Below are 67,969 nucleotides of genomic sequence, written 5' to 3'. Positions count from 1 at the left end.
TGAAAAGCCAGCATCATGGAGTCTGCAATAGGGCTCAATGGAGTTATTATATGGAGGACTCACACATTTTAACTTCATGAAACATGGTTCTGGAGAGCCTGAAAGCAGGGACCAAGCAGCAAAGGCTTTGCCATGCATTGCCAATATCCTTTGCTTCCCAGGCCCTGTTTATCTCTGCCATTTTACTCAGTGTTTTAATTGCCTGATTAGGAGACTTTAGTTAAGGAGGTATCATGTTTTCTCCCAGTAAATGAAATCTGAACGTTTGTTAGATGAGCAGAAACTTTCCTGAGAACGGACTTTAGAGTTTGGCCTAGCAGCGAGTCTGCAAGTCCTTCAGAGTCAAAACTGCTGTGGGCCTGGGAGCATATTGCCATTTTAGACCATCACACACAGAAGCATTTAAACCTGTTGCCCTAAATACAGGTATTTGCAGAATTTAGGTGCTGTTTGAAATGTCCTGTGGTATAACTGAGACATCCCCATGTGTTGTCAGCAGCATATGGGAGACCCATGACCTCTCAGGGCAGAACCACATAGCTTGGGTATGTCCTAAACAGCAGGAGATGCCTGCAATCAGGCAGCTGAACAGGGCCTTCATGCTTTGGTATTATGAGGAGGCTAGCTTATGTCATTTTAGAAAATATTTAGCCTTTACTTACTGTGGCAAAGCTCAGACTGAGAGACTGAGAGTCCTACACATCCAATCGTCTTTGCCTCTTTTTCACCCAAGAAAATCAAGGCAACAATGGCATTCCCCTTCATTGCTAGGCTTGTGCTGCTTGGCTCAGATTGGAGTGCACTAGCAGCTGAAAGCTCTTATCACCTCACAGTTCACTAGCGATACACATGAAATGAGTTAGAAATCTTAAATCCTGTTCCCAGCAGCGACTAGAAATCAGTAGCACTACCAACAACAACAGAAACAACATTCTTGTTTTCCACACTAAAAAGTAGAAGTCAAATCCCAAGGCAGCCAAATATTTAAGCGAATCAGAGTGGCTGAGGTTGGAAGCGCCCTCTAGAATCTAGTCCAACCCCCCTGCTCCAGCAGGGACACCTACAGCACATGGCACAGGGTGGCATCCAGGCAGGTTTGGAAGATCTCCAGAGAAGGAGACTCCACAACCTCTCCGGGCAGCCTGTTCCAGGACTCTGTCACCCTCACAGGAAAGAATTTCTTCCTCATATGGAGGTTAAACTTCCTGTGTTTTAACTTATACCCATTACTCCTTGTCCTGTCACTAGCCACCACCAAGAAGAGTTTGGTCCCATCTTCTCTTCAGACCTTTGTACATATTGATAAAATCCCCTCTCAGTCTTGTCCAGACTAAACAGCTCCAGCTCGCTTAGTCCTTTCTCATATGATAGATGCTCCAGTCCCTTAATGATCTTTGTGGCCCTACCCTGGACCCTCTCCAGAAGCTCCACATCCCTCTTCTACTAGGGAGCCCAGAACTGCACCCAATACTCCAGGTGCAGCCTCACCAGAGCTGAGCAGAGGGGCAGGATCCCCTCCCTCGACCTGCTGGCAATGCTTTTTCTCATGTAGGCCAGGATCCTATTGACCTTCTTGGCCACGAGGGCACATTGCTGACTCATGGTTAACTTGTCGTCAACCAGGACTCCCAAATCTCTCTCTGTGGAGGTGCTTTCCAGCAGGTCAACCCCTAATCTGTACTGGAGCCTGGGGTTACTCCTCCTGAGGTGCAGGACCCTGAGCTTGTCCTTGTTGAACCTCATGAGATTCCTCTCTGTCCAACTGAAACCTGTCCAGGTCCCTCTGGATGACAGCACAGCCCTCTGGAGCGTTGGCCACTCCACCCAGTTTGGTATCAGAATATTTTGTTTTAAGTCCATCTCATAGGAGATCTCTCAGCCAATTTCAGTTAAGTTATTTGATTATTTGTATGCTGAAAATAAATAAGCACTCACCTGCTTTTCTAGACCATGTCTCAAAATTGGAGTAAAGATCACACAGGGAAAGCAGATCTGAGGAAGCCTTGCTGATCTTCTTTCACAGATAGGAAACTTCAGTAGCAGCAGATGCTTCACTAGCATTTTTTTAAAAGGATTAAAGCCCTTTTATTAAAACAACGATCATATCTCTCTTTAGTTTTATGGAGATAACATCAGGAAAATTAAAATTAGACAAGATTGTCATAACAAGTCTACATAGAAAAGATGAAGCATATAAAAGCATGTTAAGGGATGGTAATGGAATATTGCTTTTTTTTCACAAAATTGTTTGCTAAATATGAATAGTTTTACTACTGTTTCTAACCTTGGAATTAGCTGCAGGGTGGAGGTGAGGCTTCATAGTCAATAAGTGTAATGTGTTTTCCATTAGTTTTCTGTGGCAATCTTTTGTTCTGGAGTTAGGGATACAGGCTTCTTGATTAAATAGGACGCAGATGCTGACAGGCTGCCCTAACGCGCATACATGACGTGTCACATTCAAACCTTTTTTAGTCAACTTCCATGTAGAGTCTATTACTTTTTCTCAGAGAAGCATCTATTACTAGTGATGCTCACAGTGCTATTCTAATATTAACTCTCTGTAAAAATATAAACACTCTTTTAATGCAGGGAAATTTTATGATGTGTTTTACAACCTAGCTATCAGTGCGCATTTCACTACTGAGGCACAGAAGAGGAGCAGTTTACCCTCTGAGAGGTCAAAAGCACTCTGGTGCAGCATTTGAACATCCATCTTAAATGTAAAAATGTGTAATATGGAAAATGTGTAATATAGACCACCCCACAGAGGGCTGGGCTGCCATCCAGAGGGACCTGGACAGACTGGACAACTGGGCGGTGAAAAACCTCATGCAATTCAACAAGGCCAAGTGCAAGGTTCTGCACCTGGGGAGGAATAACCCCAGACACCAGTGCAGGCTGGGGACCGACCTTCTGGAGAGCAGCTCTGCAGAGAAAGACCTGGGTGTCATGGTGGACGACAAGTTGACCATGAGGCAGCAGGGTGCCCTCGTGGCCAAGAAGGCCAATGGGATCCTGGGCTGCATTAAGAAGAGCGTCTCCAGCAGGTCGAGGGAGGGGATCCTGCCCCTCTCCTCAGCCCTAGTGAGGCCGCATCTGGAGTATTGTGTCCAGTTCTGGGCTCCACAGTACAAGAGGGATGTGGAGCTGCTGGAGAGAGTCCAGCGCAGGGCCACAAGGATGATCAGGGGCCTGGAACATCTGCCCTATGAGGAGAGGCTGAGGGAGCTGGGCCTGTTCAGCCTGGAGAAGAGAAGGCTGAGAGGGGATCTAATCAGTGTATATAAGTACCTCAAGGGAGGGAGTGCAGAGGACGGTGATGGTCTCTTTTCAGTGGTGGCCACTGACAGGACTAGAGGAAATGGCCGGAAACTGAAACACCAAAAATTCCATAGGAACTTAGGGAAAAATTCCTTAACAGTGAGGGTGACAGAGCACTGGAACAGGCTGCCCAGAGAGGTTGTGGAGTCTCCTTCTCTGGAGATCTTCCAAACCTGCTTGGACGCAGTCCTGTGCCACGTGCTCTAGGTGACCCTGCGTGTGCAGGGGGGTTGGACTAGATGATCTCTAGAGGTCCCTTCCAACCCTAAGCATTCTATGATTCTATGATTCTATGATTCTATGACCAAAAAATAAATAAATAAATAGGCTGAAGTCATCATATTCTTGCTTCTTTTCTACCCTTTACATCTCAGAAAGGTATCCGAATTTCCTGTTCATTCTGAATAAGTAGGAGAGGCTCCTGACAGAAGTAGGGTATTTTCCAGATTTGAAAATTGCCCAGCTGAAGAGACTTTAATCCCCAACCTACACATTCTGGTATGACACAAGTTACAGCTACAGGGCACACTAGCAAAAGCGATCCGGAGCCCTTAGAGGCTGTACGAGCAGCAGCATTGATGTTTGCTTCCTGCAAGCAGCAGCCTTCCAGCTGCAGGGGCAAAGTGGGAAGAGAAGAGCACCTTTAACTGCTTGGTACAACAGATACCGATGGAGATCGGGCCAAATCTAGGCACCGCAGAGCTTTAGCATAAGGGGGGGTTGGCATAAGGGAGTTTGCACCCAAAGCTTTCCTTTTGTTTCCCATCTTTCCAGTGGGCATTAAAAAAAATAAAAAAGATCAGAACACTCCTGGCATTTTGATATCCAAAAGTCCAACTCTGATCTTTATGACCAGCTGTAGCCAGAATATTTTTAATGTACTTATCTGAAGCAAGGTACAGTTACAGCTTACCTGAGGAAAGAAAGATTTACTTTAAAGACATCAAATGGGGTTTCCCACATAAACTGATGACACGCTTAACCTTGTGGATATTCACGTTGGAGATAGTCTAGGTTTTCTTTGAGCACAACGGTATTTCAAAGCTTTTGGATCTACAAAAGACGACGTTACCTGGCCAAGAGTTTATCAGAGAGCCAGAACAGCTTATTTTGACAATACCTGCACACACGAATTGATTTATTGCTGGTAGTGCTTTGTTTTATTTTGCCTATAGCAAACAACAGAGCGCTAGATGACTTCTTGATATATAGATAGCTCTGGGGACTCATTTTGCCTTTTTCCTCATCAGGAGAGTTAACTCTTTACTGCTGTTGTTTTAACCAATATGCTGGGTTTGGTGCCAAACAGAACATTAATCATTAGGTCTAAAAATATATATACCTGAGGGGGAAAAAAGCTGAGAAAGATAAATGTATTTTAGTAACATAATCTAACAGGAGTCCCATGAATCTTAAAAAATAAGTGTCATTATTTTCCTGAAAATAAGAGAAAAGCAGGATATGAAGCATTCATTACTGAATTTTACCCAGTTTATTTACCCCGTTTTAACTAGAAGAGGATATTATGGCTAAATTTACAACTTTTAAAAAGGTCCTTCCACTGCAGGCAAACATATTTTTTCCTGACATCAGAGGTAGCCCTGAAAATGAACAGCTGTCCCAAGAGATCCTTTGAGGGCTTCACTAGGGCACAGGGATGAAGACTGTGCTGTCACCATCCATATGTGACATGCACGTGTGGGCAGGGCTGACTTGCCGTTTGCTACCTCAGAATTCATACCAGCTAGTGTGTGCAGGAATTCCAGCATTTACACACTTGTTGGTCTGCTATAATAATCTCTTGAAAGAAACACACTTACAAATAATGAAAAAATGAAGTTGTTATTTAAGTAAGAGTTTAGATTAAAAGAGAAAAACCTGGAAGCCCTTCAAACCATGGCACAATCCGCCAGCTATGTAAATAAAGTGCTGAGAGCTGCTCCGAGCCATTCAAGTGAAGATATTCTCCTTGCAATACATTCAAGCCTTTTGAAATAAGTTTGCGACTGTTCAACAACCAAAGTTGTTCATTCAGAGAGCCAGATGCGAAAACTCCATCAAAGCAGAAAACACAGGGCTCCTTTCTTCCCGGGGGTCTCTGCAGAATGGATGCTTTCTTTGGCGAGCTCAGGAAGTTGCCGCGCTGCCCTCTATCAGCTCGCAACCAGGAGGGAGCGTCAGGAAGCGCACAAAAAGGAACTTACTCTTCCCCCACGGAGCGAGTGCCAATGCTTACACCAAGCTGGCTTTCACCTTGCAGAACTCCCTGCCAGCCCCCTGAGACTTGGTAATCAGGCAGTGTCTCCTGGGGTTTCTTTTCTGCTTGGCTTGCCTACCAAAAAAAAAAAAAAAAAGAAATAAAAAAGAGAGAAAAAACATACCTTGTTTACTCTTCCCTTTTGCTAGCTGTCACAACTAAAAAACGCAGCATCTTCAGAGGAGGAAATGAAAATAAATACCCTCCTTTTCAGCTGCCTCTTCAGTCCGTCCTAGACCACCTCATGAGTTAAGCAGCAGGAGAACCGGTGGTCCTGTAGATGTCAGTGGCAATAATTATGTAATTAAGTAGCTATAATTAAACAATTTTATTTTGTCAGTCATCATTCATTCTGAGCTAAGAGCTGAAGGGTTGATTCTCTGACAGTGTGATTACAGCACAGTGAATATGCAGCAGCTCTTCAATATTATTTACTATATAGGAAATCATAAAAGCAACAAAGAATATTTTGGCTGACATTTCTCACTGAAACGAAGCATATCAATTTTGCAGGAATAAAAGTTACAGGACTTCTGCCAAAATTTCTGCAATGAAAACATTCTTAAGCAAAACAGCAGCAGCTCTCTAGCAAGAAACCTAAGCACTCAGTTATATTTGCAAACTGTATAAAATGTCAATAATTAGTATGCCAAAAGAACACATCCCGTGTTAAAAAAAAAAGAAAAAAAATGCAAAAGCTACACAATTAAAGCATAGCTGCAATGTAATTGTAGTCATTGAACCAGTTGAACCTGAGGAGTCCCTTCCTAACTTTCCTTATTCCTTTCTGTCACACAGAGGATGAGGAAAGATCTTTCAAACCTATGGAAGCTTTATAATTTAGAGCTGCTTGACAAAAAGCCCACCCCCTCCATCAAAAACATTTTTTTTTACTGTTGTAGAAAAGTGTTTTATATATATGTTTATTCAGTATTTTGGGTTTTTTTTTTCAGTATGTGTCTCCTTTTGCTAGCATACCAAGCTAATTACTCCTTAGGCATAAACAAATAAAAATGAAAGACTCTGCCATTTTCTTTCCTTAGATGACAATAAAAAAAATCCAGAGGGGAAGACAATTGCCATTAGGTTTCTTTAAAGAGAATCCTCAATATCTGAGGATACAGTTGGTCCCAGCAAGAAGGAGGCAGGGAAAAACAGGCTTTCCTGAGGAACCTCAATCATTCCTCATGACCTGCTCAACACAGTAAGAGCCAAAGAATTGCAGGTTAGGCATATTCTAGCTTTCAGATAGGTAAAACAGACTGATAATAATGTCAGGAAGTTGAACGTGAGTCCTTTCGTGCATTCAAGGGAACAGGCTTTGGGTAGTTGGTGTTGCTTTCCCAGAGAATTTAAGAAGGACTGGAGGCATTAAAATCCAATTAAAGAAAAACCCACTTGCCTGCCTCTCTCCAACATAAAAACAATTATTTGATGTATTTCAGGAATATGCTGGGAAGCTAAAGTTAGGGGTCAGGAAGTCACCTTTTTTTTATTGATTAACGTGTCTAGAAACAGTAAATGATTTGATAGGGAGGTACAAGAAATCCTCCTTGAAGGTATCAGACCACCATGACCTCAGCTGTGGTGTGTTCTGCATCTGGGAGAGATTCTTCAAAAATAACTTCTACCTGCCTGCCTGAAACATGGATTCCTTTCCAGAAAGTTGTGCAATGATTTAACTAGCACAACAAAGTGATGGTGTTTGGATCTGAGGTAGGCAGAAGAAAATGTCTTTCAGACCAAATATGGGCCAAGATTTGAGCTTCTTAGTACCAAATTTTCAAACCAATTGCAGGCCTACGTGCAGGAAATTCCCTGTATTTGAGATGTACTTTGTTGATTTCTGCCATCTCAGCCCAGCTGTGCCCAGCAAATAAGAACATGAATAGTAAGATATGAATTAGAAATAGATTTTTATCAAAATAGAATTATGACGGTTATCAAAAACATTACAACTGTATGTACATGTACTGCATGTACACATGGCTGTGTCTCCAGATTAGATTCTCACTTCCTACCAGTCCAGAACTCCGTGGATTAAAATAAAAATCATGTCCACAACATGCTGAATCCTGAATAGCTAAATTTAATTAAAATTAAAATAATAATAATAATAATAATCACATGGAAAGACCTGAACTGCTTTTTCATTTAAGATCATCTAGTTCGTTTCCTTCTGTCCCGCCCCACACTTCAATATTTGACATTGTGCTAATAGTGTAAGTGTTGAGTCGTGAAGCAGATGTTATCCAAAGAGTCTACACAAATAAATTAAGCTCCCACCTTTTCCCCAAGGAATTTGGCCTTTTCTCATGTTCCTCATTTTGGTGTCTTCCCTACACACTTGAAAAGTTAGTGTAAGGCAACTGAATTCTGGACTCCTGCAACATGCAATTTCATATCTTCTAGTGTTGCAATGTTTGAATAGATAAATGATATAAAAAAGTCCCTGTTTAAACCCTATGCAAAAAGCTAGATGAGTGAAATAGCATTGCAAGATGTTTTGCATCTTGTTAGTAGTTGAACTTCAAAATATAGAAGTGCTTATGGCATTGGATTTTAACTAACACATAGGTAAGCACAAAAGAGTGCATTGAAAAAAAAAAGATTCATTGCCTGTTTTCCATCTTGTCAGTCTTAAAGAAAAATCAACAACAGAAAAGTTTATCTATTTCTTTTCTAACATCCATAAAAGATCATACTTGTCATGTATTTGTTATCTAAAAAATGGGAGTGCTAAGAACTTGACCAGGAGATATCCATCAAGCTCAGGTGGGACCAAGCCAGACCACAGGCTGGATAGACTCTCACCTACAAGCTGACTAGAGGCGTCGTGTTTTTCCAGGGAAAACATGAGCATAAAGACAAAAAGGTGTCTCATCACTTTTATAATTTCCTATCTGCGAGCGAGGAGAACAACCCGCTTTCCACGGCACCCACAGCCTCTAGCAATGCCCTGACCAGCACTTCCTCGCCGGGCTGCTCGGGGGCTGATAGTGCGGAGGGGACAGGCACTTCCCCCTGTGGATGCGGCAGAGGAGAAGGGACCAAAGATATTGCTGAGCTGCCCTCCAAGACAGCAAAAGTGGCGAGTGAAAAGCATGATGCTTGGCCTTGTTTCTGCTAAGTGTGGAATACTATAGAAGCCCCACATTTATGTACCTTGCCAACCACTCAGTGAGAAAGCCAAGCATCACCTGAGTGGGATGCAGCACAGGAAGAGAACTGAGATATCAGGGAAGAGAGTCGCAAAGAGATTCAGTTGATGAGTAGGACTAACAGGATGCATTTATTTTGTGAACCAGCTGAGCTGTTGAAGCAAAGACCAAGGGGGCACTGCTGCTTAACCTGCCTACCCACTTTTGAGAACTCCAAGAAGCCCCTCTCAATCTCAAACAGCACTGGAAACAACATTAAGTCTTGTGTCCAAGGGTATTCAGGTCTCCAAGTCCCAAGTTTGCTTGAACCACCAGGAAATCCTTTCTGGCAATATAAAGTTATCTAGTCCCTCTACTCAAACCTCAGGGATACAACAGTTTATTTTTTGTTTTAACCCTTCCAATAGAGAGAGAAGGCAAACTTGCTTGATGAGTGTAATTCTGTACAGACAAACTCAAATTAACAGCGTTCTCATCACTGATAATCCACATCCATTTGAGGTATTGATTCCCCAAAATAAATGCTCCCAAAACCTGCAGAATCAAGGGCAGATCAGAGACAGGAGGTTAGCCTAAAGCAAGTTGCCCTCCAGCCTGTCATGTATGGGGTTGGATTTTGATTTTTAAAGCTAATGCCTGAAATACATGCATGGAAATATGGTACTCTCCCATATGTGGATACAAGTCCACAGAGCCACATCACAAAATGGCAAGCACTGTAGAAAAACTCACACAAACCCTGCAGTAAATGACTATTTTCATCAGGAAAGACAGTGCTAGTTCAGCCGGGACTTTCAGCCAGTGCTTGCAGTGTGCTGGCATCATGAGGGCCCCCAGTAAAAACACATTAATGGGTCCTGAACTACACTCCTTGCTTTCCTAATATTTGGCATTAATTCCTTGCAGCTCAGCAGTGTCTTGGAATCTGTGGCATTTGCTAGCACATCTGTGTGCTGGGCACAGTGCAAATCCAACCAGATGGCGATCCGAGCCATGGCTCGGGCAAAGGGGAGGGAAGAATCGCAGAAACCCTGAGGTGAGGATCCCCTTTGGCCTGCCCTAGGAACAGGGGGAATTCTCCCTCATTGGCCTCGGACGCTCGGCATGGTGCGGGGCCGAATGACCCGTCACAGCACAGGCACCCCCGTGCACATGCACAGACCCTGTAAAATACCAGAGTACCAGTAACGCGCAACGGTACTAATGCCAAAGAGAGATACCTCCAAAAATGAAAAGCAGGATTCAAATTAAGGGGAACTCCCAGGAAATGAAGGAGCCAGGGTATTTGTTTCTAATCAAGTTAAAGTTTAATGGGAAGTACCATAAACAGAGAACACGAGGATTCATGCATGGTTGGTACAGAATTAGCTGACTATCTGCTGCAAAAGCTCAAAGAGTAAATGAACTATAACAGGGAGCTCTTGGATGCCTTTAACCACCTACAGCCAACTACCAACTAGCTACTGTTCACTATTTCCCCACTTACGCTCCTAATGGAAGTATATGCAACTTATTTTCTACAGAAAGTATTTTCTGTACCCAAATGGTAAACAAATCCCTGATCAAATGCAGCGATAGCAAACCCACCTGGTTTGCATCTGTGCAACTGCACCTTGAGTCCTACAATCACACACTGTAAAAGCACTGTGCAGGGCTTGGGCTAATAACCCCCATCCCGACAAAAGACAGTGCTGGTAATTGCTGTGAAATAAGGGAGAGGATTTATTTCATATCACCACCTGAGGTGGGCTGCAGCGCCTGAAGGTCCGAAGTCTCCGAAGCAGGAGCAAATTGAACTCTCCAGCCCTTTCCAGGCTACTTTGTGTTCACTCATCTAAAAGCGGTGTAGGGTACGGCGCTCGGAAGATCTCGCGATGTACGGGAAGAATAGGGAACTAAGGCATATGCCATATTAGGTAAAGAGCAACGCTTATTGGCTATATAGGCATGCTTCCGCCTTCGCTACCTTTATAAGGTCCAACCTGCGTATATTAAACGCCATTTGCAGCATCCTCATATTGGTGTCTGTGCTCTCTGGCCCAGGCACGGGTGAGACGTGCCTGGCCGCCTCGGCGGACGGAGTCGATTGCCAATGTCAGGCAACAAAGCGGCTTGGATTTTTGTCTGCTTTACAGCCCATGCCCATGTTCCCTTCGTGATGGTGGCAAGCAAGGAGCTGGCGAGGCCAGAGGCAGAAGGAGGACGCGCGCGCGCAGTGGGCACCAGCGGTCCCGCACTGCCTCCCGGCAGCCCTGGAGCCCTCACCCACAGGCAGGCATGGAGCTGTGGAGCGAGCTGCTAACCTGGCCTGCAAGACACCTAAAGAGGGAGAGAGGAAAGTCTCTAACTCCCGGCTGCTGAGTATTTCTAATGCTGACGAGGTCCAAATAATTCTGTTGCTCAGGATTGATTCTGGTTGATTTGTAGCCCTTCAGTAGATTAGATGATGCCCGCTTATGCAGACATATATGAGAAATTCTTGTAAAAGTAATTCCAGCATACCCAATGCCCAGTAGCAGTCAAAAGGATATAGCGGATATTTAGAGTTAACAGACCATCCTGCTAGGGAGAAAATGAAAGAGAAAACCAGGCAGCAGGATGCCACTACATAAACCTACCTTTTCCCCTGAGCCGAAATAGGATCTGTTCCCTCCTCTTAAAAACAGCATATTAGAATTTGAAAAGTTTCCAAGAAGGACAACGAAGATAAAACAGTTAACACTTGAAAAAAAAAAACACTAAGGGAACAAACATTCTCCAAATCTGAAGATACCTGAGTGAAACATGGGAGACCTCAGAGAGTGTCCAGGGATCAGACCAGGCTCTGCTAGTGTGATGAAGGTGCAGGATGAGGTCCAAGAGAGAAGGCAAACTCAGAGCAAAGGCACCAGGTTCTTCACCCACCAGGCAGTGCCTCTGCGGATCTCCTTCCCCTTCCCCCTGGATGCAGAGGGTGCCAAAAGCTTGTATAGGCTCACAGGGAGACTGGAAGAGTTCTCAAAAGTCAAGTGAAGATTAGTAAACACAGAAACATGTCGTCCAGCTCCCAAAGTCGCTGAGCTGGAATTAGCTGGAGGCTGGGAGTGCTAAAGGGAAGCATCGCTACTTACGCACGTAGTTCCTGCCTTTCCTCTGGCACCTGTTCCTGGCCATCACCGAGGGAGAGGACACAGAGCTACAGGAGTCGTTAACTCTGTGCCAGCTTTTGAAGGTGACGGCTGAACTTGCATTTGCTGCAGAGGTTCTGGACTTCAACCCATTCAGCTTGCTCAGGAAGGCCAGTCAATGTAACAGGGAGGTGATGTTTCTAAAGCAAAACCTACAAAAAGGTCTGGCCTGCAGCTTGCAAAAAACTCAACCACCATCTTCTTACTTCAACCTATCGAAAGAAATTGAAAAAGGGAGCGAGAATCTCTGGGGGGCAGCAAGGGGCCAGATGTCTCCTCGGGACCTCTCCTCTCCTTGGCACTGACTGAAGCCAGGGAGGAAATGGGCTTTCCTGTCTCATCTCAACAATTCCATCCAGGGGGATTACAGGCTGCTTCACAAGCTGCAGGCCAAGTTTTGCTCTCAGTAACATCTCACAATCCTCCTCGTTGTCAGCTGGGTTGTCTCCTATTATAAAAAAAAAAGAAAAAAAGAAAAGAAAAAAGAAAAAAAAAAGAAAAAAAGGAACAAACACCAGATTTTTAAGTGCATTTGCACAAGAAATGCCTTGCTCAGCACAGCCTTCTGCGATGCCTGTTGCAGTTGCTCTTTTCTAAAGGCTGGACTTGAGTAAACACAGGAGAAGCCTCCCTGTTGCCCGTAACGCTACGAATGAAAGTGCCACCGAGCGCTGCAGCCTGGCAGCTCCTGATGGAGCCTGAAAGCTCAGGTGTGCCCTGGGAAGAGCTGCCTCATCAGTCAGAGAGCCCTAAGCAAAATCGACCTCTGAAAATACAGTGAATGAACCATGTCCCCACCCCAAGCCTCCCTCAGGCAAAGCTTCTTCACACCGGAGCTGGGATTAGTTGGGCGAGGGTAGGCAGAGGAACTGATGAGCATCATTTCTTGTTGTTTGAGCAAGGAGCGGTGCTGCTGACACCCTGGTGGGACAAGTGTCCCTGCCCTGCCTGCTCCTGTGACATGGGAACCAGCTGTGGAAATGAGCTGTTTTGCTCAGGTCCTTCTCTGCAATTGCTTGGAGTGTCTCTTATTTACTTTGGTGGGTCCGGCAGCAAGGTCTCCAGCCTTGCACACATGGCATGGAGCGTGCAGCTTCACTTGATCCTAGTGGGGAAAAAAAAAGAAAACACTGAGGGATGATCTAGAGATTAAAAGTGAAACCTTTTCCAGCATTCTGGCTAGGTTGCTCCCAAACCCTTGGAAAACAGGAGCAAGGATGTGCGCAGGCAGGCCCAGAGCGCTCCCAGCGACCCAGGGCGCTGCCAGCCCCGCTCCATGCCCGGCTGCCGTGGGCCGGGCGGCACCGGGGGCACGGGGGCAGGAAGCGCCCCGCGGTCGCAGCCCCTACTCGAGCGGCCCCACGGCCCGCACGCAGCCCCGGGGGCGCTGTGGAGCTCTGGGGCACTGCTGGAGCCGGAGGAGAGAGACGAGACCCCCGTGCCTGGGAGGGGAAAGGGCTCAGGGCCTGCGTCCGGGCAGCCTCAGCCCCTGCTCCGCGCCTCTGAGCTGGGTCCTCATCCCGGCCCTGTTCGGATGTGCCGGCAATGGGGCGCCTATGCTTGCCCCTGTGCACCCAGGCTGCTCTAAGGGGATGAGGCTCCTTTTTTAAATGCAGATTGCTCTCAAATTTAATTAAGCAGGCTGTGCTGTTCAAAACCAGGAATGCAGTCAGTAAAACAGCGAGGAAAATACCAACTCTTCTATATCTACCTACGTTTAGATGGGGTAAGGGGAAAAGAAAGAGAGGAAGAGAAATTTCTGTAAAAACACTAGCAATTCTACTCCTCAGCTCCAATACACAGCTCCCCATATACAAATACTTGTAGATTATGCACCCAGAAAGAAAACACTTTATTTACCAGCTCAAGTCCAAGTCACCTCAGAATTAAAATCACAGAAAGAAATACAGGCTAGCCCCATAGCCTCTTTGCTTATTCCTCCTTTGTATCAATAGGATGTTTAACTCTTCCATTCTTACATCATTTTTCCTGTGCTCTCTCCATGGAGTTTCCTCCCACCTCAGCACCTCGCCATTTCGCACCTGCAGTTCCCCCGGGGCATCATCTCTCCCTGGTCTCAGATTTGCTCCTGCACAGGCGAAACCCCCTGCCCGGCTAAGCTGGACCCTGAGCCAACCCTCAGCCTTCAGGCACACGTCAGGGGCGGTAAAAGCAGGAGGTCTCTTCCCGCTCCCTCTGCGGACAGCGGGATGCCCGGCCCTTTGCACGCACAGCCTTTTGGCATGAGGGGTGCGGATAACACGCACAGACTGGGAGAAAAGCCTGGGCCGCCTGAGGAAACCAACTGAAAAATTTGTCCCTGCTGCCAATGAGAGGAAGCCTTGAACACACGACCCGCACAAAGCCTGCAGAGCCTTAAGCTTCCAGAATAATGGTTTTGGTTTAGAAGTGTCAAATATCCACCTTGTCTCTTGTTGAATTTCCCAACCTGTAATTCATCTACTAAACTCCGAGTTGTTCAACTTCCATCTGTATCCCTTCTTCAAACTCTCTTTTTCCTCCTTATTTTCTAGGAAGAGGCCAACACCAGGACTTTCAGACCCTGCTTTTCCACATGCATCCAGAGGCAAAATTTTAGCCCAGAAGAGCACCCAGCTCTATGGGAAGACACTTGGTTTCCAGCATTGCATCTCGACACAACTCAGCTATTTTTTAAACAGAGCTTGCCTTCACACAGGTAGCTCTGTATCACTGCAAAGAAGTATTTCTTCCCCCGCCCCGCTTTCCAGGAGAGGGAAGCAGAAATAAGAGCAATCTTGCACTTTGGGCTGCTGCAGAGAAATTCACACTGGCTCATTTCTCAGGGATGGCCATCCGCTAACAAAAGTCATTTTTCATCTTGCTCCGACCACCATACAGAAGAAACAGCCTTTGGGGGATTTGTATCGCCTTAGCAAAAGCCACTCAAACACCCACATCAACTACTTGCACCCACCCACCGTCAGCGGCATAGCCGCTTGTAGCTCGCTACAAAAATATTTGCAGGAGAGGATAACAAAAAGAGACTTATCAGCAGGAATTCTGCTAATTGTCACCCAAAGCCTCCGGCTAAATCATTTCCTGTGCCGGGAGGGGGCTGCAAGTGCCGCCAGGCCGGGCGGCTGCCGCGTAATCGCGGGGCCCAGTTGGTCACCACGACACAAACGGCGGAAGCGGCGGCCCTCATAAATCCGTCACGCAGGGCCCACACGAGTGCCACAAGCACCAGTGTTTTCTTCAGCCCCAGGCGTGCAGCCCAGTTATCACGGGCAGACACGCACCCCGGAACACGATTTGGTGATAACCAAACTGGAGGCTTTTTCTGCAGCCTAGCTGTGGGGTAACCTTAAATAAGAGCCTCCTCCCTCTCCTGTTTTTTTTAGCAGGTACATTCAAGATCCACAGTATTAAAAAGTACCAGTGTGATTTCTTTAATGCAGGATGATCATCACTGTTTTGACACGTTCAGGCGTTTTCCAGAAATACAGAGGCCGGTTGGCAGGAGCAAAACAAACAGAAAATAGCCCTGAGTTTTGGTAACCCAAGAGTCATATCCAGGCTCCTTTCCTGACACAGTTGCTCCTGAAAAAAAAAAAAAAAGAAAAAAAGAAAAAAAAGAAAAAAAAAAAAGACAATGTTTGCCAAGCGGCCTGGTGCTTGATCTCTCGTAAATATTAGTTCAGCTCCGAAGCAGGTGAATGTCACGAAGTTTGCGGGCTCAGCAGAGGGTCAGAAGGGAAATGGAGACACCCAGAGGTAAAGGCAGGAGCTACAGAGGCGCTTAGGGCTTCCCGTGGCGCTGCAAAGGACTCGCAGATGGGAGAAGGCAGCATGGGCTGTAGTCTGACCATCCTTCCTCTCCATCTTATGGCCCTCCTGTGCCCCAGCATGCTCATGGGCCTCCTCTTGCATCTAAAGAATACAACCCAAAAAATGCACCAACAAATGGGTACAAGCCGCAGCAAGAGACCCTGAGCTGCCTCATCTCGAGTCTCCCACATACTCACCAAGGCCCTGGAGCCTGCCTGAAGCCTGGCAGACTGGTTTTCTTCCATTTGTTGCATTAAACATGGAGCAGTCATATTAAGTCCCCTAAAGCCCGGCTTCATCACCTGCAAGTCACTCGATTCCTCATAAATACGGAAGCAGATTCCTGACTCTCTTTTGTAGAGGCTTCCATGATGCTCCAATCAATGGTTTCACCCCCAAGATGACTCTCTACCCAAGCTGCAGTTACCTGGGCAACGCTTGGTACCATCTACAACAGAGAAAAGTGGCATAAATTTGGAAAAGTGAGTCAGGGTGAGGAGCAGAGCCAGAAACCAAATCCCCTGACAACTCTGGGCCAGCCCAACTCAAAGCAGACAATCACCATCGCTGTCAAATAGAGAATGAACATAAATATTCTACTGTAAGAATCTTAGGTTCTCTTTGATTTTATAACCTCTATGACCATGGGACTCTGTTTGATGACCACCAGCTAGTGGGGAATGATGGGAACCATCTCAGCAAGAGGGGCACACATCTCTGCCAAAAGGCTGGCCAACCTGGTTAGGAGGGCTTTAAACTAGGTAAGAAGGGAGAAGGGGAGTGTCACACAGACACGGCAATCAGTGTCACACAGCCAAAGTCAGATAGCATCCAGCAGGTGTGTGGTAGTGGGGAAGTGAGGGTAGGATATGAGCACAGAGGGTCCTCTTTCACCCCTCCTGGGGAACCTGCAGGCTCAATTCCTTCCCTGAAATGCCTGTACACCAATGCGCGAAGCATGGGGAATGAGCAGGACGAACTGGAGATCTGTGTGCGGTCCCAGCATCATGATCTCATTGGAATCACAGAGACATGGTGGGATGGCTCACACGACTGGAGCGCTGCCATGGAAGGCTACGTGCTCTTTAGGAAGGACAGGCTGGGAAGGCGAGGTGGTGGAGTTGCTCTTTATGTGAGAGAGCAACTGGAATGCACAGAGCTCAACCTGGGAGTGGATGATGAGTGAGTTGAGAGCTTGTGGGTAAGGGTTAAAGGGCAGGCTAGCGTGAGAGACACTGTGGTGGGTGTCTGCTATAGGCCATCTGACCAGGATGAGGAAGTTGATGAGGCCTTCTATAGTCAGCTGGATGTTGCCTCATGGTCACAGGCCCTGGTTCTCATGGGGGACTTCAACCACCCTGACATCAACTGAAAGGACAACACAGCCAGGCACAAACAGTCCTGGACAGTGTGTTGACGATAACTTTTTGACGTAAGTTGTGGAGGATCCAACAAGGAGAGGTGGGCTACTGGACCTCATACTAACAAATAAGGAGGGACTTGTTGGAGATATGAAGGTGGGGGGTAGCCTTGGCTGCAGTGACCATGAGTTGGTCCAACGAGGACGAGGCAGGGCTGTAAGTAGCCTTGCAACCATGGCCTTTGGGGTTGGGGCAACTTTAGCCTCTTCAGAGACCTCCTCAGAAGAATCCCATGGACTAGAGCTCTAGAAGGAAGAGAGCTGGTTCGTATTCAAGCAGCACTTCCTCCATGCCCAGCAACAGTGCATCCCTGTGGGTAAGAAGTCAGGCAGAGGGGGCAGGAGACCTGTGTGGATGAGCAAGGAGCTTGTGGCAATGCTCAAGCAGAAGGCAGCGGTATACAGAATGTGGAAAAAAGGACAGGTCCCATGGGAGAAATACAGGAATGTAGTCAGGGAATGCAGAGATGCGACAAGGAAAGCTAAGGCGCGGTTGGAATGCAATCTGGCAAGGGATGTTAAAAATAACAAGAAAAAATTCTTCAAATATATTAACAGCAAAAGGAAGATCAGGGAAAACGTGTGTCCGCTGGTGAACGGGATGGGTACCCTGGTTACGAATAACACAGAAAAATCAGAGTTGCTGAATGCCTTCTTTGCTTCGGTGTTTACCAAGGGCAGCCCATTAGAGCCCCAGGCCCTAGGGACAAGAGAAGAAGCTGGTGGAGAGGAAGACTTGCCCTGGGTAGAGGAAGATTGGGTCAGAGAGCACCTAAGGAAACTCGATACCCACAAATCCATGGGCCCTGATGAGATGCACCCAAGAATACTGTGAGAGCTGGCGGATGTTATTGCTAAGCTGCTCTCCATCATCTTTGAAAGATCCTGGAGAACAGGGAAGGTGCCAGAAGACTGGAAGAAAGCCAATGTCACGCCAGTCTTCAAAAAAGGCAAGAAGGAAGACCCAGGCAATTACAGGCCAGTCAGCCTCACCTCCATCCCTGGAAAAGTGATGGAACAGCTCATCCTGGCTGTTGTCTCCAAACATATGGAGGACAAGAGAGTGCTCAGGAGCGGGTCAGCATGGATTCACCAAGGGGAAATCATGCTTGACTAAACTGATAGCTTTCCATGATGGAATGACCGGCTCAACAGATGAAGAGAAAGTGGTGGATGCCATGTAGCTGGGCTTCAGCAAGGCCTTTGACATCGTCCCTCACAGCATCCTCCTGGGCATGCTCCAGAAGTGGGATAGATGAGTGGACAGTGAGGTGGATTAGGAACTGACTGGATGGCAGAGCTCAGAGGGTGGTGATCAGCGGTGCAGAGTCTAGTTGGAGGCCTGTAGTTAGTGGTGTCCCCCAGGGGTCAGTCCTTGGCCCAGTCCTGTTCAATTTATTCATCAATGACCTGGATGAAGGGACGGAGTGCTCCCTCAGCAAGTTTGCTGATGACACCAAACTGGGAGGAGTATCAGATACATCAGAGGGCTCCACTGCCGTCCAGAGGGACCTAGACAGACTGGACAACCGTGCAGTGAAAAACCTCATGAAATTCAACAAGGGCAAGTGCAACGTCCTGCACCTGGGAAGGAACAACCGCAGACACCAGTACAGGCTGGGGACTGACCTTCTGTAGAGCAGCTCGGCAGAGAAGGACCTGGGTGTCATGGTGGACGACAAGTTGACCATGAGGCAGCAGGGTGCCCTCGTGGCCAAGAAGGCCAATGGGATCCTGGGGTGCATTAAGAAGAGCGTCTCCAGCAGGTCGAGGGAGGTGATCCTGCCCCTCTACTCAGCCCTGGTGAGGCCGCATCTGGAGTATTGTGTCCAGTTCTGGGCTCCACAGTACAAGAGGGATGTGGAGCTTCTGGAGAGAGTCCAGCGCAGGGCTACAAGGATGATCAGGGGCCTGGAACATCTGCCCTGTGAGGAGAGGCTGAGGGAGCTGGGCCTGTTCAGCCTGGAGAAGAGAAGGCTGAGAGGGGATCTAATCAGTGTATATAAGTACCTCAAGGGAGGCAGTGAGGAGGATGGTGCTGGCCTCTTTTCAGTGGTGGCCATGGATAGGACTAGAGGAAATGGCCAGAAACTAAAGCATTAAAAGTTCCACAGGAACTTAAGAAAAAAAATTCCTTAACAGTGAGGGTGACAGAGCACTGGAACAGGCTGCCAGGAGAGGTTTCGGATTCTCCTTCTCTGGAGATCTTCAAAACCCGTGTGCATGCCACCCTGTGCCACGTGCTCTAGGTGACCCTGCGTGTGCAGGGGGGTTGGACTAGATGACCTCTAGAGGTTTCTTCCAACCTTAAGCATTCTACGAAACTGTATGAAATTTAGATAGACCAGTGTTTTTAGAATGATCTTGCTTTTTTTCCTTTTTCCCCCTCTCTTGTTGCTTGTTGGTGACAAAAGCAACCTAAAACATTTGCTGTAGGATGCATATTTTTATTCTGCTCAGGAATTCTTAGAAATTACACTTCACCTAGGTGGCCTTAAGGGACACCAAGGAAAGCAGGAAACTATGACATGGAGCTGGAGTTCCTGCGAGAGGTGAGTGGCAACTGAAGGAAAAGCTGAAGGAAACCCGACTCCACTCGGTGACCCCGCTCAGAGAGACATTTAATTAACTGCTGAAAGTAAAACAAACAGAAATAGAAAACCATCTGTGAGGGGGACAAAACATGGTAAGAAAGATGTGGCTGTAAATACTCTTCATCAGGCACCAGCTTCTTGCCTTCTGCAACCCAGGAAAGGCTGAAGACTTTCAGTTCATTTCCTGTCTCTTCCTACTGCTTTTCTTTCCCTTCAGCAAGGGCAGTGGCCTTTCTGGAGGGCGAGGAAGGGGCAGCTCTGCATCTTGCAGAGCCAAATTCAGGGCTGGGGCCCAGGACGCCCTCTCACATCCGCTGAGAGCTGGGCTAAATCCAGCCTGTGAGACAAAAAACCCCAAAACATTAGGAGGTTATTAGGACAACTTGTTTGGAAATCTGCAGTGGGAAGCGAGCAACAGCAGCTGGATGCAGGAGCCAGGCCAAGGAGCAGCGGGCGCTGTAAGTTCGGCTCAGCCAGCTCATTACAAACCTCATGTTCTTGGTGGGTGCATTGCTCACCCCGTTAAAAGCACAAGATCCAGGTAAGATGGAGCACAGGGCACGCTGCAGCCCCAGCCCACGCCTCGGCCAGGCGCCCGCTTTTCACAAAAGAAAAAGCAGAAGGAGAAGAAAAAAAATAAGGATGTTACTTTGCCAGAAGATTTCCGTCGGTAGCTGTATTTGCCACAAAGGACAGTTCAGAATAACAAATAATGCAGCTCATAAAATTCCCATTGAGGTGATTACATTTTTCTTAACCAAAGGCTGGAGAGAGATGCAGGCAGCTTTGAAGGTCTGCAGGTCTCACAGTGACTATAACAAAGGCATAAATCTAAAAAGTCCCACTTCTTGAGCAGCGCTAGCAAGGTCGCCAGCCTCCTCCACAAGCAGCAAAGCGTTACGTACAAATTAAATCTTGCACCAATGCAGCATCTGTAGCACCAAGCCAGCCTAAGCACCTCTTCCTTATCAAATACCTACTAGCTTTGAAAAGGCAACTAACAAAAGATAGTTTTCATCAGAAATGGAAACTTTAAGAAAAAAAAAAGAAAAGATTAAATGCAAAGAAGTTGAAGCAGAAAAATAAAAACAGAAATTGGCACTTCAGAAAAATAAATCGAGTCACTGAGGAAAATTCCTTCTTCTCAGTGTTTAACTCTCCCCACGGGGAAAAAAATATATCTGCAATGAAATGGGTGAGGGCTTGTCTGAACAGGAAAGTTTTATCTGCTAGATGTATAGCTGTAACCCTATAATTCCTGAGCCCTGTTAACGCAGCCTCTTCCAGCTCAGTTTAAACAGTTTTCAATATGTCAAAAGCAAAGCTTTAAAGAAACATATATATATACATACACACACACACATACCTAAATATATTTTGAAAAAAAATGCTTATAGCAAAACGAGAGTGTTCACATGGACAGTTAAAACCAAATTTCTCCCTAGTATAAAATTATATTTCAGCTTTCATGTTTAAACTTTCCCATGTAGACAAGTTCTCAGAGGAAATATGAGGGATTGGAAGGGAAGTGAGATGGGAAGAGAAAATACTTTCCCTGTGCAAAAGAGAACAAGGAGAAGCAAGTAAACACAAGGTTTAAGATGTTTTTCCTTAGATGTTTTCTTTTTATTCAGGTGTTATCCTTTGGCCTTGTCATTCTTTTTCTTTTGTTCCATTTTGTTCCAAGAAAAATGAAGAAAAATCCAAGGCAGCAACTCAAAAATAAACACCCACGGGTTTAAACAAGATGCTGATTTTTGCATATAAACATTTTTTTTCAGCTTCAGAACACACGTTGGTTTATATATATATGGTGGTAAGAGAAAGATCGTGTGCAAATCTAGAAGGAAAGCAAAATAAACAAACTGCTTTTGTCTCTACAAGTACTTACAGGTACCTTAAGACCTCATTTGATCAGATAAGTTTTGGATTACGCTTATCTGAGTACCTGGTTCAACCGAGCCTGCCAAATTTGTCAGGAAATGACATGAGAATGAAGGTATTCCATGAGATTTTTGATATTTCCTGTTTCTGGTCGGGACAAAAATACTTTATTCTAAGCTAGGAGTCCTCACTTCTGGCTAAGTTTCTGTGCACATTTCGCTGCATTTAGTCACCGAATGGCACTTCACAGGCCTTCTGTTTTATCAAAACTCATTGGGCTAAGAGATGATCAAATGTTAGAAATTTAGTTAGAAAACGTGAGCTCAGTAATTCTATTAAGAATCATAGGAAGAAACTGAGGAAGTTTTTGTGTGTGTTTGTTTGTTTTCTTATCTAATTATTTTAAGCTTTCCTAGCCCCTCCATACCACATTTGGTAAACGTGCACCTGGAGTATGGAGGCCACATGCACAACCCACGCTGTGGCAAATACTCAGCATTTGCTCCAGACACCGCCAGCAGGTCAAAAGGGAGTTTCAAACAGGGAAGATACCCCCTGGAATCTCCCACTCCTGAATTCCATGAGGCACTGGGGATCACTGAACGGGGCAGATGCTACTTCTAGGGGTGTCTCCATGCAGCTCAGGGCAACGGGAGATGTTGGCACCTTCTCGTCATGACCGAGCACACGGGTGATTCATACGCGGTTACGTGGGAATATTTACCAGGCTCTTGGGAGGCAAACGTAGCAGGAGGGATCAGCCAGCTGCCAGGCAGCCATTCCCGAGGATTATATCCTCTCAGCAAAAGCTCTCCTGTCCAACTTGAACTTCCACCCCACCACCTACTCGTGCCTCTCACAGTTTCGTAATGGATGAAATGGGACACGCTGTTACATTTTCAGAGATTACGGAAGGAAACCGCGCTGTAGCCAGCGGCCAAAAGCAGCTGTGCAACTTCTTTCTCAAAGCAACCGGGTGTAATCAAAGCAGCAGAACTTGTGATTTATTCAGAGCCTGCTACACAGCATCACAGAGTGGTTGAGGTTGGAAGAAACCTAGGGATCACTCAGTCCAACCCCCTGCTCCAGCAGGGACACCTAGAGCACGTGGCACAGGGTGGCATCCAGGTGGATTTGGAAGATCTCCAGAGAAGGAGACTCCACAGCCTTTCTGGGTAGCCTGTTCCAGGGCTCTGTTTGAATGAAAAGTTACAGTTTGAATGAAAATACTTTTGGTTGGATACCAGGTGCATCCCTGTCCAAAAGCGGCTAATGACCTCACGCACTCTCATTGGGCTCCCATTCCTGTCAACAGGGTAAGGAGTTTTCTGGTTTTCCAGAGTATTCTTCCGGTTGCACACTGCAGATGCTAGCGAACCATGCCGTACCTTGGGAAATCTGCACACTGTGCGTGACTGCTTAGGAGCATTGAGTTACTTTGCTAGGCGTTGCTCAGGAAGAACAAACCCTCCCCTCTGTCAAACCGCAGGCGATCCGGGCCCTGACGCACGACCAGCTGGCAGCAGTTCCGGCTGCTGTGGAATTAAAAGCATCCTTGAGCGCCAGGCACAGCAGAACGCAGCGTCCCTTAGTGCTGCGAGGAGGCCGCCTCAGGCCCTCGCGCCGCCCTCGCCCTCCCCGCGGCTCCGTGTCCGCAGCGATGCACCGCGGGCTCGGGTGACGGCTCTGCCGCTCTGGTCCTGCTCCAGGCCCCGCGGGCCCCTCGCGAGGCACCCAGGTAGCGTTTCAGCTCCGGGAGAGCGAATGCTCTTCACCCACGACCGCAGCAGAGATGGGAACAGCAGCAACGCTGATGGAGCCAGGGTTAAAAATCGCCAGGAAGGACCAGCTTGGTGCCCTATGGCACCTATAGCTCCTAGTGGCACCGTGTCCCTCGCCAGGATGGGCGCCTGTGGCAGCGCCGCAGGCACCAGCAGCCGCGCTAGGCCCCCGGCCTCCCACCTGCTCCAGGCCATGTGGACGCTCCTGCTGCTGCTGCTGCTCCTCTTGGTGCGGGCAGCAATCTGCGTAAACGCACCGGTGGCAACCTCAGAGGCCTCCGATCGCTCCTACGGAGAAACAGGGATGCCCCAAGGAACCCCGGACCTAATGGTCCTGACGGGGAAAATATTCTCGTACCGGGTGCCCGCATGTGCCTTCCAGGGAGCGGTAACTGAGTGCGAGGTAAAAGCTACAAACACCCCTCGCGCGCAGTCCCGCTGGCAGCGGGAATGTGCTCTCATTTCAAATGGTCTTGTTAAAAATCCCCTTCTAGGAAAGGGCCTCTGAAATGCATTATTAATATCTAGAAATTACATTACATCTAAAAAACCTAAAAGTGCTCTTCTTCAACCTGGGTTTTGCCAACATGGCCATTATATACTAACCAAATAAGCTAGATAACTAAGCAGTTGTATAAGTAGGCAAATCAAACCCCTTACACTATGTCTGTTTTAGTTACTTGCAGTCTGATGAAAGCAGGGTCTTGAAAACATACACTATGTTGCTGTGAAATTTAAAGAAAAAAAACATGAAAGAAGAACCATTAACAAATAAATAAACTACAATCACTACTGTGGTGGTGTCAAGATTTTGAACAAGAACAGTTGTGACTGCTCCTGGCCCTCCTCCTTCCCTATCCCAAAATTTCAATATATAAGACCACAGTAGTAATAGCCATTCTCTGTCTCTTCAGTCCTGCTCATCTCTGTCCTCCTATGGAACAGGTCACCTTGGCCAGTGGTGCAGCTTTGCCAAAATGGCTGGAATTCAGCCCCAAAACACAGCGGCTGCAAGGGCTGCTGGTGGCAGGGGAGCGTGGGGACTACCTCCTGAGCGCGGCTGCCCTGGCGAGGGCTCGGCCAACACCGAGAGCCGCTGGGAACCTCGCCATCCGCGTGGAGGACGGCAGCTCCTTCCCAGGAGAGGAGGGTACCTGCAACCACACGCCAGACAGCTCCCGGTGAGCGCTGGCGGCTTCCAAAGGCTTTTGCCCAAGTCAGTGAAAGGACACGGGTGCTCCTGATCTGACATGGGATGGGTTTTTTTCCTACTGTGGAAACAATCTCATGGTAGGAGAGGGAGGAGAAGGAGTCGAACAAGCCTGCGCTGACTCAAAAGGCAGGAGGCACGGGGTTTTCTCACCCAGGAACCGCAGCACGAAGGCAGCGAGGTGCGGACGTGACACACGCGGCAGCGCTGTGACTCTCAAGGCAGCCTCTCAGGGAGGCGTCTGGCCTCCACGCCTGTTTCTCAGTTAGCACAACGATGGCGACGTCTTTGTAAGTTCCCCCCACGCTGCTATGCTCTAGAGAAGCAATGGGAGCTTCTCCCTGAAGTCAACGGTGCTCTTCCCTTGCACTCTGGTGAGCACTGGGTTGGGCACTGTTTGTTAAAAAAGCTGAGAGGTAGGAAAAACACAGGGAAGGAAAATACTTCAAAAAGAAATATTGCAGTGTCAGGAGATAAGGGGAGAAATAATTCTTCCAATAACCATGATTCCAAATGCAGAAATTAAACTGAAAAAAAAATATGTTGCAGGTCTTTGAAAGATAGGAAGGAGCAATTACAGAATAAATATGTCAGCATTATGGAATCAGAACAATGCCACTGTATTTACAACCAGAGAGAAAAGTAAAATAAGATTAAAAAAAAAAAAGAAGCAATTATGATCCAGCGATCCTTGCCTGAATGGAATGGGGAACTGTAGCATATCCTACAAAGTTTTGGAGACTAAGAGGTGAAGTTTTATTTGGGTCTTATGTATATTCACAAGCAGGAGGGACATAGATGGCTCTTAGCTGATGCAATTTTTGTCTTCCAGTGTCAGTGCTGGCAGCTGTGGGAAGGGAGTTCCTGTCACTTCTGCTGAAATCATTCTCCACGCGGCCGCGGAAAGCCTGCGGGTGCAGGAGCGTCTCTACCTCGCACGCACGATGGCAGAGTAGCTGCACCTGGATCCCTCCTCCATAACCCTGCTGCAGTACACGGAGCCGGCGCGCAGGCGCTCGCGGAACTTGGCAATGCTGGCTGAAGACATGGCGCACATCGGCTCCTCCACGGAGGACCGTTACGTAGGGCTCTGCTGGCCCGTGAAGTGCGGCAGTGTCGTGCTCCAGCAGTTCGCCCGAGTGCTGCGACACAACGTTGATTCTCACCACCTCTCAGAGCTGCTGGGATAGGAAATTGCAGGCTGGAGAATACTCAAGATAGGATAGCACCTTTGACGACTCCACTTAGCGCCACTTCTCATCTGTCTGAGAAGAAAACGCAGGTGGCCAATGATCACTCAGACACCTTCACTGGAACCAGTGTGAATTACGGAGAGACCACACGGAGGAGACGCTCCCAGGCCTTTGGTCTCTACTGTCCTTGGCAGTTTGTTCACCTTGCTCGGGCCGTCACCTGTCCAGAGATCAGCATCCTTGTATGGTGAGAACATAACCATGGAAAGTTACACAATGGAGAATAACATCAATCTTGGACACCAAGAAAGTGCAGTGACCTTAGGAACAGACTCACTGTGGGAGTTGATGACTAACCCACCAGTATCTTTTATTTTTGGAGACTCGTCTAACTCTCCAGATCCTTCACCTTCACTGATTACTAAAGCATTCCCTTCCACTGAACTGGAGGTGCTGCTCACTAGAGCTTCTAGTATCTCCGCGCTGTTAGAGCAGCCAACACCTCATGTGCCCAAGACAGAGATGTATTTACAGCCCGAAAAATCAGAAGTATCCAAATTCCTTCTCCTACAGGAGATCACTTCAAGCACAGTCCAGTTTCCCAGGCCTGGGTACGCTTTGATGATAAGCACATTTCACCCATGGCCTGACAGCTCAGCCAAGGCAATGCCTTCCGAGACAGAATTTCCTTTGCCAGAAACAATATCTATGTCAGAAGTACCAAAATTACAGAGATGAGGAGAAAAGCCACTTCCCAGAGTTTAAAATGCTTTCTGCTGCATCTCCCTCTCCAGAAACACCACCCTCAGCATTTCCAGATAGTTCAGTAAAAGCAACAGCTTCCTCTGAGTTCGCATTCCCCACGGTTGACAAGTTTCTGCTTTTTCCAGGAAGTAGTAGTCTAGACCAAGAGTTAGTTAATGTCTATGAACAGTTATCGAGGCCTTTTACGACTATCCCATGGCCTGACAGGCTTCCATTTACTGAAGGAAAAAAACGCAGTTCCTTCTGTAATCCAAACGGAAGCACAGACTCTCTCTCCCCAAATGAAATGCAGTCCTGAGTCCTCCATGTGTTTTTCTAACATTTTATACAACGCTTTCCCTAATGAAGCTGGAACATCATATGATCCAAGCCTGATAATCCCCTCCCATCCTGATAAGGCTCCAGTTCTTACTCTACCCTCAGAGTTTTCTAGCGTGGACTTCTCTGAGCTATCCAGACCCATGAGGCGACCTGTTTCCTGCAAGAGCAGCACTGTGCAAACCCGGTTTGCAAGCGCTTTATGCAGTGGCTCAAAGGACTTATACTCGGACAGAGGTCTTGGAACAAGAGCGATTTTGCCAAACGCCACTGAGGCAACCCTGGCCTGGAGCAGGGTGTCAGACCTCATCTCCAGCGCTGCTGAAGCACCTTTGACGACTCCACTTAGCGCCACTTCTCATCTGTCCAGCAGTGTAGCAGGTACGTCTAAAAGCCAGCTTCTCATTCACAGAATCACAGAATCACAGAATGCTTAAGGTTGGAAGGGACCTCTAGAGATCATCTAGTCCAACCCCCTGCACACGCAGGGTCACCTAGAGCACCTGTTGGTTCCTGAAATATCAAGGAGGAGGATTGGCTCTGTTCTGATGCCTGTGAGCTTATGTGCACAGTCAGAACACTATTGACCTTGCCACAGCAGTCCTGACAGATGAATATTATTTCTTCTGCAACTGCAAGACCTCACCGCACTAAGGATGTAGCCGTTTCCACTGTCTTGACACAGATAAGAACATAGCTGAAGTATCAGGATGGCTTTGGCCATCCTATCTAAAGCAAGCTGTGGGCTTGCTGCAAGAGCTCTAAAGGAACAAGAGAATGACCAGAGGTCTAGAAAATACAGCATGTGAAATAAACTGAAATAATCAGTCTGGGGAGACTGAAGATGCCGATTTATGTAAAAGTTTGCTCAAAAGATGAAAGAAACATTCTCAAAATCCAGTGAGAATTGGAGCAGCACTAAAAGCCTTAAATCACAGTTCAAATGATTTAATTCAGACATAAGAAAAAAAACCTCTGACCATAAGGATAATTAAACATTAGGTGAGTTTGCCCAGGGAACTTTGTGGAGGTTTATAAGAACAGCAAATATTTATCAGAGAAGACAGATATATTGGAGTACTCTATGCTGTAAAGGAACAAACTAGGCATCCTTTACAGTCTTCCTCCTCCAACTCCATGAATCTGCGACTCTGGCTTAAATATTTGCTAGACTACAGAGATGGTTTGTTGGTAGGACCAGCTGGATGAGTTTACAGGGCCATGACTCTATTTATATTATGCATTTTTAAAAAGGTATATTTAGTATGTCTTAAATACTTGGGAATAAGTGTAGACATTCAGAGGCACATAGTTGCTTCACTCTGGAGTGAACCAACTGACCTTGTTTTTTTTGTGTATTGGCCTCGTAAAGGCCCTTCAGAGCTGCTTTCTAAAGCTTGCTCTGGACCCAAGCAAGTCAATATCCATAATGAAAAATGGTGGTCTGAAACACCTGCACCTTGACAACACAGCGCTAATACGATATTGCCAGTCAGGATGACACCTGGTGACAGCCCTGCTAATGAAACATCTGTGTCAGAGTCTTTCATACATGAAGCAGCAAAAGTTACTACAGCAAAATATTATTGATCGAGGAGGCACTATATTAGGTGCCTAATGTATTAAACTAGGAAGAAGAGTTACACACCTTTACATGCATTTAAATAAATAAGCCACATCTGAATATGCTTCTGGTTAATTTGAAAGAGAATTTTGAAGGTATATACCAAAAGAAAAGAAAAAAAATGAAGCAAATAAAATAGTAGTTGAGAGCTAATCACAATGCTTCAGAATACCATTGTAATCTGAAGTTCCACTGGAAGTGCGGTGAAGTCCCAAATTTCCCTCACCAGTTCTCAACATCTCACACTACCATTTGCAGGTCAACAGCTTTGTGAGGAAATTGTCACACACATTCAGGAAAATGCATGTCACCCACCCAAGTGACTACGGGCGAGAAAAAAGCAGGTGAAGTGACTTGCTCCTGACTTACCAGATATTAGAAATTAGTTATCAAACCATAAAAAGCACATCTGCATTTCCAAATCTGAAACCACCAAGACGCATAAATAATCAGAAGAGAATCTCAAAAGCATTTAAGAAGATTCAAATTTAGGTTTTAGTCTAGGTAGGAACACATGAATTCTGAGCTAAAATATACAAAATAAACAAAAAGCTACATATTCTTTCAAAATGGAGTCTGCTTTACTGGATTTCAGATAGTTATCACCCATGTATTTCAACTTAAGTTTCCCAAGTCACAATATGTGATCTCTAATTAAGGAAGCTGCAGAAAGTCTAGATTACTGACACATTTTCATGAAAAAATACAGTCTTTAAAACCTAGTTACAGAGACATTTTGGTTCCGGTCCATTATTCACTTCATGGGAAAGAATGATATGCAATACGTATCACTAAAGAAAATAACATAAGAAAAATAGTGGGGAGAAAGAAGAAATCTATTTTACCCTGGACAAAATCTGAGAGGTACAGCCTCTCAAATAGAAGTCTTAAGGGCATGGTCATCGTAGCTTACAAGTCCTTAACTACTTGTACCTGCTACAAAGACAGAGCCAAACTCCTCTGGGTAGTGATAGAGGATATAACAAGGAGCAATGGTCACGACCTCCATCTCCAGAGGCTCCAAGGGACATCAGGACACTTTCTCAGTGGCAGTAATGTAGCAGTGGAACAGGTCACCCCGGAGAGACAGGGGAATCTTTGTCCTTGGAGGCTTTTCAGATGCAGCTGGACAAAGTCATGCTTGGCCCTGCTTGGCCCACGTGTCCCAACTGTTAGGTTGGCAGGATTTCTTTGCTTTCGCTGTCAGCTGCTCTTTTTTCCTACCTTGCCCTTTAAAGGAAAAAAAAAAAAAAAAAAAGAGTAAGCAAACACCTTCCCCAAAGTTGCTCATTCAGTTGAATTCATAACAGCAACTATTGGATGCCTGTTCTTTTTCCCTACACCTACCAACACATTTTACAATGAGGAGGATGGCAACGCAAGCCAGTTAGCTCTGGAAATAATCCCAGTGGACAGCTCTCCACTGGGATCTGGAAGCTGGTTGCAGCTCGACACGTCTCGGCAAGCCATGCACGGCTACCCCCTTGACGTTGACTTCCAGTATTCCCCACAGGAGTTCATCCTGGCTGCCCCAGATTCAGGGGGACTGACCGTCCGGGAATCCTTCACCATCGAGCTGCTGCGGCCCACGAGCGTGCCATGCCACTTGTGCACCATCAGAACCAAAAACAACTACCTCTCTTTCCTGAGGGAGAGGAAAAGGGTGAGTTTGTTTCTGGAGAAGCTCTCCCTGTACTTGAACTCCAGCACACCCCAAGACATCGCAGTGACCACCCTCAAGCCTGGCTCTACGCTCATCTCCTGGTGGAGAAAAGGGGCAATACCAAAGGAGACTCCATGAGTCATAAATACATCCTACATTTTACATTTAAGAAGCAGAAATGTCAGAAAGACATCATAAAAGCCAATATCCCAGTGAAATTCAAAGGCACTGACACCCTTGCACCCTTATGTTGTCCTGGAAAATAAGACACACACTTTCCAGAAACGCATCCAGTAATAGTGCTTCTTACACAGATGACAATTGCTTCTGTCCTCAATATTTTCAGAATTTTAACATTTGAATTAAATGCATTGTAAGTAGCGCTTATAAAGGGAATGTTAACTACTTAACATGAAACTCTTCCTGCTAGGTAATTTGTGTTCTTCTTATAAACAATATGTACAGCATACTTTTTAAATAGTATTTTAAAGTCGCAGGCTTGCATTCTCCTAATAAAGCTGGCTCTCTGCTGTCATCCATGACTTAGAAAACTATGGAGGAAAGAAAATCCAGTTAAAATCTCAGGGAATGAATTTAAAAATTGAGACTCAGTTTAATAGATTGACATGTACAAATATTAATCTCTAAGTTGCAACAGTTGGCTTAGAGCTGAAAAAAAAAACCCTTCCTCAAATCCTATTGCTCCCTAACACCACCATACCACCACACGGTAAGGAAAGGAACCACCCAGAGGCCCTTTTTGCAGTGCAATTGCAAAAGAGAATCTCATCGCTTACATCCCACCTCCAAAAATGAGAAATCCAGCATTAACCAGGCTTCTGAAAGCAATCAGGATCATGCAGACATGGCCTATACTTCGAGTGCCTCTCCTCATCCTCAAAACATATTTTGAGGTACCCAATCTAAGAAAGGTAAATGGAACATTCAAGGTCTCAGCTTCCTTATTTGTGTTCTGAGCTCCAACATGCTCCAAGTCACACAGCTCCTTCGGTTGCGAAGGCAAAGCCTGAACTGCAATAAAAGCCCACGTCAAGGGCCCACGGAGGTCAGGGGGAGCACAGAGGAGAACATTTGGAGAAGAGGTATCGTGGTGTATTTAAAGAGAAGGCAGGACACTCATCTAAAGGAAGCTAAGCTTTGTATTTCTGTGACTCGCATACCAATGCTGGTCTCGCTGCCTTGCCTCCCTTCAGAGTCGAGATTCTCGTCATCGCATTGCGACATTGCTAGGACGTTGTGTTCTCTTTCAATGACAGCAGTTGCTTCTTTGCAGACGTGACAATAACCACTGAATTCATGTCTTCATGCACAAACCAGCAACTGCTGCCTGAGATATAGACCAAGTTGCTTCTTTGATAAATACAAATTCCTCTGGGTGACTGTTCAATAGCTTCCAAAGTCACCCAACTAGAAACCAGTTCTAAAGTTTGACATAGAAGCCAGGAAAGCATCATTAACCCGCTGCAGCTGATAGCCTAGGAAAAAAGGTTGGCAAACTAACTCTTCAGGGTAATGATGGTGTTGAGGGGCGGCACAACAGGTATGAAGGAATGTGCCAGCACTATGCTGATTTTAAACTCACACAGCAGACCTGTCACCTTTGTTTAATGAACTCCCTGACCAATTTATCTTTTGCTGGAGTATTTATAAAGAAACCAGCCATTTTTTGATGGTCCACATTTGAAAACTTGGGAAAATAAACCAAAAAAAACAGGCTGTAAAAACTCAGCAAGTGGCACTTCATATAGGTAACCAGAATGCTTTAAGAAGAAAATGAGGAGGAACAGGTTTAAAAAGTTTACCTAATTTAGATGATAATTAAGAAGGTTGAATTACACAAAACTTTAACAAAACTTTTAACACATTTCCTGTCTCATATTTTAATGAAGATTCTTCACGTTCCTAGAACACAGGCAGACACTTGAGTATGTTGGAGGACTGCGCTCCCTTCATTCAGCACTTCCATACCAAGTAGTAGTAAGTGCTTCAAAAGTGAAAAATATAACAGATAAACAAGCTAAGTAAACACATATAGCAACAGCAGGTGCAGAATCTTTCTTCTCCTGCAAAAAGGTGTATCATTCCTATACATATTTTATGATTGCAACTGAATATTCATGGTACATCAGGAGATGCAAGAAAAACTTCCCAAAGACACAGAGTCTTCTCTTCAGTCTCACTTCTCTATTTAGACTGGAAACAAATCACTGAAAGCTAATGTTTAAAATACCCCTAGATTCCAAGCTTTGGATCTCCTTTTCTTAAAAAGGGAGAAAAAAATCTACACTGGTATGCAGTAAAAATCTTATTAATTCCTCCCTCCCCAAACAAACAAACAAAATAATGGATGCAAACAGCAATAATTCAATTGTAATATTCTCCTCCAGAACACATCAGATATGATGTCAACAGATATGAAGATGCAGGACATTCTATTTTAAAATAAGAAGTAAAATTAAAGATTTTCAGATTTAGGAACTTCAAAGATTTATACAGTGTTTCTATGAACGCCATATAAATTTAGAAAATATGACAAAAGTATTATGCAAGTATTCTTTACTATGTAATCACATTATTGTAAGAAAATGGTTCTCAAACCATTTAACAGAAACCACATTTACTTTTTGACTGTAGCACAGCAGCTAAATAATTACTTTGAAATGACAGAAAATACTTCTGCTTTCACACAGCCTCAGTTACCAATGTAAGCAAAGAATCCTTGCATGATGTTTGGGTTCTGATCTAGTCATTACGAACTATGGTATTAAAAGTCTCAGGAGAAGAAATATGACTGGGACTCAAAACTAATGCAGGTTTAGAAAAGCTCTCAGTGGGATGCAGCTGCTACCATCTTAAAATACAACCTGTAAAAGCTGTGGGATGTACAGCGGCTCACACCAGCCGGAACGCAGCGAGGGAGATGGAGCAAAGGAAGGCTTAAAGAACTCTGCTGAATCCAGGTGGAAATGGAACTGGCAAGTCTGAGACTTATTTTTGGAACTAGGTCTTATTTCTGTATCCCGTAACCTTTCTTTTGTGTTCTACATGTGGCACGCTGGAGGGATCAGCTACTTGGAGATACGGGGTACTCGTCTTCCCTCAACTCACTCAAAGCGGTCCCTTTAGAAGGGGACTCAAGACCTTGCAGAGGACCAGATCACCCGCAGGCAATGACCCAGAGAATCCTGCTGTTTGTCAATAGGAAAGATGTTCTAGCAAAAAAAATAAAAGCAATTTTAAGAATGAATCATCTGATTTGTCACTCTAGAGCCCTCTGTGTTCAGCATTAACCTTCACGTTCCAAACATACAGGTATCTCAGTAGGCAAATTTCATCACAGAATTCACTTAACCATTAGCAAAAATTTTATTTTTTGTTTAAAAACAAAAACTGTTTAAAAAACAAAGACAGCACATCAACATGAAAGGCTTTGCTTTCTAAACATATTTTCTAATTAATGTTAAATTTCGTAAACCAACCATTTTTATCTTTAAAAACTTATTTCCCCACCCCCCACCAGGCAAGTGAAAGTCGAGACAGACACATCCTCAGCTCAGTGACTAGGTACTCAGTGTGCGGTCTTCTCCATAATTCTGGACTCCTGAGAAGTTTCATATAAATAAAAGTATCAATGAATGGGTATTAACAATTTTATCAGTTAAATAACAATTAACTGAAATTAAAGTTTTTCAAAGAGACATCACTGGTTTTGAAATATTAAAGAATATTTATTGGAAAAGACTGAAAACTTGGACTATAATTTCAATAATTTTGCTGAGTGGGTGGCTTTGGAGATTTTATTCATCTCAAAAATATTACTGTAGAATATTTTAGGTCAGATCGTTTTTGCCCTCAATTTATGTAATGGGACAGGCAGACTTTGTATTTCGTGGAAAACATAAAAATACAAAAACATAACAACCGATCAAAATAGAACTCTAAAATCTGACTGATACCCACATCACATGCAACAAGAAATATTCTTGCAATTTAGCCAAGTTTTGCTCAAAGAAGAGAAACAAATTAAAAAAGGATTTAAAAAAAAAAAAAATAGAAGAATCACTGCCGGCCAGTTTTTCCATTTTCTGTTGTCTCCATTCTGAAATACAAGAACACAACTAGTAAGGATGGTCATACAATTTACTGGAAATATAATCAACAGATGAAAAAAAGAAAAAACCCAAATACTTATCTCTACTTTTTATTTTACATATATATTTTTCATTTCTCTAACCATCCTGTTTCTCCCTGTCCCCCTCTGCCCCACACAAGTTTACCTTGTCCTAATACTTCTTTAAGCAGTGATCTGTAGGTAAAGATTTCTGCCAAAAAAAACTTGCCAGCCACAACCACAAATAGTTATCCATCATCAGTGTCAACAAAAGATGAAAGCCTAGATCCATGTGGTTGCAGAGAATCTGCTTCTTTAAAATTTGAGATTTAGCAGTTTGTGCCAAGGCCTTCATTTTCACCTTCCCCCCCATCAGTGGCTGCTACCACCCAACTCAAAAGGGTGGTGTTTTTTTTGATTTTTTTGGTAGACCACAGACTGCTTTATCAACTTTACTGCAGCATGCTGTAAGATACCAACATTTTATTATCTACAATATTTTTATATTAAATAAACATAAACCAAGGACTTAACTGACATACAATCAATCTGATTTTGGCTAGGATTGAAGCATTGAATCCCTGGAGGATTAAGAATTTTGCTGCAAGGGTAATCACTAGAGCACAGGCAAAGCCACTGATCAGCATTTCATCCTTGCCCAGTAAGGGGACAGACTTCAGTGAAAGAGAACCTAAACTTTAAAAGACTTAAAAAAAAGCTTTAAAAAGAAACTCCATAAGGAATAAATTTGTATATTTCAATCTACAAAGATTAAGGAGTTGTTTTCTTTTGAAATGTTGTGACAAGAGTAACATTTTTTCATACTATATATTAGCTACTGCTAAAATATTTGTAGCGATGCATTTATTGATACAAACCCATTTTCTTCCTTCAGATGTTGATACAGCTCAGCTTTGTTGTTGACAGAGTTCAAGCGACCAATAAATTCTTGGTGTTTCCTAGAATTGGCAGTATTAATCCTGTTGCTCCATAAAGACAGCAAGGACATTGGCCCTAAAATTGGGTAGAAATTTAAAAAGCGTCACAGTGATTTAATTCCTGAATTCTTAAACAGAACATCATTATGAAATTTTTGAAGAAACCGCAGACTATGGCAGTACCATAGACACAAATGTTAGAAAACCTAATGATGGAGGCTAAGGAAAGATGGGCAAGATGAGTAATTGCTCTGCAGTATTTCATGATGGTTGAGATGTGATGAAGACTCCGCATTTGGAGCCACATCAGAGGCAACAGCAGTTCAAGGAAGAGAAGTGAGTGAGCGCTGCCCCTTCCAACGACTATACTGCCCAGGCATATCCCTTATTATTAGCATGAGCTGCTTATTTTTGGTACTCGTTCTTAAATACCATTTGTCATGTGCAATAACTCACGTAAGCACAGGCAGGAATTTGCCCAAAGCCCTTCTCAAAAATGCAAATGTCCATCATCAGTACACACAGTACTCAGTATCTCAGTATCTGTCTTTCTGTATAGATCTGTTAGGGTTGATACATGCATTTATCAAGTGTATCTCAACACTCAATGTCTTGATTATAAATTCTTATGGATTCAGTGTTAACTCCAAGGAGTTTCATCTAACTACTTTAGAAAATACAGACTGATACACAAATTTAAACTTTTAAAAAGAAAACACTATCTGTTGCAATTCTTCTGATTTACCTTTTGCCTTTTCCACTGTGGGCATCTCATCCATTGTAATAAGAGGCTTTTTGTTGGGTGGTTCAGGAGAATCAGGGGAATCCTTTATAACTTCAGCTTCTGCTAGATCTTCTTTTTCACGATCCAGAAGACTTTTCAACCTTTTTTTTTTGAGAGGAAAAGAAAAAGAGTAGAAAGTATGCCATGCTAGAGTGCCATCTTTGATTCCTAATCTGTACCTGTTCTGTACTCTCCGAAGTTGCATACAATCCAGCTCCTAAGAAAGGGTCTTTTGATCCAAGTCAAGGTGAAAACAATAGAAAAGACTCTAGAGAAACAATCCTCTATACAAAGCCTCAAGTAATGGGATCGTAAAATTTTGCTTTAGCTATTCATATTTACTTTGTGCTCTGAGATAGCTGATCATTCTGGGTTCTAAAGGACAAACTAGGTAACAACACAGAAAAAACACTACTATATCAAGGCCTTATTATCTTTTCTATGTTATTTAAATTTAATCTAATCAAATCAAATTGCTTTTGTTCTCACTTCCTGCTTTTCTTTTCCTTGTGAAAGTTAAAAAAGGACCAATGGATGTGATCATTTGCAGAAAGGCACAAAGGTCATTGACACAGTGCCATTAAGGCAGGTGAACAGGCCTGCCTAAATGACTCCACCATGCACAAAAACCCAAGAGCAAACAGCCACGACCATTTTTTGATCATGGAATGCTAGTTTGAAAAAGGAAAAACAGAAGAGGTTTGGAGATGTGCATCAATTATAGGAGTTGCAATAATGATGTAGGTTACAGGATGCACCTGGACAGAACAACTTTGATGTCCAACTAAAGAGTCTGGCTAAGTGCAGACTGTCTTTCTACCTGAACTGTAGAGTCCCTGCAATTGGAGCTAAATTAATGTGTGCTCACCCACAACTTTCACATCCGCAATGCTTTTAAAACCAAGACGCTTCTAAAACAAGTTAAACTGAAACATTAGAGTTGCTTAAAACATGTTAAAGTTGCAATAAAACTGAAGATGCAAAGTCTTTGCAAATACAAAGCCATGCTAAAACATTTAGCAAATCACAGAACCATTCTAGCCTTTGCATTCTTATTTGAAAAGCCTGCACAGTAATAAATGCACCTGTTCAAGCTGGTTCATGGCAACTGAAAAAAGGGCCTTGGGATTTAACATCATTGCGAGTAAGCCATGGTTGAATGTATGAAAACGCCAAATTGTAATCTGTAACTGTTCCACAGTCACTTCTCCCCTCTTTGAAGTAGAACAAAACAAAAATTTTTATGCTAAAGTTTTTTTTTAAATGACAGAAAATTTACCTTTCTGATTCTTGCCATGGCTTATCAGGCTCATAGTCTTTTCCTGACTTCTCTGACTTGTCCTCCTTTTCTTCCCTCTTTCTGCCGCGCTTCTTGCGCTCCTCCTCCTCGGGGGGTTTGCTCCTGCAGGCCATCAGGCACTCCAGGACGCGCTGGTGTTTGTCCGAGTTGCTGATGTGCGCGCGCACCAGCGTCTCCAGCTCGTTCCACATGATGCGGTACTGCTCGTCTCTGCGCAAGGGCGGGAAAGGGAAGTCTAGTTAAGCACAGCAGCACCTACAGCGTTAACACGCTGATTAAATCAAGGTTAAGAGCAGAACATACGACACCCAAAACCCCACCAAAATAACTTCTTATAGATTATCTCCCCTTCTCTGGGACTGGAAGCCTGTCCACACCATATTGTATCCCTGAAGCTTTCAGAACCAGCTTTCTTTTGGCACTCCCCACTTTACACAATTTTCAGTTGAAATCTACTACATCCACTGCAATCAAATTCTTAACATTTGCAAAAATCACAGGGCCAAAAGGCATTTAATTCAGAGCTTACTTAAGTTTCCTTTTGTATTGATTGGAAATTATTCCAGTTCCTCTGTCTTGGCTTGTATCAGACTTTTCCCTTTATGTTAAAAAAAATACAAAAGCAAGGAGAACCATTCTTGTAGTTTTTTGTAACAAAATGTTTGTCTAACATAGTTCTACGTCTATACAATGACAACCCTTAAATGATGTAATCAAAGCACTCACAGCAGTTATTTTTCATGTGTGCATCATTTAGCATTTAGCATTCTCCACATTACCTTTAACCAAACTATGAAAATTTACATGAAAACAATGTAAATGTAACCTTTCTGAAAGAAGTAAAACAGCAACAAAGAAAGTGTTTAACCTTTTTGGACCCTTTCCCCTGGTACCAACTGTTGAAATCGGCAGTGGGTCATTTTTCCTCTCCATATCTACTAAATTGTATATTGTTTTTTGACAGTTCAGAACATCCTCATCTGTCATGGCCTCTTTTACAATCACGCTGGCTAATGGCACTACCTGCAATATGAAACAGAAATGAACAACAGGAAAATCTATATATGCTGCAGGAAAGAAACAGGGGAAAAGAAATCAAAATATGGAATTATGTAACACACACACACTCCCCACCACACACCTTATAGGCTATAAAGCCTCTAAATGTTGCATTTTCTCTCTATTTACCACAACACCAGTGGGTCTGTAAGTAAATGAGTTCCAAATATTCCATCCTATTTAGATTACATCCTAATATTCTAGTTACATTAGAATATTTTGGAATATTTAACTGAAAATAAAGTTTAAACTGATTTTGTTGCAAGTGATTTATCATAAGATGGAGTTATTTCATCATGTAACAAGTTGAAACTTACTCCAGAACAGAATAAAAGGTTATTAACCCCCAGATTACTTACAGCTTGCATGTTGAATATGGTAGTCTGAGAAATAATCATAGGCCAGTAACGGGTATGTTTCTCTAACTGATCTTTTGCACGTTCCAATGGAATTTCAAGACTTCCATCCATCTTATATCTGGGCTCTAGAAAAGGAGTTAATCTGTTTTCCCTCATAAATTCACCAAAATCCTAATGATAACCAAACAAGATAAAATTAGGAATTTCTCCACCAAAGTAACTTTCGCTGATTGGGTCAAACAGCTTATCACTGTGTATACCAACCCCACCCACTAAATTCGCTCTAACAACCAGACGTGTTTACAGTTTCCAGATGTACAACTCTAATCGGACAAACACTTAACTAATGTTATGAAAATAAAGGTTAAAAACTGATAAAGCTGACAGCTTTATCTTTTCCATGTATTCTACAAGCCATTCAGGAACAACCCATCCTTCTGACAATGAGCAGAACAGTCTTCTCCGCATTGAGAAAACAGTATTTGAGAAGCAATCAAGAATTTTAAGTGTTTATAGTGCACGAAGGCAGCAAGGACTACTTTGTATGGAAATGGTCCTATAGGGCAGGCATCACAATAAGCAGAAATAGTACTTTGCACTAATACACACCAATAACACAATATAGTACCAATAGCCATACAATCCACGCAGCTCTCCAGAAAGCAACACTCCCCATATGGAACACCAAATGCATTGCATCTCTTGCAGCCTGAGAAAAACGGCAATTCAAAAGCAAAGGGCCTCTTACTGTAATCCTGTAGTCCGTGACTCTTCCACCACAGCCTTCACTAATCGATGGGGGATCTTCTAGAATCGATCGGGAGCTGCTTAGAACATGCAGGAAGATTTCTCCTCCATGGCTGCTGAGCATGTGGCTAATGACTTTAGAGCCAGACTTGCGTGGCTGCTCCAATAAGACAGAGCGACCTGGTGGAGGCGAGGTCAGCTTGGTTAGTTCTGCACGCTACAACTTTAACTGAAAAACTATATGTATTCACATAATACGGGTTTGTGTCTAAGCCAGTCTTTTTATACACTAAAGTTGCATTTTCCCCTAGTTTGAATGAGAAAAATCTTTTTGAGCATTTAGTCCCTATCCCTAAACAGGATATGGCATCAAGCATAAGATCAAAAACCTTCCTGTGACATCTCAAAAGTTTTCTGAAGAGGACATGCCTTTTAGGGATACACACACTTAAAATGCTGTATATACAGACAGCTTATTATTTGTACCTTGCTTGAGTGCAAAGTTATGAATTTGTACTATTTTATGCTTAAAAATGAGATAATTTTCAGATACACAAAGATGAAACTGGCTTTGCCTCGTGTCCAATAAAATGCACTCGATTCAATTCAGCTCAAAGGTGTGACATTATGAGGAAGCAAAAACAGAAGATATAGAGAGGTTACTTTCATTTTGGTTCGACCCTTTTTATTAATCATGGTACTTCACCAGTATAGAATTTTTAGGGAAAAATAAAAATATAGGGCAAGAAAAACACCACATGTTTATTTAGACACATAACTAATTCGACTGAAGAAAACAACCTATTGAAAGAGGTGTTTGTAGTGTAACTTTTCTTGAAAACTACAAAAAGAAAAAAAAAATGCATGTAATTAAAATTGACACAACACTACATGCTTGAAAGCAGCAGTTTTCGACTACTTTTGGGGCATGTACATAAATGACAACCTCTTACACAAAAGTAATACATGACAAAGGCTAATATCTTGAAGATAAGTAGATGGATCTAACTCCCCTTTGGATTGATCCCAGTAAACTTAAGCAACCGAGCAGCGTTTTGCCATATCTAAGAGTAAGCTCAGAGGCTACCTACCACCAGGCATGGATTTGGGGTGTTAATACTTTGCAGTCAGCAACCAGGGTAAGCACTTTGAGCACCTGCTGGAAGCAATGTTTCCTACTAAATTGGATTTTTTTTGCTATCAAACACTTCAACTATCGAAATATTTCAAAACTATTAATATTTTAACTATCAAAACAAAATACTTGGCCAAGAACATAAGTTTACCATTAAGGAGAAAGTTAGTAAGGCATGAAGAAGGTCTGCTATTTACATCTACGGGGGAAATCCGGTAGGCTCCAGTGCAATAGTGTAATTCTGAAAAGTAAATGAATAGAAAATTTGAGGCTGGCTCCAAAACACAGCAAAAACACCCCACCAAATGAAAAGAATGGGAGGAGACTACTGCCCAAAAAGCAGAGAAGCCTTGCTGCCTACTCCCCCACCCCCATCTCTTAGGCAGATGACCAACTAGCCAAAATAGGACTATTATTAAAGCAATCAGCAGCAAGGCATATAGAATAAAAGGTGAAATAGGATTAAGCAACTGTCTCCCTGAGCTATCAAGTTACCTACCAACACTGTTGGTTCTAGGAGTACACCATTTTAATGTTACAGTTTCTTTAAACGTGCCTTCTCTGCTATTGCCACCTATATGATTATCACCTGTAACAAAACCAGAATAAAAAGAAAGTGTCATAACTTGATCGACCATATTTACTTTGGTAAATACAGCAGATTCCTACATGAGCATTAAGTATTACTGAAAATACATAAGATATTAAATATAAATAGCATGACTGTATACAAAACGTGATGCAGTTTTAAAAAGCTTAGTTATCTAACATAAGCAACCCTAGGTTATTTAGCAGTAGCATTTTGAAAAACAAAACAAAACAACTTTGAAATTGGTAGGTGTACATATAAAACTACACCTCCAGGACACGTCCTATATGTCCGATTCAATAATTAAAACAAAAAGTATCTGTAGTTTTCCATCTGTAACATAAGACTTTTTTTTCCTTAAAAGACAATTTAATGGGGTATTGATGTCTGTTTTAACACATCCCTGCTAGCAAGTTGTTTGCTATTCTTCTTGTCCTTTAACACACATTAGGTAAGGAAAGATTAACAGAGTTTTACACATATTGGAATTACAGTAGCACAGTTAATCACACAAGATGATGCTTAAATTCATGTTACTCTGTGAGGAATTAGACACATACATCAACCTATTACAGTAAGTATTATGTTATGCTCCAAGAAAGAAACTTTCTTTGATTTCACAATACATACTCCCTCATGCATGATTTGTGATATTTTGCTTATCACTCAGTGCACGTAGCTTGTAGAAGTTGTATTTTTATCCTTACTGAAAGCTCACAGATGTTTTAAAACAACTGGAATCATTAAAAAAAAAAAACTTTCCCAAGATATCTAAAGGACAAATCTATTTAATCTAAATATTCCCTAGCAAGCCATTTCACAGAAACAAGAGTTTCCTGTTACTTCAGTTCAGAGTGCATAGCTCACCTTTGTGAATACTTCCAAAATACCAATCAAAATAAAAGACACAAAAAGCATTTTTAAAAAATTATTTCTACTTACCACTCTTCAAAAAGTCAACATGTGCCTCTTTATGATGAAGAAGCTCTACATCATAGTTGGCTGAAGTGTTGGCATGTTGCTCTTCCTTTAAGAGAGAAATGCAAAAATATTTCTTATTTTAACTAAAAGTTACTGTTTTCACATGAGAACAGTTCTAAATTTATCTTTCACTCCAGAAGAAAACAGAGAATCTCCAGAGTGCATCAGACAACAAGAGGATTGCAATGTTGAGGAAACTTTGCTCTCTGACCTATTTAAAGATGCAGCCATCTGCTTTCTCTCTTTTGTCCTTTTTGAAATATTGTGGTTTCCTCTTCATACAAGTGCCATGACAGGGTGCATAATGCAAAAAAAAGAGATAAAAATAGGCTTAACTATCTTTCCCCGTCCTTTTGTTTAAATTCAGGAAGTTTAACAAGGCTGTAACATATTTAAATATCACTAATACACAGCTAGAACTCATCCGGCAGCAACAAATGGCCACTGCTCAGTAAAAAACTAAAAATCTCATGAATCTGAACTTAAAAAAAAATGGGGAGGAGGACTGAGAGTATTTTATCATTTTCCTGTATTTAAGATATACAAAAATGCTTTTTCAGTCACAAGCTTATAATTCGAAACTGAATGTTGGAAGGAGGAGATTGCATCTTTAAACAGCTGCAGCAGATTAGCAAAAACAGAACAGTAATCTTGGCAATTTATTCCAAGTGGGAAGAAAAAAAAAAAAAAAAAAAAAGGACAAAGAACCCAACATAGTCTATTGCTATAAGGACAAAGGCAGAAGGGAGAGGCAAACCAGCAGCACACAGGTCAGAAAGTCACAGACAAGGTATTTGCAAACCTAAAAGTCACATTTATACTATGACCGATAGTTAGAGTTCTATTAACGTGGTCTGAGTACATTAATACTTAAATTCATGTTTTAACCTACAAAAATACATAAAATATTACTATTTTTCAAAGCCATAAACAAGCACTGATCGATAGTATTAAAAGTCTTTTTTTTCCTTTCTTTTTTTTTTTTTTAAAATCAAAGTTTATCTGCCTTGCCCTTTCTGTTTGTTTGATGCTTCTGATCAGGCAGCAAGACGCAATGAAAACAGAAAATTAATTTTAATACTTAGAGTTCTTAGATGCATAGACTTCCCTTCTAGTAGTGAGTAAAACAGATATCTAAGTACACAGGGACATAAAAGAAGTCTAATGTCTTTCATAACTAAATTACACACTCCTGTCCCTCTGCTTCTGACTTACGCAGCTTCGGACTGGAAAACATACTGGAAAAGATTTAGTCAAAAAATCATCTATTAGTTACAAACACCTTTATGTTGGGTGGGCATGATAATGAAACAGAGGAGAGAGACTCACTATGACACTAAAATGCATAAGGGTCAAGAATATCTAATGAACACAACTAGGAAAAGATAAAAGAATCACAGACAAAGTAATTTGAGGTAAATAAGACTACAGTTATATAAAACAATACAAACAAAACTGAAATAACACTTGTATTGCTAAGTCAAAAATTGATTTTGGCAATACAGCATTTTGTTCTGTGATCCTTTTTTTTTTTTTCCTCCCCCTTCTTTAATTTTACTAACCTGGTCACAGACATTGAATGTGGGCTAATAAAAACAAAAACAAAACAGAAAATATGATATGGAGAGAAAAGCAATGGAAAAAATCCATTAAAATAAACATTAAAAGTTTGCAAACCAATTTAAAAGTGATGCAGCCAGTTAACATAGAGCTATACACACAATATTACCTTCATAGGGATATTAGTTATTGTGGTTGAAGCCAGATCGAAGTGCTGCTGCACTAAAACGTTCAGTTTTGTAGCCAGGTGACGCCCAGCACGGACACTGTGTACTTCACTGGTTAAAACAGGTGAAAGCTGGAACAAATTGGCATAGAATATATAGCATTAATGGATTAAGGTCCAAAATTTGTAGCAGTGTATAAATCCTTTGAAATTCTAAATTAAGCAGGTTTATACTTCTAACTTCAGCCAGAGAAGAAAGAAGAAAAAAGAAAAAACAAAACCAACAAAATAATAATAAATATAAATATATAAGTAAATATAAATAAATATAAATAAATAAATATAAATAATAACAAAAAAGCCCACAAGACTTGCTCTTTACCCAAAATTCTCCAAGTTGTCCCAGTTGTTACAAAAAAAAAAAAAAAAAAAAAAAGTCATTAATTGCTAATAGGAAGATTTAGTACCAGGACATGGGGCAGGAACCCAAGATTTTATGCTCTTAATAGCAGCTCTGGGCCCGAGTCTTCCCCTCCCTTTCATCAATCGAGTAACTTGAACACAGTAATTTTCCCTACCCACCTGTATTTTCTATATACACACACACACGAGAAACAAATACAAGCTGTACTGCAAGCTGTACTTGATTTTCCTTTGCCAGCAAGTAGTGACATTAATTTTAGGCAGCACTTGAAAAACTGTGACAAAAATACCAGTCGTACAGAAAATAAATGCAGTCAATTTATTCTCTCCTGTTCACATATATTACTCAGCATTCATCTAGAAATAATTTTGTAGAACAGTATCTTAAGAAAGCTATCATACTTAGACTTACTCCTGACATAAAATGCAGAATTAGATATCTATCATAATAAGGGAAAAAAATTGTTCCTTGAAAAACTGAAAGGAAACAGGCTGAAGAACAGCAGAATATACTCATGCATATTTTAGGGAATATATCAGGGCATATTTTGCATGCAGTGGTTTAAAAACTACTGAGAATTCAAGTTATCTATTTGCTCTTATTACTAGGCATTTGGAATGTCAGTTGGTGGAATAATTTTTCATATAAATTCTTCCTTTTACTTTCTAAATTTTTAAGAGAAGATATCTGCACGGTACTTAAATGATTCTGTGAATGTCAAACATTCTACTTTCCTACAACATTACCCTTTCCTTGGAAAGCAGATAAAGTTTCTGCTGTTATCCATTGAGAAAACATTCTGACAGCTAACACGGAACAGACCATTTATACAGCCAGTTGTCAGCTTTTCCATTAGATTCTTTGGGATGGGATTCCTTCTCCTAAGTCCCACAATTTTATCCATCTAGGACATCAATATGCTTACTTCATGAGAAGCAGAAACATGAATTATTGTTGCAAGAAGTTTAAGCAATGAAGTGGAAAAAAGGACACCACATACACATGTGGACTACCAAACAAGGAAACAGTTCATTACAAACGATGTATCTCATGTGGCAAATCTAAGCTGTCAGCTTCTCAAAGATAGTCACCCATAGTACTAACTACAACTTGGAGATCAAAGGCTTCAAACTTGATTGCTGAACAGTCAACTTGCATTGTCTATTTTGTTTTTCATGTGGTTCCTAAAACTTGGATAAATTTTCCTTGTTTTAAGATCCTTACCTCTTTTTTAGGACGATCTGAAACAAGGCTGTCTTCACCAACCGGGTAAGTGTGGATTAAGACCAATTCACATTTCTGAATCTGCATTAGACTTAAAAATAAACATTTCTATTTCAGTAAGCCTACAGCATAGCAGATATTATCCCACAGAAATGCAATCAATTCTCTTCTCCCAATACCCAGTTGATGTTCAGAACACAGATCCCATGGAAATGTATTATGATGCTCTGTTTCTGCAAGTTTTCTGTGGAAACTAGGTTATATTAATGCTTTTCAAGAGCACACATTTCAAAATGAATTTTAATCAGAATAAAAAAAGAATGATGCTTCTGTCTCTTCATGCAATGTCACTATACTGTTTGGACAAATCAACAGAGTAGATCCTTAACTGGTATAAACTGATCAACTTCACTCAAACGACAAGAGATTTGTGTCTCCAAGTGTCAAGAAGATAATAGCAAGAAAATTCCTGTGAATTTTAAAATTATCCAGCTAACATGCTCTCCTACTAACATGTCTGGAAATTTAGAGAGAACAGGACATTGTTCCATATTTCCAGTTACAGGAATATACAAAATCCCAGGTCTGGGGTAGCTTTTCTCACAGGTTCTTTTTTCACACTGAGCTTAAAACCTGGTTCTCCAGGGGCTGCATCTTTTCTACATCTTTGAAATTGCAATTGCAGCAGGTAGATAGATATTGGACACTTACTTGTGCTATTTAAATGCCTTGGAAGAACCAAGAACAGGATCTCAACCTATTATGCACTGTGCAAGGCAATACACAGTTCCTGCTCACAGGTTACACTATACAAAAGGTGTGTGTGGGGCGGGGGGAAGCGGCAACACTTCTTTTAGAGAAGGAGATGCCTCCTGTAGTTCAAGAGATCCCATTATTTCATGGGGGCATAAAAATAATTTAGAAATTAAAAATTAATTTCAAGCATCTCAGTCATTTTAGTCAAAGAGGCACATACAACTCGTTCAGTGCTACTGTTACCAAGGCAGAATACGTCACATGCATTATTGATCACAGTGATAAAGTATTCAAAAAGGCACAGAGTTACCTGCCTTTTACATTTTGGAGCAAGATGCAAAATGAAACCTGAGGTATTATTACCCTGTGATGAAGGATGATACTGAAGAGTCAACAATTATGCACCTCATGACTCAGCATCTCAGATGGACATTCAAATGTCATCAAAGTATGTTTTGGTATGTTTTAAGTGACAAAAACACATCCATATTTCCTGGAAGGCATCTAACAGGCACATGCAACTCAGAGAAACTGAGAAACCATATTTGTGAAAAGTATACTCACTGATCTGAATTAGCTGCAAGCTTGTTATGCTCATGAATAGTTTCCTGAACACAGTCCTCAAGCATTCGAACATGACTGTCACTAAAAGGGCACAAAAAAAAAGGTATTTTTATAGATTTTTTTTCTTATCCTTATGACAAGATTTTTACTGTCTTAGCACATACAAAGGCTCAGCTTCCATAGCCATGACACATTGTGTGAAATTTTGATAAACTATGATAATTTCCCATTTTTGTAATATTTTATTAAAAATAGGCTTTGACAGACACATCTCACTATCTATTCATGCAGAATTATGTGCCTGTTGTAAAATATAAATCTTGCAAAACAGCCTCTATAATCCATAATTTCTGTTTGGGGACATGAAGAGTTAATCTTATTTTCTATTTCAGTGGCAAAACTTTTCACTCATTTCTCCCAGTTAAATCATGCTGTTCATCCCACTACCAATGCAATCAAATCTATTGTTTTCTTCAGAGCAACATGCCAGTAAATGCACTCCTCTTTAAAGTGAAAAAAAACTTTTCGTTGACTGCTCTAGCAGACCTCTACAAATGAAAACTTTAAGGCAGCAAGAAATGATCTACAAACAGAAATGCACAAAAATCTAGCTATTTAGGGCACTAATTTACAACAAACACTGAGCTACTAATGCTCCTAAAACAAATATATGTTTTAATGTTTTAATGTTATCATACAGACCTTTTTGCATTTGTAATACAGATTATTCTTCCTCTGTTTCCAACACGTTCTGCATTCTCCATGAGCATAGTTCGAGCCTCATGCTGGTATTCTGTGATTTTGCAGAGCGCTTCTACTGCCGCGACCAGACCATGAAGTATGCTGCAACATTCTGGATCTGCCCTGGGATTAGGTGGCCCAACAGCTGCTAATGCTGCCATCAGCTAGTTAAAAAGAAAGACACACATTTTATTATTGAAAGTTATTTTTAAGTCATTTGTTAAAATGATCTAAAAGAGAAAAGTCATAGCTGCAATTTATTTTATATAAAAATTAATATCGTTGGGAGAAAAACTAATAGAGCAATTAAAAATATCTGATACACTTCCAGCCTTTTGGAAAATATTCAGTTCTAAATTCCCCTTTTGCAATTAATTTAGGCTTTCAGTACTGACTGACAAATAACATGCACATTCATTATACCCAAGATACTAACATTATCAATTGCCAGATGGCTCTCTCTTCTAGAATTCGATTAATCAGTTCCTTCCAACAGTCATTTTTTTTGGAAAAGGAGACTTTTTAACACAAGAGTAAACAAAATACAAACACTGTTTACAAATTTTTAAAACTATTTAACCTTCCAACTCATTTGGGTAACTTAACAGAATATTTCTTAAAATCTTATTCTGTAATCATTCCAGACCAGATCCACTGACTTTTTCATTCAACAAAATCATTTCATGATGAATGCATTAAGAAGTCACTTTTTATTCTGTAATCGAGCTAGACTTGCAAAACAGAAGAACAGCTACAGAGCATACCTCCTGCAAGTTCTGATCTTCTTGGGTCCAAGAATTCAAGACATGAGCCCCAGAATCACTCACGATGAAATTCACCTAAAAGAGTAACAAAATTCAAACCACCCTAAGTTACACCTTCTTCAGATTTAGTTAACAGATAATCACAAACCAAACAAAAACAAATAAGAACAAAAGTACAAAAAGCATCACTCCTGCTATATTCAGGCAGCTTTGCCGTAGAATCATATTTAACAACAACTAAATACCTGTAGTTAAGTCACTCTGTACACCAGGGCAGCACTGCAGGATATTAAGGATCAATTTCACTAGTCTGGTAACACTTCTCATAATAAAAACATCTACCAAGCAAAATAAATTCCAATGCTACAGCACAGCAATTCGTTCTGCAAACTCTGTCACGAGAGACCTGAGGGGCAAATATCTAGCAAGGTATCATAAACACTAGATACCAAAACATGTTCTCAATATGTTACCAAAATAAGCTGAGAAGAGCATGCCTTCCCTCTCAGTTTCAGTTTTCCTATCACAGAGACTTCGGGTCAGCCAAATGACTCGATTCAGTTAAGCACACAGTTAACATATCTCATCATGGGAGTTCATGATATGGGTTAGATATTCTTTTAAACAGAAGTTTAAAATAAATACACATTCTTCCTCAAAGTCTGAAGTATCAGAAAACTAGAAGTGAGCAGTCAATCCTCACTCTGTTTCACCATTTTAATATACTCCTTTTCTTAAATTACTTAAATTCTTAAATAATTTTCCTTGCAGAAATATTAATTTTGCTCTGCTCAAACTTGAGCTTATAGAAACACCATCACACCATTCAGTCTGACTTCTTCCTATGCTCTATGATCTAAACATAGTCCCTAACAGCCCCTGTGATGAAAGTTCTCCTCTCTCATTCATGTGCTAAAGAAGGGACAAAACAAGTAAATAAAAATAAACAGACAGACTTGGAAGCTGCTATTTAGCTACCACTGGTTGTGCTTGCTACAGCAGATCACGATAATTTGATGGGACGCCAAGCACGAGCTTTGATTAGAGGTGAAACACATATCAGAGAGGTAACTCATCTCCCCCACAGAGGCATTTATCATCAAGAGAAACAGAAGGACTAAATAATGTTCTGTTCTTTGTAGTTTAGTGCTAATTATTATAATGCAACTCCACAGCAGTGAGAGGCCTTAGAACAAAGAAAGCTCTGCCAGGGCTATGCTTTGTGTAGGGATCATTGATACAGAGATCAAAAACAGGTTTTCTTTCTTGGTATTGCAGTTGTATCATCTGCCTTTAAGTGTAAACTGATATTACTCAGGAAATGCTTTCTAGTTCAAGCTGTAACTCTTCACATTTTGTTCCAAGATGTTGTTTACAACACATCTGCCATAAGCAAAACCATAAGCGTAGCAAAACTCATCCTTCAATATAGCATTTATTTTCTGACTCAAAAGGAGAAAAGATCGTCTAACACAAGGCAGTTTTCCACATGGTGTGTTGTCTACAATGCCCATAAGCCCTGCATTCAAGAGCAAACTAATGGGTTACTCCAGTCTGCCTGTAAAGCAGCCCTCAACAAGTATCAGTATCCTTAGTTATTCCATCCATTTGGCTTTTAGACTATTACTCATTAAGGGGGAACACAGATCAAACAGAAGTCATCTGAATGTCCACAATAGAGGAAAAAAAAAATCTAAAAAAAAACTTGTGGCAGGAAGTTCTCCCACTACCAACTGGTAGTTTCAGAGAGATCCTACCACTTCCTACAGCTCTGCACTCCTCCAAAGTCTGTAAGGAAAACCCCCAGCAGGGCTACCAGTAGAACCAAAATTAGATTTAAAACAATATCTCACTTAAACTTTTGTAAGCTTAAAGAACATTTATACACTACCTTAAAGTTTCTCTCCTTATAATTTGCAACCAAGCACTAATTTACAAAATGACACTAGGATTATTAGATGTCCTCCAAACCAAATGTATAATGGGATTCATTTACTACTCAAACCATTTATAAAAGTTATAAGCTCCATCAATACCTCAGAGATATTTTTATATGTTAGCTGTTGTTGTATTAAAAGATCAGATATAAAGGTGTTAAAAATCTAATTAAAAGGGAAAATAGTGCTATACTATGAAGAACTAAGTACAGTATCTCTACAACTTACCAGTTTTTTGAAAGGAAAAATATCGTACATTATTCTACAGTATTCCATAGATGACTCCACTGAACAGGTCCATAGGGATTTGGATATGGGAGCTAGGGGTATAATTCCTTGGGTCCGATTCTTTACTAACATATCGAATTCAACATGTTGCCTACAGGATTCTGCCATATATGGGCAGTGATCCACAACAAAAACAGTTTTATGAGACTCAGAAAAGATTTTCATTTTCTTCCTGAAATAAACAGGTATGATAATTAGTAAGAAACTGCGTGAGGCAAATTAAAAAAAAAAGTTACAACACAAGCTTACTACACAGTTTACATTTATATACAAGTATTTTAATTTACTACACAAGCTTTGAGAAAAGTTACCTTATACTATCACACATATCTTACCTTATAAAGCTACTTGTAAAGCTTTTTACAAAAATTGCACATACTCACTTAAAGAACCTATTTACCTAAAAACAAAATATTGCCTAGAGCACTCACTAGTCCTTATATTTAGTACACTAAATTTCTAACCATGCATAAAAAAAAAAAAAACTGACTGTAAACTGCTGAAAAGCTAATCATGATAAACAATATTACTGCTTCCCCCTTCCCTAATTAAAGATTTCAGAGAAACTATGAAAGACCCAAACCTGCTTGCTATTTAATACTTAAGGTACAGAAAGTAAGCATCTATATAGGGTAACATGCATAAGTAACAGAACCAAGTCGCATTCTGTAACAGCCCCATGTTACAATGAACAAAAGGCCTCTCCTCTTATCCATGTGCTAAAATATGTTAAATATGCTTTCTGGGGATATTTTTACCTAAAAATTCGCCTTTGTTTTGCCAGATACTATTAAAAAAAATAGATGTATTGGCATCTATATTTTAACCTCTGGCTGATACAAAGAGCAGATCTGAAATTACTGTAACATGAACATTTCTTGCCTTCCAAGGCTCACAGAAGCACCCCTTGTTTGCTTTCTACTCGCCAAGAATCATAGATTCATTAAGGTTGGAAGGGACCTTTGGAGATCGTCTACTCCAAGGCCCCTGCAAACACAGGGTCACCTAGAGCACATGGCACAAGATTGCATCCAAGCAGGTTTGAAGATCTGCAGACAAGATTCCACAGCCTCTCTTGACAGCCTGTTCCAGTGCTCTGTCACCCCCACTACCAAGAAAATTTTCCTTAAGTTCTTGTGTAACTTTCGATGCTTCAGTTTGTGGCCGTTTCCTCTAGTCCTTTTGCTGGCCACCACCACTCTGCATGAAGTGCAGAGCTTTCCTGTTTCATGCCCACTGAGTAGGTTTTCCTCTCCCACTGCCTCACTGTGAAGACACCCTTCCAAAGCACCTAAAAAGCCTGGGCATCACCTCCTGCAGAAGCACCATTATTTGGGTACAAAACAGACAGGAAACTTGATCTTAGCCCAGCCTTTATAGCTGTTTTCCTTGCAGGTTTGCTCCTTTGGATATGAATATAATATGGGTGTGCATATACATATACAGCAGTGGAACAGGCTGCCCAGAGAGGCTGTGGAGTCTCCTTCTCTGGAGATCTTCCAAACCCACCTAGCTGCCACCCTGTGGCCCGTGCTCTATGTGTCCCTGCTGGAGCAGGAGGGATGATCTCTAGGGGTCCCTTCCAACCTCAACCACTCTGTGACTCTGTGATTCTATGATTTATATGCGTGTGTGTCTGTGCAGACATGGGTGTATATATATACAAACCTTTTTATTACACCCATACAGATATTATTGAGTATGTGCATATATCTACACATGCACACACATGCACATTTACATATGCACATGTGCATGTATATATACACACACACTTACATATGTGCATACACATACACTCACAGATGCATACATATATATAAAAATGTGTACATACACTCACACGCACTATCCACACACACACACACATACATACAAGGACAGGGGCACACCAATGCGTGTGCGCTTCGCTTACCTGGTGCTGCTCGTGCGGAGCTGCAGCAGCGCGGCCGCCGCGCCACGCCGCGCTCGGGCCCGGCCGCGGCCGCGCTCCGGGGAGGCGGGAGGGCCTCCGCGGGCCGCTCTAGACGGGCGCCTCCGCCCGGGCGCCCTCCATGTCCCTCTGCCCGCCGCTCCTGCCGCCGCTGCCGCCTCGTCGTCCTGGGCGGGCGGCTCGGCGGGGCCCAGCTCCTGCCTGCGTGCCCGCCGCCCGCGGGGGTGGGAGAAGCGGCCGCAGCCCCCCCCGCTCCGCCCACCCCGGAGGCCCCGAGAGCCCCGCGCGGCCACTTACGCCGCTGGCGCAGCGGCTCCCCCAGCGCCAGCGGGGGGAGCGCCCGCTCCTCCCTGCGGGCCCGGCCGCCCCGGCTCCCCCGCGGCGCCGCGCGGCCTCACGCGCCCGCCATGGCCGCCGCCCGCCGCCCACCCTGACAGCTCTCGCGAGAGCTGCGCCCAACGGCCGCCCAAGGGCCGCAGCCCAATGGGGAGGCGCGCGCGGCTCTCGCGAGAGCGCGGCGGCCCCGCCGGCAGGGAGCCGCGCCCGGCCCGCCGCCGCCGCCGCTGCCACCACCGGCTCCCGCCACCGGCTCCCGCCGCCCCGCCGGGGTCTGCCCGCGGCCCCCGGCTCCCGCCGCCCCGCCGGGGTCTCCCCCACCCGGAGCCGCCCGTCATGAGTGAGTGGCGCGCGGTGGCAGGGAGCGGGGGCGGGGGGGTAGCAGGTGCACGGGGGCTGTTGGCAGCGGCTGTTGGTCTCATCTCCCCCGCGCCGCCGCCAACGGTCGTTGGGTCTTTGGCGGGGGAGAGTTGTCAGGAATGATGTAAAAGGAAAAAAAAAAAAAGAAAAAGAAAAAATAAATCAGAGGACCGTTCTAGCTGCAGCGAATCTCTACGTGTGCTGTTTTTGTTTTTGGGCAGGCCGGTTAGGTAATGACAGCAGTTAGGAGCGGGCGGGACGCGGCAGGAAGTGCTGCGTGGGCTGCGGCCCCGCCGCGCTGGGCAGGGTGCGGGGGCCGCGGGGGCCGGCCCCGTCCTCCTGGCGCCTGTAAACGGGGCGATGCGCTGCGGGACGCGGGCGAATCACACCTATTTCCTTCTTTTTTGTTTTCCTGTACGTGCAGATTAATTTACAGATGTGCATCTGTTTCACGCAAAGAAAGCATCGAGTCTTGTATGTGTTGCTCAAAGAGATACAGCGCGTAGGAGCGCGTGTATGTGCAGTGTTTTAAAAATGCTCTTGAAGCAAGCACATTGTCAGAGCTATTAACTCTAGTGTCAACCGAATGCAAAAATTATTCTAATTCATAGGGAGGCCTGAAGGGTTTCATTAACACTATCTGGATAATCCATGACAAGTGAATTGAATTAAACACTTTTCTTTTAACTTCTCCTAAATTTTGGTTGTGCCTAAATCAATTTCTATGCCAGTTTAGACAGCTAGCACGGGTAGGTCATGTTTTGTCAGTGCTACCTTATCTTTGTAGGTCACCAAGAACACGAGCCCAAATTTGGAATGGGAAATGAGGAGTGAGAAAAGCAGATCCTTTAAAACAGCTTGCTGTAAAACTTGATTGATGTCTTACATACTATGTATGCAAGATATAATGAAAACTTTATTATATAACCGTAAGAATTTAGTTCTATTCACATTTATAGGAAACCTGTATGCACTAAAATGAAGATGCTTTCAGTAATACATGAATCAAAGAAAATGATTTTAAACAACTGTGTAGTCTGTCAATGAAATGGTGAAATTTCCTTTATTTCAAATATCCTTCCTTCTACTACTTACATGCGACAGTAGGAGAAGGTCAGCTGGGGAAAACATGGCGATTTCATTAAGCTTGGCTTAAAGATGCTAGGCTATGATTTGTAAAGGTGACTAAGGAGTCAGAAAACCAACTCAGGCTGAATTTTTCCCCCCATAGTTCAGTGGCTCACTGACCTCTTCTACTGCAAAAATTCTTTTAGCAAATGTCCTGGCTAAGAAAAGGATTCAGGTCATTCTTCCAGCAGCTTAGAGATTTTTCTGGATATAAACATCCAAAGGAGTACAAGAACGTCTAAATGCCAGGCTAGTGTTCTAAACATGCTAGTATGTAAAACCTTTTTGAAATTTTCATTGTAGGTAATTTCTTGTAACACCTACTGCAATTAGAAGCCTGGACTACACACATCACTAGATGCAGTTCTACTCTATAGCAAGTGGGTGGTGTTATGAAAACTGTATGTTTCCAATCTTTAGAAATGAGTTGCACAATTGAGAAAGCCCTAGCAGATGCCAAGGCGCTGGTGGAGCGGCTCAGGGAACATGACAACGCTGCAGAAGCTCTTATTGAACAGACTACAGCTCTTAACAAGCGCGTGGAAGCAATGAAACAGGTTTGTTTTTCAGTGTTTGTTTTCTCTATTAAAAACAACATACAACCTGTGACATGTTAATATGCCTGTAAAATAATAGAGCCCTTTGCATGCTTCATGCCTATCAAATTAGTCATGAACAGGCCTTGTGACTTTAAATAAAGGGTGTCAAATAGAACAGGGTATTGGGAAGGTATAGTAAATATCTCGTATATATTTCCACATAGTTTCTCTTTACTGTGTATATATATGTGTGTATATATATATATATATATATATACACACACTATATATATATGTATGTATTGGTTGTAATCACTGATGGTGAATTTGGTCTACACTAAGTCACTGAAGATTAAATCATCCACACTTTGTAAATTTGGAGTATTAAACTTCTTTTAAAAGAAAGGCAATGCTTTTGCATCTGTGAAGGATGTTAAGTTAGCGAAACCTCCAGATATAAGACTAGGATTTGTTTTTAAAAAGGAATTATTTAAAAATAAGCATCATCTTGCTGACCTCAGGCTTTGGCACTAGAATTGGTTCTTGCTTGACTTTTTTGACTGACATTGTTGTTGTTTTTAATTGATTAGTACCAAGAAGAAATTCAAGAGCTTAATGAAGTAGCAAGACATCGTCCTCGGTCTACCCTAGTGATGGGTATCCAGCAGGAGAACAGACAGATTAGGGAACTGCAACAGGAGAATAAAGGTAAGGCTGGATTATTGTACCCTTTGTGAGCTCCTGACTTGCTCCATTGGAATCAGCAGCAGTTGCACCATTGATTTGTTTTCTTCTAATCTTAGTTTGTCAGTTTAACTGATCTTGATGTAATACAGTACTAATGACAACTACTAGGACTATGATTAATGGGAAAAATGAGTTTTGGAGATGGGATTTTTGATCCATATCTTAAATTTCAGTAAAAATCACAAAATAATTAGAATTTACTTATATAGTATAGGTATCTATTTAGAAACATGTTTTCCCATTGCCAAAAAGTAATTAATTTAGGAGCAGGCTAGTTGCAGTCCAAGACTCTCCTCTGGAATTCCTTGGGCATTCCAACAGTTATGTTCAGCAAAGGAGCCAATGGTCTTGATTCATATCAATATTGTCTCATCCCAGGAATTTTATCTTTTTATGAAGCATGAAAACATCAAAGAGCAGATTTCTGTTTTTCTTCTTTTTTTCCTTATCTTTTGAGTTTGCTGCATGGAAAGTTCTGCTTTGGAAAATTAAAAAAAAAAAAAAAAACCTAAGAATCAGATTATTTTAGTCTTTTAGATTAGAGCAAAACTTAGTCTATTTTGCACACAGGCATTTTTTTCCACTTTTATTTCATGAAGTTGCATATTAGAACAGATCTATAAACTGCTTTCTGGATTACATATGGTGTTGCTTAAAGTATCTAGAATAAAGTTCTGAAGAGCCTCTGCTTTTGACCAAACAAGAATTTTCCCAGCGCAGTCATCACTGAAGACATTTGCAGAGACTATGGTAGATTTTACAGTGCATGGAACTGGGTTGCTCAGCTAAGAGCTTTTTACGGTTTTCTCAGGCTGAAGAATTTCTGATTTTTTTTTCCAATAAAACCTTAACAGAATTTAAAATTCTGGTTGTAGAACTACGCACATCTCTTGAAGAACATCAGTCTGCTTTGGAACTCATAATGAGCAAGTACAGGGAACAGATGTTTAGGTTGCTCATGGCGAGCAAGAAGGATGATCCCAGCGTTATAATGAAGTTAAAGGAGCAACATTCCAAGGTAACAACTCATTGTGGTTTATTTTGTTGTTGTTGTTTGTTTGATTTGTTTTGTTTGTTTGTTTGTTTTTGATTAAGACTTAAATTTGTTTTTAATGGATTGATACAATACTTAATCTCAGATTTTCTATCGTTGTACTAGCAAGTTCTAATTTTTGCAATGTAGTCTATGAAACATGAACAGGAAACTTAATTAGCCTGGTAGGTTAATCTGAGTAGCTGATGATCTGTTTAAGCATCTATTAATGAGTATTTTGTTACTATAACTTCTTAATTTGCCTTTTTTGTTTGTTTGTTTAGGTCTTTAAACTCTGCTCTATTATACTTCCAGATTCTACTTCCATTTTAGTAGCATTCAGACATTTGGACTGTCTTTTAACTTTTGCCTTTGATACCAATAATAATTAGTGAACCTGTGTTGACAGGAGAAAGAGGGAGGGCCAGGGTTTTAAATTCATTTTTTCCCTAAATATTTATCTCTTAAAAACACATCTTAAAAATCCTTTCGAATATTGAATGTCTGGATGTACAAACCTCCTCTTTTCTACTTCCATGCATGGTTCTTGTTTCAGTACTAATCATAGAATCATAGAATAACTGTTTGGGTTGGAAGGGACCTCTGGAGATCATCTAGTCCAACTCCCTGCACACGCAGGGTCAACTAGAGTGTGTGGCACAGGGTCATGTTGAAGGGGGGTTTGAGAATCTCCAGAGAAGGAGATTCCACAGCCTTTCTGGGCAGCCTGTTCCAGGGCTCCATCACCCTCACAGAAAAAAAGTTCTTCAAAACTGCTAAGTGGCATCCAGATCAGCCCAAAGTGCTGGAGTGGTGGGCAAGTTGCTGGGATTAGGTGAACTTGTTATGGCTTTTGAAAACTGGAAAAGGAAAGTGCTGTTAAATAGTGTTTTCCTAAACTAGTGTGAGTGAGGTATGTGCAAGTGTTCCAACAGCTTCAGATAAGATTAGCATATATTTTTATAGCATTAAATAAACAATTTACATATACACTGCCATAAATATTATTTTAATGTTTAGAGGTCATTAACAGATCTTTAGTTTTCTAACAAGGTAATTTTATTACATTTTACCTGATTTCTAGTTATCAGAAAGCAGTGTAACTGTGTGAACAAAGTGTAGTTATAAGTGTTTAATCCTGTTTAACCTCCGCAAAATCAAGTCTGCAAAGCCAAGTTAGGATCTGGCTACAAGGCAAACAAAGCTTTAAGATTTGCAGACTGTGAAAACTTCCTTATCTCCTTACAAATTAATATGCTGATTAGTGCTATAGAAATCAGTGCTATTAAAATAAATAGAACTACTCAGATTAACATGAATGAATTGACAGAATGAGAGCTACATTTTTAATATAAACTCCTAAAAACTCATAAGCATATACCCCTTTCTGAAGAAACTACTGTACCAGATGGAATGGCACATCCTGCAGTCTCAGGAGTACTTTTGGTACCAAGACAAGAGAGTAAAATGGTATTTAATCCTGAAATGGACTGAGAAATTTAATTTAGAAACATTTTTTTGTGGATAAAAACTTGAACAGTGAACAATATTATTTAAGTCAAAAGATTTAGGCTACAGCATCTTAGGTTAAACTGCTCTCCACAAGAATGACCGATGAAGAGCATTCAAATTCTTATCCTGACACTCAGAATTTCTAGAATTTCATTATTCTCACCAGTCTTCACATTCAGTTAAAAAAAAAGCAGTCTTGAAGCATTCTAAACATTTCTCATGTTAACTAAAATATCCGTGATGCCTAAAATTTAATCTCACTGTTACCAAAAATTACTGTTCTCTCAAGCAGTAGCTATCAACTTTGGTGCCTATTTACAAAAGATTTTTTAACACATTGATTTCTGCAAATCAATACTCACCTCATTTAAACAGAACAAAATTATTTTTTTTTCTTTATCGGGGTTGCATGTATCAGAAAACTATTTGGGCTGGAAATAATGATCTTGATTTCAGTACACTGCTTGAGTTTGCTCAATTGAACAAGGTCTGTAAACATGGATTTTTTTTTTCTTTTCTGAAAACAACCAATATATGGCAAATGAAAAGGAGAAATATATTTTAAAAAAAAAAGTGTTTGGATATATTGAGGCTGTAAGGAAACACCTTCACTGCAGTGCCTCATGTCACAGCATCTAACTTTTACACATCTGATTTTGAGAGGAGAAGCTTCAGTTTTGTCCTAGCAGCTTATTAATGACCTTGGAACAGCCTCTGATCAAGAAGCCACAGAGGCCACCAAATAGCAAGTGATGAAGACAGCAGGATATCTGGAAACCAGAGCTCTTTTCATGACTTGGATACTTGCAGCTTGTGCTCTCGTCACTGTCCTTGCTTATTGAAATGCTAAATATGTCCTTTCAAAATGGTGCTGAAAACTATCTTTAATTGAAAAAAAAAAAAGCATATAAGCATTATTTGGAGAAGAAAATAATGAGATACATGCATGCAGGTTACTTTTTGCCGTGCTTCGAGGGGAGACTAAGCTACTTCCTGAGTAAACAACTAAGCTGTAGCATCAGCAGTTGAAAGGGCAGAGAGGAAAAGTAGGAAGAGTGATGTGTGGTTTAGTCAGCCAGGGTTTATGATTCTAAGCGAGGTAGTTTTTTATGACACTTTAATAGTTTTTGTGTAGTTTAAAGGTAAGAGAGCAGTTTAGCTAGAAAAGATCATGTAAATCCTGTTTTCCTTCTTAAGGCTGCGGTGCCTATGCCAGTAATTCTTGTCATCCTTCTCCTGGCAGTGGAGCAAGGACAAGGACCTCTGGAGTCCAAATCACACATAAGCTGGAACTGGAAGTGGATTTAAGTGCAAGTACCCATGCCAGAAGTTCCCTAATATATGGCATAGGGGGGATGATCACCTTACCTAGCCTTTTAGACTTTTATCCTACTTTTCAGAGAGAAATGCCTACCTGGGGGCTGGCACTGTCTGTACCCGCCTTGCGATTAGGTCTCGAGTGGAAAACAATGTCTCCTACGCTGCTGTTCTTAGAGGAATTCAATCTTTCTGCAAAGCCAAAAGATAAGACATCAACTCCTGCAGTACAGGAAGTTCTTGCCAGAGCAAGCACATGGTTACCTTTGCAGAGATTATCACTGATGCTTTTAAAAACCAATTCTCCTTTGAAAGGAAATGCTATGTGACAAAACAGATTTTGTTTCGATAAACAGAACCACAGTGGCTGCTCATGTATAAAGTTACAGAAAGCTTGTTTTATTTTACAAGTTCAGATCTGTCGTACTATTTTTATTAGGTAGGACAGCATTAAATGTACATTTAATGCTTCACTTTTAATATTGCAGAGAAAAAAAATAGTACTAAAGCTGTCATTATTTTGTTTCTATGGCTTAGGAATTGCAAGTGCACGTGGACCAAATCACAGAAATGGCAGCAGTCATGAGAAAAGCCATTGAAATTGATGAGAAGCATGGCTGTAAGGAGCAGGAGCGTATCATTCAGCTTGAAGTAAGTAGGAAATGGAAACAGCAGTGGCACAAAGCAGGGATTCACCTCCTCTCCCCTCATCTCCTCTGAGGATGAAATGCTTAGAAGTGACAACTGTCATATATTAATGGAAAACATTCTGGTAACGTACAAGTCAGGATGCAGCCCCCAAAACAGGGAAGTCTTTTGTCTATTGTTTGTCTGGGGGATTGGGGAAGCAGGTTACCACTAAGTGCCTGTGTTCACAAAAGCTTTAAAGTGCACTCCAGATTTCTCAAAGATTTCATTCACCCCTAGCAAGGGAGTAAATGTTATCAGAATTACTTTTCTGGAGTTATTGTGTCTTTCTGGAGTTACTGTATCACTCACACTGCTGTTTTGTTACACTTCCCTTGTTGGGTGCATTCTTAAGTTTTTTTTTTTTTTTTTTCCTCACAGTAGCGCATTCTGTCCAAGTTGTACACAGTTTGGATACTTCTTGCCCAGAGATTAGTGATTATAGGCGTAAGCTTTCTCTTTTTTGAAGTGTCTGAGTGCAGGAAAAAGCTAAGAAATATACAAATTCATGCTAAGGACTAAGAAACCAGGATGTAAATTAATATGTCCACATCTTTAGCTTTTAAAATCACTTTTATAATACTGTGGTTTTTAAGGAACTCAGATATTTAACATTGCAGGGGCAATGCTTTTTGATCAACTGCTAGTGAAGTAGTTCATTACGAGACAATGTGAATAGAAAGACTTCTTATTAAATGCAATATTTGAAGTAAATTAACTTTTCTTATCCAACTTTGCATAACGAGCTTTTTTTTTTTTTTTCTTTTTCATTGCTTATTACCCATTCAATAGAGCAAGAAAATCAAAAATCAATGCACTTATTTTTAAAGGATAACATAACACTACCTGACTGCAAATGCCATTTTTATTCCTCATACATAGGTATGGAGTGGAGGGGAGATTATTACTGTAGTTGTCTTGACTTTTTTTTTTTTTTTTGGTGGTTCTTTTAAATGCCTTTTCTTTCTCTGCCTATAGCAAGAAAACAAAGGCTTAAGAGAAATTCTTCAGATAACTAGAGAATCATTCCTGAACCTCAAGAAAGAAGATGCATCAGAAAGCACATCTCTGTCAGGATTAGTAACAAGCAGTGATCTGAGCCTGAGGAAAAGCTAAGGGCTATGCAAGTCAGGCAGCTTCAATTGCACACTTTACCAATGGAGTATCAGGGGTCACTTGTCAAGCACTTGTTACTGAATAGGGCACCAGCAAACTGAAGCATCTTAAAAATCAGTTTAGTGCATTTTATTCTGCGTGAAATAAATTGAAATTGGTATTCTACAAAAAAAAACTTAGCGATAGGTTAATTGCCATAGAACTAACTTCAGTAGGAAATGGTTTAATGCACCTACTGAATGGGCAATTATTTTTATATGAAGTCGTTTAACTGATAAACGCCAGGATTTCACATGACCTGTATACCAAAATTTCATAGAAAATTTCAACACAGCTGTGATAAAATAAAGGCAAGATTTGAAGCCAGGTCTTTCTGGCTCAAGTAGTAGAAGTGGGCGAGCTTTGTGTGCCCTAACTCTTCTCCTCCAGAGAAGACCAGGCTTAGTTCTCAATAACCACATTAGTCCCATCAATTTTCTCTCAGATAGTCTGCCCAAATTTTCTAATTTGGAATTTGAAATTTTAATTTCCATTTGAAACTCCCCAGAGTGTAGCAGCAGGAAGGTGTTTGGGGGAAGGTGATGCTGGCAGCCTGGGTGCCCACCCCCAGTGCTGTTCATTTATCTTTCATAACTACTAAATAGTCTTCAAGCAGTTTTTTAGATATGTTTCGGGTGCATGTTCTGTTTTCACTAGAAGTTTCAACATGGCAATCGCCTGCTTGTTTTTTAACCCTGAAACACCTGGCACCGCTGATGAAGCTGTAGCTTTTGTTGGATGCAGGCACTAAGAAGTGCTACATGAGGCAGGTCTGCAGTAAGAGGTGCTGAGATAGCTCGTGTTTGACTTTTGTTTGTCAGACTCCTTCTGTTCCTTGCTCAGGGCAGCAGCAAGAACATTCCAAACTAGCACTGATGTTTATCACCACCACTTTGTCTTGCGTGTTCCTGTGTTCCCAGCTTGGACCATACGCACAAAGCAGCGTAGCAAAAGCTCTCTGCCACGGGAAGGGGTTTATGCATGAACAACAGCCATGCTTGGATGTCTTGGCTGCTTCATAACTCACCTAGCAAAAGAAGCTGGACTCTGAAAATAATTTTTATTTAATCAAATCTGATTTTCAGTTGCAGCAATGCAAAGGCAAATTAAGCAAACTATTTTAAAGTGTGGCAGATTTAAATAGAACTTCACCTTTGACTCAGCATAACTTCCGTAGTCTCAAGATGAATATACCACGAGGTCTAATTTTCAGCTTCCAGTGAGCTGAATTCCCAGAGAGTGTAACACGTTTGTTCTGGTGCTGTGATCTGCACCCTCTCCCCTTTCCTCCAGTGATGTTAGGAGAAACAAGCAACAGGGAATGTTTAGTAGAGGCCACAAATGCCAGTTTTTCATCAACTGATGCACATATCAGGAAACCCAGTTGTAATAGGACCTGAGAAAGGAGAGCTATAAATGAAGCTCTCCACATTTCTCCAGCAGTTTTTGTACAATTAGAGAGACTGCTACTTCTCTTTCCCCCAGAAATCTTGGCTTGTTTCTGGGTTATAAGAATACATTGAGGACACTCATGCACGTGAAAAACGTTTTCACCTTTCCCTTTAGCCCTTTCCCAAACATCTCGGGGAAGATTTGGAGGAACATTCAGGCTCCAGCATAAAATCTACTGGTCCACTATAACTACCTGTAAAACTTTCCCAATGCTTATATCATTTACACTTTGCATTTCTACTGTAGCTTGCAGGCGGTGACTTATCAGTAGTGAATTCTTTTTGAGACATGCAAAATTTAGAGAAATTTTGTTTTAAAGTTTTTTTTTTTTAAGTGTCTTTTCAGCCCTGACTGAGGTATCCATTTTATCCCAAATGCAGTTTCATGGCTGACGTTCTGGTTTGTCTTTCAAATGCAGAGCCCAGAGTCCTACAGCAGAGAAGGGTTGTTAGTCTGTGGCAGTTCGTTAAGGTTGCTCTATTATGAAATAATGCTTGATTAGTGTTTATTTTTGTAAATTAAGAAATGTGACTTAATTTATCTATTCCTACTCTTCACGCGTTTGATGCGTCTCCCATTTTGTTCCCTCGGCCCTGATCACTTTAGGATTTTAAAGAACCTTCACGGTGTGTGGAGTGACTATTTTTCATGGCATACCTGTTATTTTTGTAATGCTGATGGCTTGAAAAGAATCTATGGTTACAATTGTGTACTGTACAGTAAAGTTATTTTATCAATAAAGTCAACTGAAAGATTGCCTGTGTTCATGGCTGAAGGAAGATGGGGTTGGAAATGAGCCTGGCTATTAGCATATAGGGAAATAAAGCCCCCGTTGTGTCTCTGCCTTTCACTTGGCTTCTCTTTACACTTCAAGGCAGAAAGAACGTGTTGCTGTAGATGAAAAGGAGAAAAAAAATGCATTCTTCTTGGAAATCTAACAAATTAATCATATTTATTCATCTTTCAAATGAACCACTGGACCAATGTGCTAATGCAGTGGAGCAGAGAGAACAAAAATAGTCCACTGGGCGTTCAGTTTTAGAATCAAAATGTTTTCATGCAGACAGGATATGACAAATAGAGGTTTGTTGCTGTTCTTTGCTTTGTTTTTTAAGATTAGAAAAGTCTCTTTGATTTGGTTCAAGCTCTGAGTTCCTGTCAGTGATGTGTAGATAAGAATGTATAAACTGAAAATGTGAAGTGTTCTCTTCTACGGGGCTTCTTAGGAGAGAAACATGAATGTGAGTTTTTCTGCAGGGATAGGGGGTATCTTATGATAAGAGATGGTTAAACTGATTCCTGGGAAACAAGTTAGTGTCACTCGCAGCGTGTCAAGTTGTGCACAGGGAGAGGAGTAAGTCACAAGTGAAGGAAGGGGGTGCAGCAATAAGCTTGAACCTTAGGTAACTTCTTTATGAGCCTGCTCAACATCATGCTCCTTGTAAAAGCTTCTGGAAGCAACATCCAGCTAGGCGCTACCACGAGAGCTGGAAAAGAAAGAGAGGAAAAAGCAACAAGCTGCAGTGGAAATAATAATCTTTAGTCACTAGGTGGCAAAAAGCTGGCTGCATGCTGGTACCAGAAAGGGCTTTCTCTGAGGGGTTCCCTCTAACTTGCCTTGCACACAAAATCGCCTCTTACTGTCCTAGATAAACACACGGGCTCCCTCGAGCAGCACCCAGGCAAGGAGCAGAAAAGCAGGCGCTCTGCAAGGTGCCAGCGTCGGCCTCGTGCTGGCCTTGCTCTCCCAGAGCATCGAGTTGTCCTGGGGAAGCGTGAGCAGCTCCGAGCTGTCATTTTGGGCTGTAAGCCCTTCCCTGGCAGCTGCGCGCTTCACATCCAGCCTCGCCTGGGGCCCGTGTCACACAGTTCTCTCCAACGCAGCCAAATTAAACGTCTGCTACTTTAAGGAAAGCTGCTTGTTTCCCATATGCTAACTCTGTGGAAGGCAGATGCAGTTCCGCTGCCTGTGTGAGAAATGGCGCTGATGCTCGTGCCTCCCTTGCCCAGCCGGCTCCGAGGCCGCAGCAATCCTGGCAGCAGCCAACAGGGGCACACGCTTCTCTTACAGACCAGCAGTGTTTTCTAAGCTCAGAAAAGAATAATAAAAAAGAAGAGAATCTAGAAGAACCAACCTTAAACAGCTCAAAATGACAAAAGAGGGAAATGTTCCCTAGTTCCTGTCCTGAAAAAACATATTTCTCAGCCAGAAGACAGAGAACATCAAGGGAAAGGAGCAGAACTACCAAGGGAAACGATTGCCATTGAGTTAAGGTAAAGTTCTAAAGACACTTAAAAATGGTAAAAGGAAGGAAGCTACATCTCTGCAACACTCCCACTGCCACAAATAATCCCACAGCTCTGCCTGGGGATGGCTGCTCTCCCCGAGCAGCACTCGGTACGTTTCTGAAAATTCACCTGGTGGAAGCTTAAGCGCTACGAGACACTAAGGAACAACAGCACAAACTTGAACACTTGGCAATCTGAGCTACAGTGCGAATGAAACTGAAAGCTCAAAACCTACCAAGCAGACAGGGTTTTGGGGGCAGCTAATCTAGCCAGCCAATTATTGACTCAAAACAGGTAGGGATAGAGCAATACATCTCAGCAGCTCAATTAAAAGACATTGACCTCGTGTTTCAAATACTTACCGTCAATAGAATATTTACTTACCAAAATGCCAACGGTTCCTATTCTGACCATCTTCTGGGTAATTTTAGCAGAAAACTAAGATTATGATAAAACCCAGTACAAATGCTGTTGTGATGATGGTGTACCAATCCGCGATGCACTGCTGCCAGTTTTAAGAAAAGGAAGAGGAAAAGCTTAGTGAAAAGACGTGTTTAAATGTGGGGCATTCCCTTCTTAAGAAGAGCTTTTTCACAAGTAAAGGACCCTCAGGCAAGAAAAGAGTGAACAATAAGAGCCTACCAGCAACAAGAACTGTTGGAAGAGGTAGAAAAAGAGCTAGGGAGGCTATTTTTGCATATGCTCCAAACTGGAATAAATATATATATATATCTAAATAAAAAGCACAATGATAGAAAAACAACAAAATCCTTTAAATCTCACTAATTTTCTTTTGCTAGTGCAAGGAAAAGCAAAGATTATGTGAGGATAACCTCAGCACTAGCTAAGGAAATGGGAAAAAAAAAAAAAAAAGACGACGCAGTACATTAGCAATAGTGACAAGATCTTCTGCATCACCAAGGGATCATTTTGTGGTCCTCACCCAGCTCATGCTCGAGATGCTGCAAGCAAAAAGACCTAAACCAATCACTCGGGCCCAACAGCTGCATCTCACCCTTCGGGGAACGTTTCCTGATCAAATCCCCTAGAGTCGCTTCTAGCACAGACTAGAGCCAAACTAGGGAGGCTGGAGGCAGCAGCAGAACATTTCCTTTGCAAAGCATCTCCTGGAGCAGTGGAGCTCATCCCAGAGCAGAGCCCTGCGACGGCTCCCCTGCGAGCAGCAGCACAGCATGGATTTCCCACTGCCTCTGGTCTGTTCCCTCCTGGAGCATCCCGAGCGGCCCGGCTCTCTCCTGGGCAAACTACAGCACTCCGAAAGTCTCCAAAACAGGTAAATCAAGTTCAGTTACTAGTTTCTAATAATGCAAATAATAATAATTAAAAACACGCTAATGAAGAGTCAGTGATGCCTATGCCCAGTGGTAACACCATTTTGGCCCTCAAGAGGTTTTAAAGTTTTAAACCAAGGGTTGCTTTATCCTCCACTTTGATATTCGGTTGATAGTTTCACACAGTTTTGGCAGTGCCTTGAAGATAGGGAAATATCTTCATGTCTCACCCCAGGTAAGAGCCACCAAGCTCTGACAGCAAAACCAAAAGGAGGTGTCAGACAGTTAATGTATCTCAAGGGGTAGCCAACACGCTAAGGATGGTGAAAGTTTCCTCAGCAGTCTCTAATATGGGTTTCAACTGTATCTTAACAATTGCCATGATCTATTCCCCACCAAAAGGCAGCACTTGGAGAAGGGATGTGTTTTCCTTGCTGCCTTCCACAGCATACCCGTGGAAAGCACAGTTTGCTTCTACCACAAGCCCTGCTTGCTCAAGGCTGCTGCAGAAAACACTCGAGCTGCCAATGCATCTTTGCCCCCAGCAGGGAACATGATCAGGTTGGGGTTGTCCTCTCAACAGGAGGAAGGAGACAAGTGTGTAGGAAGACCTGTTTCTCTAAGATCAGTCTCTTTGAGGTGACTTGTGCCACAATTTGTTTAAGAACAAAGTGCCAGAAGTTGGCATGAGGGAAAGCAAGGTGGGGGAAGAGGAGGGAAGAAATCTCCCATAGGAATTTGAGGAAGGGCTGCAGGGAGCAGAGGCATAGAAAAGCTGTAGGTGCAACTAAGACAAGTGTCCTATAATCATTCCAGTATTGTTAGCATGGTGCAGAAAAGATCACAAAAAAACTTCGAGAAGTATCATGCTAGAGCAGTGCTGGAGCTACCCGAGCAGCTCATCATAACCCAGAGGGCCTCAGCTTACACAGGTTTGAAAATGCTTCATTTTCACCACCTCCAAGACCCTACTAAGGTCCCTCCAAGACCCTACTAGACTAAGGTTCCCAGGAAGCAGTTGGCATTCCTTTAGGATGGCACAAGTGCACATCACTGGAGCCAGGCAGCAACTTCTTCCAGGGAGCTGCTGCAGGCAGCAGTTCCAGGCAGCAGAAGAGGCAGGGATTGACTGTTCCTTCTCAAGCACCTTGCGCCATACCTGCAAACTGAAACCCTTCGACAGCCCTGTGCAAGTTACCAAAGAGGGAAGGATCTCCATCCCCAGCCCATCACATTGGAGGACCTGCAGCTGTTCTCCTAACTTTAGTAAATCCTTACAAGAAAAAAGCTAAGTTGCCCCTACCTCCTCCCCTGAGGCTTTTGAGTATTTTTCAGAACAAGCTACTCAGAGCTTGCTTCAGCCTTTGAACTGTAACCACCCCTGAAGTCAGTGCAGAGCACCAGCACTCTTTCAAAAAGACATCTTTATTATAAAAGTTATAGAAAATATTAGAGTTAAACTTCTTTCACAATGTTAATCACAGCAGTTATATAAAAAACCCACAAGGTAAACATGTTTAAGAGCATTTGTACGCAAAACAAGGGTTTGCTACTCGGCCACCAAACGTGGCAA

General features: G+C 42.3%; 2 protein-coding genes and 1 pseudogene across 2 annotated transcripts; 2 read left to right on the top strand and 1 right to left on the bottom strand.

The window, feature by feature from the left end:
• The first annotated feature begins 22,993 nt into the window (after window positions 1-22,993).
• On the top strand, window positions 22,994-30,306 carry LOC148594011 (uncharacterized; annotated as a pseudogene).
• A 3,926-nt stretch (window positions 30,307-34,232) lies between these two features.
• On the bottom strand, window positions 34,233-52,640 carry INTS13 (integrator complex subunit 13). Its single transcript, XM_010219852.2, has 17 exons — window positions 52,532-52,640; window positions 50,557-50,788; window positions 48,392-48,466; window positions 47,589-47,791; window positions 46,887-46,967; window positions 45,567-45,657; window positions 43,922-44,050; window positions 42,154-42,238; window positions 41,122-41,211; window positions 40,774-40,863; window positions 39,489-39,667; window positions 38,741-38,911; window positions 38,191-38,345; window positions 37,302-37,532; window positions 35,984-36,123; window positions 35,179-35,314; window positions 34,233-34,288 (listed from the first exon to the last, which is right to left on the bottom strand). Exons 2-17 carry the CDS (start codon window positions 50,779-50,781, stop codon window positions 34,249-34,251), a joined length of 2,121 nt encoding a protein of 706 aa, XP_010218154.1. The 5' UTR covers window positions 50,782-50,788; window positions 52,532-52,640; the 3' UTR covers window positions 34,233-34,248.
• Window positions 52,641-53,181: 541 nt separating this feature from the next.
• Window positions 53,182-61,499, top strand: FGFR1OP2 (FGFR1 oncogene partner 2). Its single transcript, XM_088528397.1, has 6 exons — window positions 53,182-53,225; window positions 54,794-54,930; window positions 55,503-55,620; window positions 56,535-56,677; window positions 60,059-60,172; window positions 61,187-61,499. The coding sequence occupies exons 1-6, from the start codon at window positions 53,222-53,224 to the stop codon at window positions 61,322-61,324; spliced, it is 654 nt and encodes a 217-aa protein (XP_088384523.1). The 5' UTR covers window positions 53,182-53,221; the 3' UTR covers window positions 61,325-61,499.
• Window positions 61,500-67,969: the final 6,470 nt, after the last annotated feature.

Source organism: Tinamus guttatus, unplaced genomic scaffold (assembly GCF_059628265.1).
Source record: "Tinamus guttatus ecotype Peru unplaced genomic scaffold, ASM5962826v1 Tinamus_guttatus_pri_ptg000308l, whole genome shotgun sequence".
Classification (NCBI taxonomy): domain Eukaryota; kingdom Metazoa; phylum Chordata; class Aves; order Tinamiformes; family Tinamidae; genus Tinamus; species Tinamus guttatus.
The sequence above is the reverse complement of the archived record's forward strand: the minus strand, read 5'-3'. Positions and strand labels throughout refer to the sequence as shown.

Bases quoted from the DNA above. Each gene is read 5' to 3' on its own strand.
- FGFR1OP2 (XM_088528397.1), top strand. The intron at 55,621-56,534 runs GTAAGGCTGGAT...TTCTGGTTGTAG, and splicing joins ACTGCAACAGGAGAATAAAG to AACTACGCACATCTCTTGAA. The intron at 60,173-61,186 runs GTAAGTAGGAAA...CTCTGCCTATAG, and splicing joins AGCGTATCATTCAGCTTGAA to CAAGAAAACAAAGGCTTAAG.
- INTS13 (XM_010219852.2), bottom strand. From the start codon at position 50,781: ATGAAAATCTTTTCTGAGTCTCATAAAACTGTTTTTGTTGTGGATCAC. The intron at 45,658-46,886 runs GTGAGTATACTT...TTTATTTTTAAG, and splicing joins CTTGCAGCTAATTCAGATCA to TCTAATGCAGATTCAGAAAT. The intron at 41,212-42,153 runs GTAAGTAGAAAT...GTTTTGTTACAG, and splicing joins TGTTGACTTTTTGAAGAGTG to GTGATAATCATATAGGTGGC.